The 72,089-nt window shown below is 36.4% G+C and overlaps 3 protein-coding genes across 3 annotated transcripts; 1 reads left to right on the top strand and 2 right to left on the bottom strand.

The window, feature by feature from the left end:
* Positions 1–24,191: 24,191 nt before the first annotated feature.
* On the bottom strand, positions 24,192–25,144 carry LOC141445538 (uncharacterized). Its single transcript, XM_074111372.1, has one exon. It carries the CDS (start codon positions 25,007–25,009, stop codon positions 24,383–24,385), a length of 627 nt encoding a protein of 208 aa, XP_073967473.1. The 5' UTR covers positions 25,010–25,144; the 3' UTR covers positions 24,192–24,382.
* A 20,544-nt stretch (positions 25,145–45,688) lies between these two features.
* On the top strand, positions 45,689–53,919 carry Cyp4g15 (Cytochrome P450 4g15). Its single transcript, XM_074109743.1, has 9 exons — positions 45,689–45,799; positions 48,820–49,048; positions 49,214–49,417; positions 49,498–49,677; positions 51,405–51,601; positions 51,684–51,971; positions 52,057–52,294; positions 53,136–53,321; positions 53,402–53,919. Exons 2-9 carry the CDS (start codon positions 48,838–48,840, stop codon positions 53,578–53,580), a joined length of 1,683 nt encoding a protein of 560 aa, XP_073965844.1. The 5' UTR covers positions 45,689–45,799; positions 48,820–48,837; the 3' UTR covers positions 53,581–53,919.
* A 357-nt stretch (positions 53,920–54,276) lies between these two features.
* On the bottom strand, positions 54,277–68,779 carry LOC141444261 (uncharacterized). The gene is made up of 9 exons (XM_074109756.1): positions 68,526–68,779; positions 68,063–68,274; positions 66,777–66,968; positions 64,074–64,141; positions 59,049–59,232; positions 58,196–58,373; positions 57,739–57,940; positions 56,930–57,056; positions 54,277–54,854 (listed from the first exon to the last, which is right to left on the bottom strand). Exons 1-9 carry the CDS (start codon positions 68,672–68,674, stop codon positions 54,670–54,672), a joined length of 1,497 nt encoding a protein of 498 aa, XP_073965857.1. The 5' UTR covers positions 68,675–68,779; the 3' UTR covers positions 54,277–54,669.
* Between the last annotated feature and the right edge of the window lie 3,310 nt (positions 68,780–72,089).

Genomic DNA, 72,089 nt, shown 5'->3' with positions numbered 1-72,089 from the left:
TACATATTATGACCATGATAAATGATATTGATAAGGTTTTTATTGTCTGGCGGCTTGTGAAGAAACGTAATACAATTTATCTTTATAATAAATCTTCTGGCAAAAAAGTACCGGTTTTGTTCTTATACAAGTTAAATAGATACCTTAATAGCTAGGAAATAGTACATTGTGCATTAAGGGGCGTAAGAAGGGGATTACTAACGAGAGTCTTTTAGAAGCCCGAAGCCGGAGGAGGAGGGCTTTTAATGACCCGAGTTCTTAATCCCCTTACGGCCCGTGATACACATAATGATTTTCATCACATTGCGAGGAAAAAAATGCAAAAAAAAAAAAAATTGTGTCCAAGCACTTCACAGCTCAGCAAAAGCAATACGCTAAGAAAACAACTGAATAAAATATGGCTACCCGCCAATACAGGGGGCTACTACATAATTTTAAAATCGAAGTTCGTGTCCTACCGTTCATCTCACTCTCGTATTAAATAATATTAGCGTCAGGAAAACGATATGAACTTCGATTTTCGAATTTCGTGGCAGCCCCCTGATTGTCACTTTTTTCAAGTCGTCTGCCATAGATAATACTAAGAACCGTGTTTTGTTTAGAATTCGAATGGTCTTGCGGCCAGATTATTCCAACACGCTAAAAAAATATTTACTTAAATTATTGCAAAACAATTCGATATAAATTTAAAATATATCAAAAAAAATCATCTACCAGTCTGAAGTCGGTGCCTCAGCACGAGCCAGCAGGAGTGAACCTATAGTCGCCTACCTCACCTACGCACTACCGTCCCGCTATTTTATAGTGAAAGAATAAGAAACAAAGATACATTCTCATAATTTTTTGTAATTGTAGTAGGTAATTAGATTAAGAATAATAATTATTGTTCAAGCTTCGGACTCAACACATCGTCGGTGTGACTGTACAATTTTTATCTGTAGATATTGAAAATCTGAGCAGTTCTAAATGGCACCGGCGAACTATTATTGAAGTCTGTTTTTTGTACTCTTTGTACATAAGGACGTTCACGATCTCGCATTATGTACGGACGGACACACAATGTGTGGGTTGCATGAGTAATGAATGCGGATTTGTTGTACCTTCAAGCTTGTAGGTACTCGACAGCTCTGTCGAATTATAAGCGTCGCTTTTATGGACCAACAAGATGGTTTTTTAATACTCCATTTTTGTTTCGAAAAGGCCAGTGAAATGATGTCATGGTTTGTAACAGTGGCCGAAATCAAATGCAGCCTTTGTTGAAGCTTTACATTTATAAATAAATAAAGGAATAATCTCAAAATATTCCAATTTTGAGTTAACGTAACGAAAGCAAAAGTTGTTACCACAGGACTAAAAGATAATAAGAGGAATAGAAGTATTATCGTTTGTATTTCTTTCCACAGTCTATGCCGCCAATTTTTCGCCTCTCCCACTGTCAATGACGCAAGATTTTTCGAGTTTTCATAGTTTTTGGTACATTTTGGTACTCATCAATTAAATGCAATCCTTCTTGAATCGCTATCTCTAAAAACATGTTTTAGGCTTAGGTAGAAACTTAATTTATAGATTGAGTTGGGAAAATAAATAATGGCTTTTTTCTTGCCAGACATTTCTAATTTATTTAATAGTTCCGTTGTTAATATTTCGTTCTTTAGCAATTTTAGTTTCGTTTAGAGGAATGGAACCAGTAATCATCATCATCATCAACCAAAAGACGTCCACTACTGCTGGACAGAAGTTTCCCTCAAAGAACGGTACAAAGATGGGTCTGGCGGCACGCACAATAACAATTTCGGGGGGTTTTTTAATTTTTCAAAGTTGGTAAGGTTATTGGCATTAAATTAAATAAAGTCTATATATAACTCAATCAAGACACCAATTAACCGTAATGCAGCCCGTTCCTATCTGCATGTCTAACGAGTTACTTTAGTCCATTAGACGATCCTGATGCAGTCAGATTGCGAAACTTACATGACGGTACACCATTACTCTACCAGCTTTATGGGCAGCTCGTCACTGCACAGTTAATTCCAAGACTGCAACTGGACTTGCAATAAATGTGTTTTAGATGAGATAACCGGGGACGGAAACAGCATCGTTGTCTACCTGGGTTAGTATATTATATTTGGTGGTTCTTTAATTTTTCGTCGGCTAATTCCAAATGATTCATTTCGCAACTGATTCCTATGGATGAAGGATTTTATTTTAACTGTGAGGACTGTTACAAAACTAACCAACCTAAATTAGTAAGGCTGCAATATAAACCGAATCCTACTAATCCTACTAATATTATAAATGTGAAAGTTTGTGAGTGAGTGAGTGAGTATGTTTGTTATTTCTTCACGCTAAAACGGCTGGACTTTCTATAGTTATTTAAGGCTCTGTTTACAATTTATCTATTTATTCGCGGTTGCAGCCTTAATGGCTTCATGCAAAGTGATGTTACTTGAGTTAACTTATTAATAAACGTTTACATGTCCCTTCAACAAATGAAACATTTTTAAAAAAATATGTTTACAAATATAAATATCAAATATATATATACTTATGGCGTCAATTAATTTCATTCCACATCGCTAATTAAAAGCAAGCCGCATCTCCACATAAAGCGAGTCCTATACGGCCGGAATCCCTAAAAGTAACGCAATTGTACCTCTCACGAATCATTCACGAACTTGAGTCGCCAATATTTGGCAATGCGAACAGTTACTTATCGATTCGGCATTGTCTCGTCCTGGCATTCGTAGGTAGCATGCGCGTGAGCAGAATTCATTGAGGAAACGTGAGAAATGTAGTTGGTGTCTGCATCACGTGTTGGAAAATTTGTGGCATTTAAAATCTACGAATAAATCGGTATGTGCCTTTAGTTTGAGCTCTGGCAGGTTTTGCGGGTTGCTTACGCGATGTACAATCAAAATTTACCATTTTTTGGTATTATTTGACGCCATAAGTAGTAGAAGTAGGAATATTCGTATAAGTATATCGAGTATTTGAGGCAGCGTAAAAAGTTCTACGATACTTCCTTATTTATGGTTATAGTGGGGCTTAACTTTATTATTTCGGTCAACTTGGCCCATATATTACTAGGTCACCGCTTTTTGTCTGTCTGTATATCAGTCTCTCTATCTGTCCGTCCATCACAGGGCTATAATTATTAACAGTATAAAGCAAGAAACTGAAATTTTTCACAGTATGATTATCACAAATATTAATAAAAATTATGCCACAGTAGATAAATCTGTTGTCACAAATAATAAAAGTACTTATAATAAAGTATTTAATTAAAGAAAGTCTCATACTCATATCAGAAACGTAGGTATTTTTCCTGTAGACTGGTACGGAATCGGTTTTAATTTCTTATCGTAATACCTATGTAATTTACCCCTCAACACTGTTGTTGTAACGTGATTATTTTTGTCAACTAAAATTCCAATTGTCATTTCATGTACTAATACAACAATAAAAACGAAAAAGCGTTCATTAAAATTAATTAATTAACAAATATTAAAATCCTTCGCACGATTTTGGCAAATCCTCTGAAAAATTACCACAAAAATCGAAAAGCTAAAAATAATTTATTTAAAATTGTCTAGCGATTGATTTTTTCTCTTCTATTGGTAAATAAGTACTGATGAGGCCAAAGATGTAGATCACTGGATTAGTAGGTACCTATCAGGCTCTGGCCTTAAATAGCCCTAAATTGTACTTATCAAAAAAAAACTCTGTCAGTCTGCATCACGAAACATGAAACGAAGCGCAGGGGGGCAAGTCACATTTTATTTAGATCTGATCCCCCGCGCTTGTTTTGTCATACACACTTCCGGATCGCTAGCTTTTCCAAAAAACTACAAGCCATATAATTTCCAGGGAGAGGGCAGCTGCCCTCCCATGCTCCCTCATGGTACGCACATCACCAGAATATTAACAACATAAGGGAATCGCTCCCTATGCCTGGCCGTAATTAACTTCAGTCTATAACTACCTAAAACTCCTATAAACGAATCTTTAATAAGCCAACCCATTCGAAAGGGCAAGTGCTCTACATAGCATCATCAGCGCACCGTTCATTCGCCCTCAAAACCTAGCCGCGAAAGAAAGGAATACATGAATGTAACTCACGTGTGCAACTAGCTCAAGGCAACACGTGCCTAGGCACGGGAACATAAGCAGGCAACGTGACAGCCGACATCATAGGACCCACGACTCCAGGACTCGGACCAGGCCGCGTGACCACCTCTTCAACATACTGTGACCCCATTAATGCCCGACTTTTGCAATGCTGAAATAGATAGACGAATTTCGTAACTGACAAAGGAATTGTATGATAATTCTGGATAGAGATGTATTTTAAAAAGTTTCTAGTCAGGAAGATAATCAGATGGAGTGTGCTTTGAAATTATAAACTTGTTGTTCAATTGTGAAGGACTTATTTGACTAGCCGTTACCCGCGACTCCGTCCACGTAGAATTCATTTATCGCTATCCCGTGGGAACTATGCAATTTTCCGGGATACAAAACTATCCAATGTCCTTTTCCGCGACTCAAACTATCTATATACTAAATCGGATCAATGGTTTAGACGTGATGAAATACTTAACAACCAGAGCTGAGACAAATAAGCTCCACATTTAATTTTATCTCTGAAATTTTTGGGCGTTAATGAAACTACTAGTTGTTTAACTTCAATTTCTATGTGCAGAATGTATTGAAGGTCTAAGAAAGGCCCTTCTTATACATACTACACTCATCAAAAGTGTCTAGGGGCATTTTTTGTCCCTACAGTTTTTTTTTCGAACTGAATATTGCTGATAGTCTCAGATGGCTTTTACGGTTTACCGGAGAGAGAGCGAGCTGCTAGACGGTCCGCTCAACAAGGGGTTAATTTTGAGTTAGCATGAGGCATATTAAATTACTATTGAGTGAAAACATCAAATTAGATTGTCTTGGGATAATGAGTAGGTATCTCAAGACTTTTGATGTGTGTATAATAGTCGGACCAATCAAAAGTAATGGTCTGCTGCATGTGAAATTAAATTGACCAATGAGAATGCGTCATTTATGACTTTTATGGGGTTTTTTTCTTTTCTTAAACGCATAATATGCACAAAATGCTTTAATTTTTTAAGTATTAATAATCGCTATACTTAGCATCGCAGCAGGTCGGACATGATGAGGATGACGTTTTTATTTTTTAAATATGTGGTTGGATACTGGCCACTAAGAACTGACTCGTTTAAAAAAAAAGTCACAAAAGCAAAGATCACAAAAGAAAAACTAAAATCGGCGGGTGCCACTATTTACCGGCCCGAGTAATACCGACATGGAAATAACAACCCGATTAATCGTGTACACGCCCATACAAACTCGTGTCAAACTGACATGAGTTTCTATAGGCGTGTCCAAAAAAAATCGAGCGGTATTTCCATGTCGGTATTATCCGGGCCGGTAAAGTGTCATACGACGGGAGCAACGCAGTCTTTGGATTGTTTTTGTTTGTTTTGTGACAAATGTTTTTAATTTCCTCGCAGTGGTCGTGAAAAGCACAATGTTTAGTCTTGGCTAAAAATGCAATCGATGAACTCGTATTATCGAAGGCCTTGCCTTCGTGTCGGCCTTCAAACTAACTCGTTCATCTTTTGCTTACTTTCCAGCCTCTACAACAATGTACTATAGAATTAAAGGGGCCCTATCCAATCAATATAAAATGAGCTAACACCGCATACATTTTTCTAAGGATTTGGCTCTGCTAATAATGTATTTGATTTGGACATATACATTAGTTTATGCCATAAACGCCAAAATATAAGCCATAAACTTTATGGCTTATATTTTGACATATCCGCAATTTTGTATGGATACCTCGGAGCTCGACTCCGACTCACCAGTTTTTTTTGTTATTTGGAACGTCAACATACAAAACAGGCTTTTCGTAAGTTTTTCTACCTACGTATATATAAGGCATATTTGCAATAAACATGCAGCGGTGACTTACCGAGTGACATTGAGTGTCCTTAGTGACCTGTAGGTTCGGGCTAGGTGATGCATGTTTACATAATTTTCACATAACGTTGCTAATATCAAGGGTTATGTACATACAGTGAATGATTGCATTTTTGTCTGTCCCTTTCCATAATGTTTACACCGAAAATGATTTGCACGAGCATTTTACATTTAAACTGTGATGCAAGAGTCCAACGCTTTTCCTTGGAAATGAATTTAGATTCTGGAAACGCTAGGAAAAATTCTAAATTACTCAGCTTAGGTATGTAACTTTACGATAATTTTTTTTGTTTTTAGTTTTTTCGTCGTGTGAGTTGTAAATGTGAGTAATATATACACTACCTAAGGCTTCTACGTACCACTCCTACTGGCTCGTGTTTTTTTTAATTTACACAAAAAATGACTGGTGGCATTTCATTCCTTTGTTTTCCAATATTAAAAAAAAAAAAATCTACTCTACCAGCTCTAAACATTGACGACACCCCATTTGATGGGGTAGGTAACTTTTTTACACCTAAAGCTGTTTGAGAGCACCCCTTAAAAACATTTAAAAATATATTTTGACAAGTTGTTTTTCTTTGTCCTAAAACAAGATGCCTTTAGGTACTGTGAATATTTAAAGACTGTACTACTGCTGTATCTTTGCTGTATATACTACAACCGTTTGGCTGTATAGCCTTTGTGATAGACTGACAGACGAACACGTGAGTGACAGTAATAGAGCTCCGTTTGGACCCTTCGGGTACCTACGGAAACCTGAAAACTGATATAATATTATTAGAAATCAGCAAAACAATATATGTAGTTATTTAATCTATTGCCGCTCTAGTACGACAGTATCTCTCGTTGCCCCTGCTCTTTATACCTAAGAAAAAAATATTGCTTTCTATTCATTTGTGGAAGGCCACAAAAGTAACGGAATTCTAGTTTTAAAACGGAAAGTTGTTAACTTGTTACACATTTCGTAGTATCCCTTTCAAAATGGTGCAACAGAAATACCATTTCAATATCCCAAAACAATACTTTCGTGTCCACCCTACTTTCTATTTCTAAGGAAATAATTTATTATAGTGCAAGTTGTAAATGAACCATGGGCTTTCGATGTTCACAATAAAAGCTTTGACTCTACAAAAACAAGTGCGGTGTTTGGACATTGAGAGTTACTCTAAGAGAGGTAAAGCAGCATTGTTTTAAGAAATGGTAGAAATCGATATGAAAAAAAAACTTTACGTCAATGCATTTCTGAGAGATAGATGTGTGTCGTCATTTTATTGTGATGTTCTATTATTAAAACAGATAGGCAAATTATACCAAAACTGTCTAAATCGAATGTTCCTTTTGTTTCATTTCACTTTTTTAGGTTCCGAAGTCCTGCAAGGAACCCATATTTCGCCGTGTCTGTCCGTCCGTCCATCTGACTGTGGTTTAGCTTAGAGACTGTTAGTGCTAGAATGCTGTAATTTTGCATGAGGATTATAATTATGATTACTACACTGACAAAAAAGTAAAATAAAATAAGAATAATATGTTTTTAGGGTTCCGGAACCAAAATTGCAAAAACGGAACCCTTATAGTTTCGCCATGACTGTCTGTCTGTCTGTCTGTCCGTACGCGGCTTTGCTCAGGGATTATCAATGCTAGAAAGCTGTAACTTGGCACGGATATATAATTATGTAAATTATGCCGACAAAATGGTACAATAAAAAAATCAAAACAAATTTTTTTTAGGGTACCTCCCGTAGACGTAGTGGGGGTGACTTTTTTTTCTCATCCAACCCTATAGTGTGGGGTATCGTTGTATAGGTATTTTATTTAAACATTAGGGGTTTGCTAAGACGATTTTTCAATTCAGAGATGTGTTTGCGAAATATACAACTTTAAACTGCAAATTTTCATTAAAATCGAGCGTCCGTCTTCCCTCTAAAATCTAAACCGGTTGGTGGAAAAATTTGAAAAAAATCAGGATGGTAATAAGTATATCAAACTTTCAAGAAAAACTATAACGGCTAAGTTTGCTTGAGAATTATTAGTAGTTAATGAGTAAATAGCAGCCTAAGGTATAAACTTGGAAGATTCCGTAAGTCTTATAAAATACGAAATCCTTAAAAAAATAGTAAGTACTGGGTAAAAAATACGTACCGCAATCAAGGTAGTCAATTTTTTATTTCCTGTACCTTTTAAGAACGTGGAACTGCACAAAGTTTCGTTGAATAATTTAGCAGGATTGCGAGATCCGAAAAAGTCAAAATTATTTTCATTCATGCTAATAATAAAGTACCCACGTGGTAGATTAAGTATGTAATTTATATATTTTTCTAATGCTGGGCGACCGAGCTTTACTTGTTTTTTTTTGTAACATGAAAACATGCATTTTCCTAGAGATAAGACCAACTTAAATCAATAGATCGTCCTCAAAAAACCCCCACATAGCAAATTTTATCGAACTCGTTGAATTGCTTGTGTAACAGTTAAAGATATAAGATAGGATAGATAAACCAATATTAATGCGTGAGTAGGTACCATCAGCGAAATAATAAGTGGTCTATCAATTTTTGAACAAGTTCCTATCAAATGAATATGTCGAAAAGGTCGAACTTTCAAGTTGCTGTCAACGTCTATTGGCATTATTATTTTGTGATATGCAAACGATTATCAACTTTAGGGTGGTAGACCAAATATTTGGATGATGGTATGATACGTAGATAGATACTTGTTTTTTTTTCGAACTTGATATAATTGTAACTAGGTACTTACAAAGTCTTTATTCGTAAACAATCGAGTCCCTATTTCCATGGTTACAGGGAAAAAAATGATAACTTAATAATTATATAACTAACTTGAAAATATTGTCAACTTATTTACACTGAACTTTCCCGCATAAGTATTACTTTTTCTCAGAACAATATAACAATTACGTGTTAAATTCTCAGCCACGACGAATGTCTAACTTTCCATCCTTTTCTTGCCCCTAAGAACGAACATGCGAGATAAGGACACAGCACTGTGTACTTTGTAAGTTGGCCAAAGAGAAATGACCGGCAGTGACCATTTTGGCGTTTCTTGCGTCATTCAATACTTACCCACTTTTGAATTCCAAGTTTGTTATTTCCAATGGTATCAAAAAGATAATGAAATAATAATAATACACTTTTTATTTTGGTAGAATCAGGATGAAATGAAATAAGTAGTTTGTTTTGCTTGAGACATAGTAAATTTGGTCATATTATTAGTGCTAGAGCGGTGACATGAATGTCTAACCAGATAAATACCTAGGCATGCAAACAATATATTATTTTTCTAAAATTCAGTTTTTTTAGCGTAATACGTACTTAATTTCTTTTCTCAATTGTAAATTATGGTATTATAAAGGTGTTTATCTTTTTATAGCGTAAATATTTACGATTAAGATGGTTTCAAAGTTATTACATGTATATTATAAATATTCTAGATACCTAAGAAAAATCTAGATTTTTTTGTATGCTCAAAAAATACCAAAAGCTGAATAAAATACCTAAATAAATATTTATATAATACCTAAAGTATTAGATTAATTCTTCGTTATGCAACTTGGAGTGTTTAATGAACCTTTATTTTTTTATAAATTATTCTTAAAGTAAAATTTGGGTTGCCTTCCCTGAAAACAGTACAATACCTCTTTCTAAAACAAGTAAGTACAAAAACAAGTACCTACGTAAGTAACTTTCTGTGTCAAAGGATTTCTCATAAGAGTTAACAAAAAACTTCTTTGCGGAGCGACACATTAGCAACTCATTAAGTTAAAAAAAAACAATTCAAACTTCGTTCTATATTCAAAAACCGTGTTTGCGCACGAACGCGTCCAAGTTCAACAGCCACCACCGCGCCCGCGCAGCCGCAATCGTGGTAGGAAGGATGAAGCCGACCCACTTGCGGTTCCCTGACCTCCGCGGCAGCCTAGCATAGCATCTCACCTCTCTCTCCCACTTAAACATACCGGACTCTCTCTCTCCCTCACTCCCGGAATATTTTCGCACAAACACAAGTGCGTTTGGAAAATGGCACAGACGCCGACGCAAGCTCGCGAGTGACAATGAGGTTTTTAAAGGTATATCGTTTACCGTTATTTTCTACGATCTTGTAGAATTTATATATTATCTTATGAATATTGAATGAACGTGTTTATCAAGTAGGTAGCTTGTGCAACTTGTTATTGATAATGCGATAGGACAGTTTTTTACAACGACTTCCTCTATTACCTCACGTTCAACAGCTTTAAATTACTCTGGATAATTAGGTAAGCTTAATTGCAAAATTAGTGATTAATAAGAAAATGCACGCTGATGTAACTCTTAGCAACGTGACTAAAGTCATCTCGACCCAGACTGTCGCGTCGAATACAATGGCAAGGCAACCACAAACGGGACAGAGGCTCAAAAGAGCATAACTTCGCCATGTATAGAAGGACACGAACGTACTGAATTTCATTTTCTAAAGCCCGATTACACGGAGGTGACGCAAGGCGGGCTGGAGGTCGGGTAACGGCGACACGGGCCACGAAATCGAAAGGCATTCGAAACTGAAATCGAAGGGAGCGATCCCGTTATCCTGCTGGACTGTTGCAGAGATGGAAAGCTCCCGTTAGCAACGTCAGCGATCTTGGAACAATGACTCATAGGATTGTCCCCGAGATGGCCCCCATTCCTAAAGAAACAAATGACACGCGATTTGCATCATTTGCAAGCTTAGTCATAATGGCCACCACAGCTTCTAATTTACGAGTGAAGCAACATCTTTGTAAGCTACTGAGCCTGAAGAAATGTCTTTAAAAGATATTGGAAATTCTTCGCTGAATATTTTGATAGTAGGTAACCTAAGAAGGTGAACAAAATATTGAAAATAAACGATGTAAGATTAAAGCTACAATATGACAAACAAATTGGGTATCTAGATACCAAACAAGGAGTAAGTGGAAAAAATATGGAAATTGGATCAACCCAAGAACGGATTGTAGTGCTAGGTGCGTCCTATCAATGCTGTTATAGTAGGTATGCAAATTAAGTTCGTCAATTGCCATGATTTCTGGGAAAGCCAACGGTGTCCGTAAGACGACTAACTAATTTTAAGGTTCTACACGTATTAGATCAAGAAGGGCAAGGTTTAGTATCTGCGCATACAGAAATTGCACTATTATAATACCCACCTAATCAAAACGTCGAGTTACAGTTTTTTTTTGGAAATAATTCGATATAAGCATAATTTTTTGTATACGGCTTTTACGAGTACTTTTAAGAACCTATATTTTCGAATCCACCAAAATTTGATTCCGGAAGATGGTAAAAAAAAAATTACCTACCCTAAAATAATGTTTTTTTTGAGCAAAAATGTTATCAGTAAATTTGCTGTCAAAATATGTTTGAATAATTCAGTTTTTAGAACCGCAAGCTGAATCCACCAATATAATATCTAACAGGAAATTAAAAAAAAAAACAATAAAGTGATTATATCGTAATACGTGTAATTTGTATTAGGAAAAAAATTAAATAAGATTTTTAAGTCTCATATTATTAAGAAATTGGATTTTAAATAAATATCATTTATAATTATTATTTATGATTGGAAATTACGTATTTTGTTAAACCGATATAACATGAGCAGCAAAAAGTACGAAAATTCTCAAGTCACGTTAAAAAGACATACAATATGCCACTATCGTAAAAAAGATAAAAGATAATTTAATGTTCAACATGAGTTTGAATACATATAGATGTCATATAGAATCAAATTTTAGTATTTTAATTCAACGATGACATGGATATTTTATACTCATTTAATATAATTTATTGAAGCACGATTGTTATTAGAAATTTGCATGTCGAGCTGTCGGCTGAATACTGTGACTGTAATTTCATAAAAAAAATAGAATAGAATTAAATTAGTCCTGCATGTTGTGCCTTACGACGTACATTTATTTTTATACTAATTGTTCCAAATAACATAATAATATAATTAATATAATTAGTTTTTAATTTTTACTTTAGAAAATACGAAGCCTTTTTTTAAGTTTCTTTAAAAAAAAAAGTGGATTTTACATGTGTTACAAAAAACATAAATAAAACGAGTAAATTATGAAGTAAATAGGCTTATTTATAGCAATTTCGCGTAATTTTTACAGAAAAATATTTTTTATAAAATTTTACTGTCGTGGTGATACATTTTGGTGGATTCTTGATCTGAGGATTCTTGAATAATATATTTGCAAATTACCTGAGCTAATTTTTAAGGCAAAAAAATTGCTTATTTGAATTAATGTTGATTTTAATTAGAGCGAAGGTGACTGGGGATACTTAAGGAATTTTCCGGTAAAATGTAGAGTAGGAGGTTGGACATAGAAACAACAGTATTGTTACAAAATTGTTATTCCACGGCCTTGTTACTTATTTTAAACTATTAACTTCCAACCACTAAATTAGCATCTTTTATTTATCTTTTCTTAATCGGTCATTCTGGAGATGTCCCTTGCGGTAGGAAAATTTACAACTCCCAGGAAAACATAATATTTTCAAAATACCTTAATACTCCCTGTTCTCTTAGTCTCCTTAGGCCCAATTCCCCTCCCCCCTTCCCCCGTCCTCTATCCCCCACACCTTTAGACCGGCAACGCACCCGCAGTCCTAATAAGGCGGTGATCGCTTACCATCAGGTGACCCGCATGCTCGTTTGTCAGCTATTTGATAAAAAAAAATGTAGTGAATATGTTACAAAACCAAACTGATTTTAATGACCTCACTTTAAGTTGTAGGCAAAGTAATCTCAATCCTTTCACGTTGAAGCGTGTCCTACTTAGCAGTAACGGTACAGGCAGGTCCTGAGCAAAACAACACGGGGGCCGCAAATATTTTGCTAATTAACCTGTTACGAAGACAGCAGTGTATAAAATGAGTTTTATTACCCTTTTACTTAAAAATAAGGCAAGTAAAGTACCTCGTTTGTGTTTTATATTGAGATGGTGGCACGAGCTGATAAAAGTTGTTTTTGTGGTCCGATCCAAACCGCCTAAAGAATTGCTCGCTTTGAAATTAACGTAAGGCAAACGCCGCGTAGACTACTTACTTATCCTATGCTTGTTATATTTAGAGTATGAACTGAATTACGACAACATTAGAATAATAAAATAAAAAAAATAACCTGAGCCTTACATAATCCATACTTCCATACTAATATTATAAAGTGAAAGTGTGTGTGTTTGTATGTTTGTCCGTCTCTCACGTCGAAACGGAGCAACGGATCGACGTGATTTTTGGCATAGAGATAGTTTATGGGCCAGAGAGTGACATAGGCTGCTTTTTATCCCGGAAAAATACACAGTTCCCGAGGAAACAGCGCGTGATACCGAATTCAAAGCGGGCGAAGCCACGGGCAAAAGCTAGTAGTAGCCATATTCAGGTATAGGTATTAATGTCAAAAAGTGTTATGTCAAGACGGTTAAGAAAAAAACGGCACCCTCATTTAATTTCTAAGTACTATTTTGTATAACCACTCTAATTCAAGCATTACTATGAAGGAGTCTTATTAATTAGGGACCTAAAATACATTATCCTTGCTACACTGTAAAACCAGTAAGTATTGTTTTAACGCCTTTAAAAAAACTTTTAGCAATGATTTGATACAACTTTTTACTACCACGTAACTTGTTAATAGGGTGTTTTAAAGTTCTGGAATTTATTACATTCAACAAAACTGAGTACTTAACTTGCATGTAAAGTATGCATGATATTAGATTGTAGATACAATGTGTATAAAACGCTCCATGTTACCCGAGATGTTTATAGCTGGTATCCACTCGAGTCGCAATCCAGGATTGACTTGATATGAACTAAAATAGAGTAAAAACTAAATTTGATTAAAAAATATATAACCTTTTTTTCTTTGTGGCTGTTGGCACCTGATTGCCTTGGTCTTAGGCGAAGGTTTTACTTTATTTATGCATTACAGCATAAAAATCATTTTAAGATCTAGATCCAGCATAAATGCGAAGTTTACGAGCATGAGCAGTGAAAAATTATTTCAAAACCTAGTTCACCACTCCACCTCATTGTAATATTGATAGTTAGTTTTAATTTTAGCGCCATCTAGTTGAATGCTATGCAACTGACGTGTGATTCACGTAAGCTTTAATGAGGGCTATCGCGTGTGAATTCGCCACTAGAGGCGCTAGTGTAGCGTGAGGTCTCCGAAATGTCAAATCTCATAGTTTTTGGGTGAGCTACGCGGGTTTATTTATAATTAGAATAAATTTATGAATATTTTGCAATATCTGAAATTAATTATAGCAAATATGCGTTCCGGGGCAATGAATGTCTGTGTTTTGAGACAATTTTGTCTTTCGGAAACCTTTGTCCTCCCTTTTTTCCGAACAAAACGGGGACTATGCAACACTGTGGCATGCTCGATATTTTTATGGTACGGTTTTAAGGTGTATTAAATATGATTTTAATCTAAACTTTGTTTTCACGCCCGTAATAACAGACTTTGAAAGCCATACTTAAAAACCTCACGCAACAGTGCGCCATCTAGTGAGACAAAAAACGATAGCCCTCATTGCAGAGAGGTTTAAACATCCTGCGTGGTAGAGAGATGCCGCAGTAGTGTCTCAATTTCCCCCTAGAGGTCGCTAGTTTCTCAAACTTGATTTATCGGTGCGTATAATTTTCCACAGTGAGAAGAGTCAGTCGGTATTGTATAAGTACGTAACGTACAAACTTGTGGAAAATGACAAGAAAATGTTATTCTTATTTTTATTAAGCGGTGCTAATAATATAATGTATTATATTGTATTGTACTTAATATTAGATTATATATTAGGTAGGTAGCGGAAATGCATTCATTTCGGTTAATATATTTGATAATCTTTGTTATATTTTCTTGATTATAGTTATTATAATAGCCGTTTTATAAGTCCGATAACAGGTAGGTGACAAGTTGGAAAAATATACCAAAGCTGATGGAATACAAGCTTTCATTACTTTGAAAATAAATGGTTATCTGGGGCCGCCGAATCAAAATTTCAAGCTGGAGTGGTCTTTGAGGACAAAATGTCCAATGACGTCCACGAACAGGTTGTTTACGACGAGTTGAGACTGCTGTTAAACGTGTTTGTGTTTAGTTGTACAATTGTGTGGTATATTCCATCCACGAAGGACGTATGATATAATAATGCAAGAGATACAACGGTTTGACGGCATCGCTTTAATTATAGGTGCTGATATAGGTATACTTGAGCATTCACTCGTAATGAGCATGCTAGCAATGTTACATTATATCTACAGGTAAAAGCTCACAAAAGTTTAATATCTCAAAAACGGTTAAACCGATTATGATGAAACATGTCTAAGTACCATAGCTAGAAAACCGCCTGATTTCAAATAAAAAAACCGCATTCAAATCAGTCCACCCGTTTCAGAGATACGGTGCCACAGACAGACACACACACGCACAGACAGACACACACACACACACATAGCGGTCAAACTTATAACACCCCTCTTTTTGCGTGGGGGGTTAAAAACAGGAGCTTTTTAGCGAGCGTTCTAGTGACATTCGAGCCACAATTCAAGCGAAACGACGGAAGATTTGCTTCGGGCTTTTTGCCGAGCGTCTGTAGAACAGTAATTAAATTTTTGACGAGCATTTAGGTACTAGAGCGGAGCGTTTCCTGGAACGATCGTGTAAATGTTCGTAGCAATGTTTGACTTTAATGCTTGGCTCAAGCTTGGTTCTCTTTGTTCTTCAGTTCGACAAATTACAAAAACAATAAATCAAAAAAATGTAAAAACCCGACTGCCTTAAAAATACTAAAAAGAAGAAAACATGTCTAGTGGGCTAGAACTTTGTTAAGTAGCTAACTTAAAGTTTAACAGTCGGGACCCATTAGGAAATAATTTTTGAGGGCACGATTTAAAATTTAAAATTTAAGTTTTTCATGGGTTTTAGATTTTTTTATTTTATTGTTTTATTTCACACTTTTTTAATAGTTCTGAGAAAACGGTAGATTAAAAGTATTATAACTCGTATATATTTAGAATGGGCTAATTATTAGCTTTCATTTGATAGGTCCCCACTTGATAGGTTTGAATAAAAATCATTTTTTGAAAACTTACAATTTGGCGCCTAAAATCCGCCATTTTGATTTTTCAAGAATTTCATGTGTTACCCAGTGTCACTCGCGTTATCAAGACGAATCCAATGACGTATCATTTGTCAAAATCACTTCAGTCGTTGAGTAGTTACGCGAGGACATAGGAATAGACATACATACATACCTACATACATGCCAAACACATAACCCTCCTTCTTCGCAGTCGGGTAAAAAACGGCGAATGTTCGATGTTCAGCTGGGCTACTACGAAACTCGAAACTCGAAGTTCGTGTCGTGCTGTCCTTTTCGCTCTCGTATTAAATAGTATGAGTGTCAGAGGAACCGCACGACACGAACTTCGAGTTTCGAGTTTCGTAGTAGCCCTGCTGTTACAAGAGAATGCTCAAGTTTATCAGCACAGTATCGATAAGAACATCAGTTTGCAAATCATTTAGTGCAATAGACAGTGTAGCTTTCCGTAATGCTGGTAATACGGCTGAGTAAACCGTTGCGATGGAAGTATTTATAAGACCTCATCGTTGTCATTTCCGGTTACGCATTAAATGTTGATTGATTCAGGTCTCACCTACTTTGCGGTGGTCCATATTAATGAACAAGAAGCAAAGAGGCAAGGTACTTATCCGCTAAATCCTAGGATAGTAGGTACTGTTGCGGCATACATTTGCAAAGCGTGCTTTCTTGAAGCGTATTTATCAGTTACGTTGACAGATTAAGGTAAATGACCCAATCGCGACACCCCCCCAATCCTTGACATTTCAGACGTTTTTTTGAAAAAAATAAGAAAACGAATCTTTATTCAATAAATTAAATTATTAACATATAACGCTGAAACCGTGTTTAGTATATTACTACTAGTGTCATCTATGATTCCCATGTCAAAGCATTAATTCATTAAATCACTAATTTTAGGGTTCCGGAGCCAAAATGGCAAAAACGGAAACCTTAGTTTCGCCATGTCTGTCTGTCTATGTGTCTGTCGGCCCGTCCGTCCGTGGCTTTTCTCAGGGACTATCAATGCTAGAAAGCTGTAATTTTGCACAGATATATATGTAAACTATGCCGACAAAATGGAACAACAAAGAAATCTAAAAAAATGTTAAAAAATAGACGTAAAGTGGGGGTGATTTTTAGGGTTCCGGAGCCAAAATGGCAAATACGGAACCCTTATAGTTTCGCCATGTCTGTCTGTCTGTCTGTCTGTCTTTCTGTCCGTCCGTCCGTCCGTCTATTCGTCCGTCCGTCCGTCTATTCGTCCGTCCGTCCGTCCGTCCGTCTGTCTGTCTGTCTGTCTGTCACGTTGTGTCCATGTTTATATATATTATAGGATTAATATTTTTCAAGATATGTAGGATTTCTGTAAAAAAAAAACGGTCAAGTGCGAGTCGGGCATCCGTTTTTGTTAAAAATTCTTATACAAAGTTCCTTTTGCTGACTGTATTAAATTCCCCCAAATTTGTTGAAAACATAGAAATCAAAATAATTTAATTTTAACTCAACCAATTTTGGGTTTAAGCAACAATATAGGCTTCTTATGATCACTGAGAGCTAACAGTATTTCCATCACATCCACATCTTGAGAAACTATTGTAGAAAAGTGATTTTTAGACTGTTCTATGTTTTCAACAAAAACCCTTCATATCTCGCAAAATATTAATCCTATGAGTATGGGTATGGCCTCATTCGATTTATTGCCCCTGCCCAGCCCATACCCCCTGGGAGAGAGTAGGACGTCTAAATTTTGGTAGGATTCGGCAGTTTCTCGTTTCTAGTGCCAAGATAAAACTTATAAACGAAGTTTAATTGATGTAATTACATTTTTGCCGCCAAAATATGTCATTTTTCCTGTGCTATAGTGCCATCTACGAAGACGTGCGATTTTGTCAAAATTAGACATTAATGACGTCATTGTAATAAAAACCACGGCACGCGTCATCGAGACCCTACATTTTCAAAAGTGATTGAAAAGGTAATTTACAACAGTATATATATAACTGTTTTGAAATTAATAATCTTTTTGCTGAAGAACAGAAAGGATTTCGTAAAGGAAATATATGGCTATTTATGATCTATTCAAAATTATAAAAACTAATGTGGATAAACGTATACCAGTGTCAGCTTTATACATGGATATGACAAAAGCTTTTGACTTTGTCAATCATGATGTTCTTTTAGATAAATTATATGCATATGGTATACTAGGTAATGTACACAATTTAGTCAAATCGTACTTAAGTAATCGAAAACAAATCGTACAAATAGATAAATTATGTGTAAAAACAAAAACAGAAACGACTTACGCATCAAAAACCAGGATAGTTTGTTGTGGCGTCCCTCAGAGCAGTGTATTAGGTCCTTTATTGTTCTTGGTTTACATTAACGACTTACCAAATGCAATTAAATTCCCTATGGTTCTCTTTGCTGACGATAGTACAGTGATTTTTTCTGGTAAATGTTTGGAAGATTATGAAAGCAACATAAATGACTCATTACGGAAAATAGTTGAATGGCTTACTTGCAATAACTTGAAAATAAATTTGGGAAAAACTAAAGTAATTACATTTCAACAAAGAATGAAAAATGCACGTAAATTGAACATAGCTTATAACGATCAACAAATCGACCAAACGGAAACAACAAAATTCTTAGGTTTAAGTCTAGATAATAAGCTGACGTGGCACGATCAAACTGACACTATATGTAAAAAGCTAAATCAATTTTCCTATGCTTTATACAATCTTAGAAAGGTTGTTTATGAGTCAGTGGTGTTAACCGCATACCAACCATGCCTATGTTACATCAACACTCAGATACGGTATCATCATCATAACAGAGAAATGGTATTTAGGGGCAGAAAAATCTTTAGATGTGGCATTAACTACCTCGACTCGTGTAAACCACATTTCCAGAGACTACGTATACTAACGTTCCCTAGATTATATATATATGAAGTAATAATTTTTGTTCGATGTAATCCTGGTCTATTTCAAAACTTTAATAGTTTACGTCTCAGAAGAAAAAAATGCTCATTACCTTCTAAAACAGCTTTATTGCGGAAGAGCATACTCGGAATGGCTCCTAGAATATATAATAAAGTACCTAATGAGTTATTAACAATAGAAAATTTAACCGAGTTTAAAAAATAATTGTATACATTTTTAGCTAAAGAAGCGTTCTATACAATAAATGAATATTTGAATAGTTTAAATTAGTTAATAAGAACTACAGGTGTCTTAGTTAACTGACCTTACGATTTGTACGCCTTACGGCCCGACATAGTGATACAAAACACTTACCTACCTATAAGACCTCATGTACCTGTGTTGAACAAATAAACGATTTTGATTTTGATTTTGAGAAATGACTCTAACTACGTATATATCTTTCAAGTCAATCTGACCATTTGGAAGTGAACCAAAAATTAACTTGATTAATTAAAGATTTGAAACAAATGAATAAATATAGGTACAAGATGAAATTAAATAGTAGCTTGTAAAAAGGCGGAAGTCTCAAGAATCTTCTCGACCAGTTACTATGGCGTTGTCACGTTACAAACTGGTTAGATACGCAGAAAAAAATCCACAATCTTTCTCTTCCCCCATTAAAATAAGTATGTGTTTGTATAGCCAATGTGATTTACAAACATAGCAGAATGTTACATTGAGCCAGTTCCTCACAAACAATCCCAAGGTTACCGAAAACCGAGCTAGTTAATAATACACTGATTTAAATATTATAGGTGATGTGCGTCACTGACTGTACGGTCGCTGGTTCTTGTACGAGAACTCCCTTTAATTTTTAATGCACTAGCTGTTGCCCGTGGCTTCGCCCCCATTGCATTTTTTCTAAATTTTCTCCCATTAAAATCTTCTCCTGACAAGAACGAACACACAAAAAAATAATTAGTGAAATCAGTCTATCCGTTCCCGAGTTTTAGCGCTTAGCAATACATTTACGATTCATTTTTATTTATATAGATATTATATTATAATTATAGAAGATAGATAGAAGATTACTGTAGCGGGAATAGAAATGCACATGATGTATAAACTAGTATCACGGTTATTGAGATACGGTCTTGTGACATACAGATGGACAGCATTTACAGTTACCACTTCGAATACGGAACCCTAAAAATGATCTCAAGTAATTGGAACTCCACTCGAGTTGGTTTCCGACTTTTCGTAAGGAATCATCCACATAGAACGAATTTTAAGTGTCCACTCCTAAAATTGCGACGTTATTTGTGACGAAATTAGACCTTATTTGAAGTTGATTAAGTTTTTTTTCGTGTAGCACGCTACTTGTTTGTCTTGGTGTGAACACGTCACTTCTCTATTAGTATTTGAGACACGAAAATCGACGCTCACACCTGATGGGTCATTCCATTTTCTAATAAAGTAAGCGTTAAAAAATATTTTTTAGGCTATAAGGTAATTAATAATATCTATATATATATACATCCCAGCCTATATACGTCCCTTTGGGCACAGGCCTCCTCTCAGAACAAGAGGGCTTGGGCCATAGTTCCCACGCGGGCCAGTGCGGATTGGGAACTTCGCACGCACCATTGAATCGCTTCACAGGTTTGTGCAGGTTTCCTCACGATGTTTTCCTTCACCGCAAAGCTCGTGGTAAATTTCAAATGTAATTCCGCACATGAATTTTGAAAAACTCAGAGGTGCGAGCCGGGGTTCGAACCCACGACCCTCTACTTGAGAGGCGATAGGTCAAACCACTAGGCCACCATGGCTTCTTAACACACACACATATATTATATATATATATATATTATATATATATATATATATATATATATATATATATATATATACCTAAGGTATTTGACACCGCCAATCAATTGCCAAACTTTTTACAAGTTGTATTGTGAATGACAATAGTGAGTTGTGACGTCACTTAATCGCCAACTCAATGAGGGCTATCGTGTATGAATTCGCCGCTAGAGGCGCTAATGTAGCGTGAGGTATCCGAAATGTCAAATATCATAGTTTTTGGGTGAGCTACGCGGGTTTATTTATAATTAGAACAATTTTGTGAATATTTTTCATTACCTAAAATTAATTATGGCAATTATGCGATAAGGGGCAATGAATGTCTGTGTTTTGTGACAGTTTTGTCTTAAGAAACTTTTGTCCTCCCTTTTTTTCCGAACAAAACGGGACTACGCAAGATTGTGGGTGCTCGATATTTTTATGGTACGGTTTTAAGATGTATTAAATATGATTTTAATCTAAACTTTGTTTTCACGCCCGTAATAAGAGACTTTGAAAGTCACACTTACAAACCTCACGCAACAGTGGCGCCATCTAGTAAGACAAAAAACGATAGCCCTCATTGGGTAACTATTTCTCTCTATATGTCTCTACTCTCTGGACAGTGACCGAAATCCAGAGTAGGTATAGTAGAGTTCTTTCTCAGGAATGATGTGGATATTATTCATTATTTGATTAAGTAGGAGAAAATAAACAAATACAAAATTAAATTAATGTAATATCTAAAGTATCAAATTGTAAATAAGTCATTTATTTTTCCGCTAATAGTGTGGCGTTTGGTATGAAACTTTACACACAGGTTAAAAACAAAATACCCTAATCAACAAGTAATATTCATCTTTGTTCAGAGGGTTATAGATACACGTTGTATGTTTCAATGCAACCTGTTTTCTTGTCATTTCAATCTTTGTTATTGTAAAGGTATGTAGAGTATGTCCAATCATACACACACACACATATACACACACACAAACATCACGCCTGTATTCCCTAATGGGATAGGCAGAGCACGAAACGTTACCGCTTCGGAACCACTTTTAGCAATTTTAGGTTTTAAGTTTGACAAAAACGGTACAATAGTGACCTGTCGCCTACGGTATATCTTAACCTATATCGAAAATATAAACTGAGACATGGATGCACAGAAAAACCAGAAAAAGAGACTAGCGCTGGGGATCGAACCCAGGTCCTCAGCAATCCGTGCTGCGTGCTATAACCCCGACACCACCGCTGGACAACCTATAACCTCACCTACTATATCCTCAGTCGACTCTTACGACATCTAATCATACAGCTCACATTTAAACCTATGAATAAGAATAGGAAAGCTAGAAGCTACCTAAACAGACAAAAAAGGATTATAATTTATTGATTTATTATGGAACTTTGATCAAAAGGTAATGAAATGTTAATATTGGTTTTTTGGAATCTTTTTGTATTTTCTATTTCAATTCCAAATTTTTTGTTACTTTTACGGTCATCCCGTAAAACCTATATATCGAAAATACAAACTGAAATAAAGATGCACAGAAAAACCAGAAAAATAAGACCAGCGCTGGGAATCGAACCCAGGTCCTCGTCATTTCGTGCCGTGTGCTATACCGCTACACCACCGCTGGACAACGATACAGACACGAATTTCTTCTATGCACCTCATATCTCAGCTTGTGTTGTTTCTTATTAAGCCACTTAAGCAGCGATACCAGCGACAACTATGCCGTATTTGATTGCTTTATAACGATATCTGTTGTCCGGGTGAGCGGTTAGTTCCAATGGAGTGCCGAGCCTAGGAGATCCGACACAGAACTAAAGTCATCGACATCGCTCACCGGATAAGCAAACTGAAGTGGCAGGGATAACCGCTGGGGCAAACGAGTTGTTGAGTGGACAACGCGAATCGGCAAGCGTGGCGTAGGACGCCCTCAGACTAGGTGGAGCGATGATCTTCGCAGGTTAGCTGGCAAGAACTGGATGAGACTGGCCGAGGATCGTGCTCAGTGGCGTGCAACTGGAGAGGCCTATGTCCAGCAGTGGATTAAGATAGGCCGATGATGATATTTTTTTTAATAAACAAGGCTATTTAAGATATATTTTCAAATAATACATCGATGAAATTAATATAAAACTAAAAATAAATCAATAAAACTAAAAAAAAAACAATTAAGTGTACAATAAAAAAATACAAAAATATCTAAATGGATAAAATAATAATAAATTAAATAATAAAACAAAAATTAAAGCGTAATTTAAATCGAAACAACCTAAATCATGACGTCAGTTCAAATAATTCTACATAAATACCCTATAACAGCAGAAGTCTAACCATGTCATTAATTTCTAAAAATAAATGTGAATCTTAGTCATGATTAAGTAAGCCACTTATCACTGTATGTGGTATATTCATCACTGTATGAGGACTGAAAAACAGGATTGTATATAATTTATTATACTATAAGTTTTACGTGTAAGTAAATCTCTTTGTCTTGATTATGATTAGCATTTTATCCAGTTTGATATTGTACAATCGACCGACTGCTTTGATAATATTTACACCTATAGAAAGAAATTATTATTATTATGATATAAGTAGGAAATAATGGGACTAGGGCAATCGGTGTCAATTGTCCCATGATGTTTATTTATAAGCAAATCATGAATATTACTTACACGCAATATACCTTGAACTAAATAATTGGTCTTTGATGTTGGATATTTATCAGCCAAAATGTAATATGGCGTAAGGGTGGCAAAATAATTCCTTGATTGAATATATCATTTATTTTTCTATTACATCCATATTAGATAAGTAGACAGTAGGCTACTTTTTTATCCCGGAAAAATGCACAGTTCCCGCGGGAACAGCGCGCGATAACCGAATTCCACGCGGGCGAAGCCGCGGGCAAAAGCTAGTTTGCTAATATATGAGTTATCAATCTCTTTATCAATCTCATTGACTGAAAACTTCTGTAAGGTTTATATTAAACTGTTCACGTTTAATCGCAGTGCATTCTAAGCCTAAGAAGCAGTCTCGCAGTCTGTTAATCAATATTTTGCACTTAACCGGACGGACAAGCTAGCACTGCATTTGTAAAGCATAAATCTATTATTGCAACTACTGGTTTTCTCGTCAACTTCTTAAATCTGTGTTTGTTTATATGCGTCGTGGAATGCGAGATGAACAGGTTTATACAACATACTGTATATATTATTATTACGTAGAGTTATCTATATATGTTGAAAAATGAGCTGAAAAATAAACAGGACAATCCAATGAACTGTTTAATTGCATTTTTCTTAAAGGTACGGTAGTAAACAAAAATACATAACGAACATTTTTCATAACCAAACTGGTTGCTGTGAGAATTCGTTAATCGTAAATACGTCAAGAAAACGAGATAGCATTTTTTGTTCTAGTTACAAAGTTCAATTTAAGAAGAGGATGTTGTTATGTCATGGTTCACAAAGTTTTCAACGTCGCCAACCTTACTTTTTGCTGGTCAATTAACAGGTCAATCTCGCATATATGATAGCAAGGAGTGCTGCTTTTTCTAGATGCGACGAATATCATTTTCGCATTGCACGACGGCTTCTCGTTCACATCGTCATATACAAAACCCAGGTTATAAGACAAACCAGGAGGTACCCTCATGCACCTTGATAATGACAAATTAATAAACTTTATTTGCTCTAAGTCAGGGGTCACTTTATAAAGTTTAACGTATACCGGTTCTAAGGTGAGGTTTGAAAACTTGATATGCTCTGTTGTAACACCGCCTCGCTTGTATTCGATTCTGCAAGGGTTCGGGTACGTCACTAGTTTATTTTCGCATATATATGAAGCTGTTTTTCTCAAGGGACTTGAAAAATATTTTGATATTTCAATAAACCTTTCGATTTCTGATTTGAAGGCAGCTACGTACTCCGCTTTAGAGTCTTTCGCATTGTCTACTTTCGCTTCTTTTTCTAACTGCTGTTCACTACTTGATTTGCTGTCATTCTCTTTATTTGTGCCCATTTGAGGAGGTACGGGTTTTGCCATGTCTTTTGATGGTAAAGTCGTTGAATTTCGATTTTGCTTCCTCATTTTGAATTTCGCCTATAAAATAATTTGTCAAATATAAAAATCAAAAGTGTTGACGATTGTTGACGTATCTATGCCACAAAGCTATGCCATGATGTTTAGGAGCAATTTAGGAGTGGATGTGCGATCACAGTGACATTGCAGTGACAAAGTCAAAATCATTTGAAGTCAAAATAAAGTTGCCTACATATTTTTATTTTTCCTTATACGTTAAAGTAGGTTGCATACTGTATTTGTCAACAACATAGTTTCGCAGTGCCAATGGAGTAAGGTAAATGTACGAGTGCTCGTTACTGTCCCAATAGTTGGCATCTTTAATGTTATGTCATTAGCAATAGAGATGACAGCAGGGTGTCGTCTATTAATTGGGAATTAGCGTGTCGAGCACTCGAACGTTTACCTTATAGGTAATATTTAGAATGTATGCGATATAGCCTAACCAACCAAAAGTTGGAAAACTCCGACTTTGTCACTTCAAAGTTCAATATCTCAAAAACGGTTTTGATGAAACATGTCTAAGAACCATTGCTAAAAAACCTGCTTCCGAAAAAAAACGCATTCAAATCGGTCAACCCGTTTAAGAGCTACGGTGCCACAGACAGACGCACATAGCGGTCAAACTATAACACCCCTCTTTTTGCGTCGGGGGTAACAAATAAAAACAAAAACATCATTATAAATCAATTCTTTTGCCATGTTAAGTCCAGAATTTCCTTCTGATATCTGCTTTTTTCAAATATGTACCATTTAGGGCTATCAATGCATGAACAGGCTACTGTTACTGAACAAGTGAGCTACAACTTCAGCATTACCTGCAAATTATCTGCACTTACCATAAGGTTAATCTTAGCTCATATTTAGGGTTCCGGAGCCAAAAAGGCAAAAACGGAACCCTTATAGTTTCGTCAAGTCCGTCTGTCTGTCTGTCTGTGCGTCCGTCCGTATGTCACAGGCATTTTGCTCAAAAACTACAAGATGTTTATCAATGAAATTTGGAGTACAGATGTCTTGTCAAAGCCGCTTTTTAGTTTTGTAGTTAAATTACAAAAATAAATATTTATAGGGGGGGCACTCCATACACGTAACAGAAATTGTGTTTTTTTTTTTACTCGCATCAACGTATGGCACATAGTTCGACAGCTCTTTTGAAAATATAGTAAGGTTTCTCAAAAACTTTTTTGATTAAGTGAAGATTTCCGGAAATAATCGCTCCCAAAATTGTGCCCTCTATCTTGTTAAACGTTTGTCCAAACAATATGCAAAAAATATGGAAAGGTAACGCTTAATAAATACTTTCAACGAAAATTGGTTTCAACATGATCGGATATAGGTACCGTTTTTGAGTTGTATGCCGAAAAACTGCGCTTCTCAACAAAAGGACGTAAGTGCCGTGAAGATACGCTCTTTTTCTGGTAATAGATTTTAAGACTGTAGTAAGTGTTTGAATTGTGTTATAACGCACATAATATTACTTGATTTTTTTTCGTAATGTCTACGGAACCCTATCTTGGGCGTGTCCGACACGCTCTTGGCCGGTTTTTAAATTATGAATAACGTTAAAACATGGTAACATGTTCCCTGAAGACTTAATAGTCAACTAAGCTGACTACGAGTCTGGCAGGTGCCGTGCAACAACAGGGTAGGCAACCTGGGGCAACACAAGCGCTGTCCACCTTTTTAGTGCATGCTTCAGGTTGGGCACGTATCCGAATATCGAAAATTGAAATATCGACGGTCAAGATATGGAACCTAACCTTACCTACTTTCATTATTTTGACCTTCGACTTTTTAAAATTAGATATATTAATTTTCGATATTCAGGTACAAGCCAGGGGCCTTTGTATAAGTATCTCAAAGTTTGGCATTTGTGTTTTGTTTCTTTTCTTTTTTTATACATACATACCCCAGGTAGCCGACCCTGTTACGGTTGCGTGCGGGTGCAGTTACTGGCGCTGCCTACTTGAACTAACTGCACACCACCAGAGTCTGCTGATATAGTTATTTATGCAACTGTATCGTAATAGGGGTCTTTAAAACACGAGTGTGGTTTTAAGAAGGCGTAGGCGTAGGGCCTAATTACGTACAGTTGCATACAATATTTTATCTACATCCATATATTAAATCGTCTATCATTTAGCGCCACTGCTTAAGTGGCTAAAAAATAAGAAACAAACAAGCTGAGATATGAGGTGCATAGGGGAAATTCGTGTCTGTACCGTTGACCATCAGTGGTGTAGCGGTATAGCACGCGGTACGGAATACCGAGGACCTGGGTTCGATTCCCAGTGATGGTCTTATTTTTCTGGTTTTTCTGTACATCTATATTTCAGTTTGTATTTTCAATTTAGGTTTTACGGGATGACCGTAAAAGTAAAAATTTGGAATTGAAATAAAAAATACAAAAAGATTCCAAAAAAACAATCTTACCTCTATCATGTGTTCAAGAACCATTGAGAATGACCTGCATTAACGATAACTAGGTAGGTAGTCTGCCCCACGAGCTGCGCCCGCTGCGCGCGCGACGACCTGCTGCTGCTTGTGCGCGCGTCGCGGCGCGCCCCGGTGCTGTAAGGATGTATGATTACTTCCTTCCGGAAGAAGAAAGAATTTTTATTCCATTACGATACAGCCGTGTTCATAATAGAATCCAATGTCGTAATACTGGTCATTATCTATGGTTTTTGAACGCATAATGGAGGATTTACTATATGGGTGTAGATAAAAGTATGTAATTTGTAAATCACATTGTAAGGGAGAGGAGAATATCTTTGGGACAACAAAACTATTGCTCTAAGTGGTCGACAGTGCACATTACGCAGTGTAAGGAGAGCTACTTGCATTCCTTTCTTAAAATATCGACTTTACTGTGATTCTTGACAGAGATACCACTATATTGCCTTGCTTTACTAAGTATTTCATTTTAAGTATTAATTCCTATTAATAAATTCAAGATCGCATGACCGGTGGCTCAACCTGTTTTGCAACCTGTCTTACCTTGTTAATGATCGCACAATAAAATGTACCTGCTTGCATCTCATAGGATAGTACAATGTACACGTGTCTACGTTCATTGTCCTAGTATCCATGCAATTTTGTAGCTTGTCTTAACTAATACAGTATACTGTTTATAAGTCTCTAAATACATATAAAGACTCCAAAACCCAATCTTAATTTGATTGCATAGCGACATAATATCTTGTCCGGGTGAGCGGTTAGTTCCAATGGAGTGTTGAAAGTCTCTCGCTGCTTAAGTGACTAAATAAGAAAACAAACAAGCTGAGATATGTGATGCATAGGAGAAATTTGTGTCTATACTCCTGTCCAGTGGTGGTGTAGAGGTATAGCACGGAATCACACGCAGCACGGAATGCTGAGGACCTGGGTTCGATTCCCAGCGCTGGTCTCTTTTTCTGGTTTTTCTGTGCATCTATGTTTCAGTTTGTATTTTCGATATGGATTTTACGAGATGACCGTTAAAGTAACAAAATTTGGAGTTGAAATAAAAAATACAAAAAGACCCCAAAAACCAATCTTAATGCAGACTGTACCTTCACATTATAAACAATCTGGTTTTAAACTTCCACACGAATACTTTTTTAATAAAAAAAAGTTGTTTTATAAAACGTAATAATTTAGCTCTGGAACTGGTTATACTGATGTACGTCAACGCTACCTGCGTAAGCCCAAAAGGATAGGAATTCTCAACAAATTGTCATCAATAGGGCGTTAGCACGCAAAGTTTGAAACTACCAGAATTTTCGATAGACTTTACGCCTGTCTCAGAAACGACAAGTAATGTTTAATATTGACCACAAACATTGTTAATAAATCGAAACTTGTTCGAGAATTTCGTGATTCAATGCAGTAAATGAGTAGTGACAAATTGGGTATCAATTGAAGAGCGATAAAGGGGTGCTTTGCATAACCATGCCAATTAAAAAAAACCGGGCAAGAGAGAGTCTGCTCCTAAGCAAAACGTACGCGGTGTGGGGTCAAATTATATTGGAAATTGATATTTACAGACACACATAATAAATCAAGATTTACAGACTTCCAGTTAGTTGGAATAGCTACCTTCACACCAAATTTCAAGTTTCTAGGACAACTGGAAGTACCCTATAGGTTCTCAGTGCGCGGCAATTTGTATGGAATCACGTTGTTTAATGACTGTAACTTTTGATTGCGTTGACTTAAAAGTTTGATTTTACAAGGCTTCAAGGGATCGCGGATATGAGTATTTGATATCAATTTCAGCTTGATACCTCCACGCGTTTCTGAGAAAAATGGTCTTGACAGACGGACAGATGAACAACAAAGTGATCCTATAAGGATTTCGTTTTTTCCTTTCGAGGTACGGAACCCTAAAAACCGGCCAAGAGCATGTCGGACACGTCCGAAATAGGGTTCCGTAGCCATTACGAAATAATTTAGTAATATTTTTCTAATAATTTCGTATTTTGTACAGAATATTCCAAGTTTATGTATATTTTATACCTTAGCCTGCTATTTACTCTTAAACTACTAATAATTCTCAAGAAAACTTAACAGTTATAGTTTTTCTTTTAAGTTTGATAAACACTACCATCCTGATTTTTTTCAAATTCTTCCACCCACCGGTTTAGGTTTTTGGGGGGGGGGGTTCGATTTTAATGAAAATTTACAATTTAAAGTACTTACTAAGTAAGTAAGTAGTAAGTTTTACTTTTTTGTGAATATTTTGCAAACAGATCACTGAATCGAAAATTCGTTTTAGTAACCCCCTAATGGTTTTAAAAGACTTATCCAACGATACCCCACACTACAAGGTTAGATGAGAAAAAAAAATCACCCCCACTTTACGTCTATGGGTTTTTATTGAATTTTTATTATACCATTTTGTCGGCATAGTTTACATATATATTCCTGCAAGATTACAGTTTTTTGGCATTGATAGTCCCTGAGCAAAGCCGCGGACGGACAGACAGACAGACAGACATGGCGAAACTCTGCTGTTTTTGACATTTTGGCTACGGAACCCTAAAAATCACTGTCACTCACTGATAAAAGCATACCGCGCAATTTAAGGCGCTTCAAAGCAGAGTATAGCTTTTTAGAATTTTTGGCGCGAATTTCACGAAACGGGCGTCGCCTGCGCCTAAAAAATGTTAACGCCTGTGTATAATATGCCTTAAGCTTTTTATATAATGGGTAATCTTTAAAATCGGTTAGGTAATTTTCGAGTAAATCGATTGCAAACAGACAATTTCTTTTTAACAGACTTCAGAAAAAAGAGGGGTTCGCAATTGAACTGTTTGTTTTATAAATTTGTTTGTTATACAATTACGTGAAAATGGATGGATCGATTGGGAAAATTGTTTTTCTTTGAAAATGTAGGTATACTTACTTTAGAGGTCTCATGGTCATAGTTCATATGAGGTCAAAGGTTAGAGGCTCATAGCATATTGAAGAAGTAAATACCTATAGCAAACAATTCAAATATTTTAGGCGCTCTATTGCTTTGGGTATATTATGTACTTTATGTAGTAACTTGTGCATTTTATAATATTTGGTTCTTCATCACTGCTGGGCACAGGCCTCCTATCAGAATATGAGGGTTTGGGCCGTAGTTCCCACGCGGGCTCACTGGCCCATTGGGAACTTCACACACACCACTGAATTGCTTCTCAGGTTTGTGCAGGTTTCCTCACGATGTTTTCCTTCACCGTAAAGCTCGTGGTAATTTCAAATGTAATTTCGCACATGAATTTCGAAAAACTCAGACGTGCCATCACAGCTTTTTTAATATATTTTTTAGATAATAATAAACAGGTTAATTTTGTTTGTTTGTCCATTTTCCATTGCTTTAAATCACAATTACTCTATTAATATATACTTTCTAACCGAATACAAACCATTGTTTAATTTAAACCTACTTGATATAATTTTATAACTTAAGAAGGTCCCAATAAGCGAGAACTGCAGTAGTTATCTACAAGTATCACTAATGACTAATATATAGCCAGTATCGTAACCTGGGGGACCAAGCTTCACACGGCGTCTTGCCGTCAAGATAATAGATAAAAAAATATTACTAGGTACTTATACTAAATTAACTTAGGCTAATTTTGCGGGAAATCAGCATAGTCCCCACGGGATAGGGATAAACGAATTCTTCGCAGATGAAGTCGCGGGCAACAGCTAGGTAGTGGAAAATTATTTTTTACTTTTTAGTTGTCTTTTTTGGCGGCGTTTTATGTCGCAGTTTTTTAGGGCGTTCTTTTATTTTTGCTGGCGTTTTTTGGTGTCGGGGGTTTTTTAAATTTTTTATTTAAGTTTTTTCAAAGTGTACTTGTGTGTTGGATATCCTGGCTGCAGCATCAGCTCATAGTGTTGCCACCATTGCATTGTATGTAGAATCAAATACTGATCAAAACGAATCCAAACACGACATATGTGCTATTATTTTTTATAAAGTGCACTAGTGTGCTGGATATCCTGGCTGCAGCATCAGCTCGTCGTGTTGCCACCACTGCATTGTATGTAGAATCAATTACTGATCAAAACGAATCCAAACACGACATATGTGCTATTATTTTTTATAGAGTGTACTAGTGTGCTGGATATCCTGGCTGCAGCATCAGCTCATCCTGTTGCCACCATTGCATTGTATGTAGAATCAAATACTGATCAAAACAAATCCAAACACGATATATCTGCTATAGTTTTATCAAGAGTGTACCTACTAGTGTTCTGGATATCCTTGCTGCAGCATCAGGCCGAGAATTCCATAATCTTGCATAGTTATATAGCATACATGGGTGTTTTATTTAAATTTTAGGTCCCAAATATGTTTGAAAGTAAAGTAAATACCCATTATGCGTCTAAGATTCCTACCGCAGCGAACAAAAGAGCTGATGATCTTGAAACGGCTGAACTGATTTTGATAAAACATGTCTAAGATCCATCGCTAGAAAACCAGCTTTCAAATAAAAAAAACCGCATTCAAATCGGTCCACCCGTTTAAGAGCTACGGTGCCACAGACAGACACACAGACACACATAGCGGTCAAACTTATAACACCCCTCTTTTTGCGTAAGGGGTTATAAAATCAAGCGAAATTGCTATAAGCCTTCTATAAGCTACTTCATAATTTACTAGTTTTATTTATGTACTTTGTAACGCATGAAAAATCCACTTATTTTTTTAAAGGAACTTAAAAAAAGGCTTCATATTTTCAAAAGTAAAAATTAAGAATTAAATACGATAGTGGCATAAAAGGTATCTAAGTATAGATAAGGTTTAGGTATATCTTTTTACCGTGCTTTGAGATTTTTTGTACTTATTTTTGCTGGTAATGTTATATCGGTTTAACAAAATACATAATTTTCAATCATATTTACTCTTGGATTTTTAATGATAATTATTAAAAATCCAATTTCTTGATAATATGTGACTTAAAAAAAATATTTTATTTTGTTTCCTGATGGAAATTAGGCGTATTACGAAATAATCACTTTGGTGCTTTTTTAAATTTCCCGATTCAGCTTGCGGGTCTAAAAACTGGATTATTCAAACATATATTTTTACAGTAAACTTACTGATAACATTTTTGCTCAAAAAAAATCATCTATTTTAGGGTACAATTTTTTTTACCATCTTCCGGAACCAAATTTTGGTGGATTCGAAAATATAGGTTTTTTTAAAATTACACGTAAAAGACGTATACAAAAAATTATCCTTATATTGAATTATTTCCAAAAAAACTGTAAAATGACCAGGCTACCAGCCTCAATCGCCGTGTCATTTATTTTATACAAGAATTGATAGATAGTGCAATCTACTGTATAGGATTACGTCCTTGCACAAGTGCACAATACGCGGTGTTATGTGACAAGCTAATGAACCTGATGACTCGCTTGCATCAACAGATCTATTTTAATGTTGCTGCCTGCAGTTCCTGCAGTGACTATTTCCTAACCGTGCTAGTTCGTTATGTAATCGAAAAAAAAACATGAGAACCGCCTCCATTTTTTTTACATCGGTTAAAAAGTAACCACGTACAAAGCTAAGATGATAAAAATAGATTTAAATTTTAAAAACTACCGACACAAAAACCATTAAAAATATAAAATAATTTTCTCAAACATACTCGGAAATGTAGGTATGCATTAATGTCACGAAATGGAGACATGAAGTTTCTCATTTATGGCTCCCTACCACCTCCCTACATAACTTCTTGACCTAGGCCATGAAGTATGTATGAAAACCCATTATTGTCCGCTGCTCTAACTTTTTAAATTGGCTTACTAACATTAAACTGACAAAAGAAAAAAATACAAACAGCCAACCACCACTAGACTCTGTAAGTAACCGCATTCAAATCGGTTTGGAACTACGGTGATAGACTCCTTTTTTTTTAATGTCGCAACTAACATTTAAAAAAAAAGGGGTCTATGGTTCTATATTTTTTGCGGTTAAACATGGTGCTCGAACAGCTTGTTCAATTGGCAAGTTTAAAAAATATAAAAGGCGGCAAATTAAATGTTTTTTCTTTCTCGTTCATTCACATTGTAATTTCAACAAAAATAAAAATTACTTCAAGCGACGAGAGTGATGGGGAAGTTATGGACTGTACTCCGCCTAATTTAAGAGAGAAGGTCAACTTAGCTATGGAAAATATGCTACCGCATAAAAGCAAGGAATTATACATGAAAATTTACGACGCATTCATGTACTGGAGAAAAGAAACCAAGACTAGCTCGTTTTCAGAGAATGTGTTTCTCGCATATTTTAGCCAAGCTGCAAAAAGCAAAAAGCCCTCAACACTGTGGGCTATGTATTCTATGCTTAGATGTACCGTACAACTGAAACACGGAATCAATATTAAAGAATACAAGAACCTGAACTCGCTGTTGAAGCGGCAGTCTGCTGGATATAAAAGCAAGAAATCTCAAATATTTACTGGTGAAAATATATTAAAATTCTTGTTGGAAGCTCCCGATGATCGTTTTTTGGCAATCAAGGTAATCTTATTGCGTAATTTATGTCACTTTAAAATATATAATTCTCGACTTGTCGATAAACGTTTAATTAACATTTGAGTATTGATTTCAGGTTGCTCTAGTATTAGGCATAAATGGTGCCTGTGGGTGTTTAGAACTGACCAACATCAGTATAAATGACGTCGAACATCATAATAATATGATCCTTGTGAAACTACGTGACACTAAAACAAAAATAGATCGCATGTTTGTTGTCAGAGATGAACATGTGACGGTAGTACAAAAATACGAAGCTCTTCGCCCTGTGGACACCAAGACCGATCGATTTTTCCTTAATTACAAAAATGGAAAGTGTACTAGGCAACCAATTGGACGACACACCATTGCATTGATGCCCAGGGCGATCGCAACTTTTTTAAATTTGCCTAATATTGACTCCTATACGGGTCATTGCTTCCGGAGGTCTTCTGCAACTCTTCTTGCAGATTCTGGGGCAAATCTGACGACCCTTAAAAGACATGGTGAATGGCGTTCTGATCAAGTGGCCGAGGGTTATATCGAAGATTCTATTGAAAACAAAAGTTGCATATTAAAACAAATAAACAATAGTATTCAATTGAAATCATGAACTACCTCGCTATTAAGTTCTCAGCCATCTACTTCCCACCAGGGAGTACAAATAAATAGCCCCCAGTCATCCACTTCCCGCCAGAGCGAAGAAGTAAATAACCCTCAGCTACTAGCCTCTCAAGAGGGTTCACCACCACCACCACCACCGAGTAATCCAACATCATCAATCCAGAAAAATACCATTAATGTGCCGGGAAAAACGATACATTTCACTTTTAAAAACTGTCCGAATATGTCTAATATTACTTTCAATATTAATTAGTGTACCTACTTACTTTTTTTATAATAAACTATTGTTTACTTGATTACCTAGTAGTTATTTTCATTTTGATATTTCCTCACATTGTTTGAGAAAAGCACTATACAATCCTCGGCCAGAACAGGGATTGCTGGACTTGTTTTATCCCAAACTCGTCCATCAATCCCTTACTTCATGGCCTCTGCAGTAATGTACTAATAATGGCATTCTATACATTTGATACAAGTACAATATTATTTTAATTCTAGCGTCATTGCGTTAAGGGGCCGCGGAGTTTTAGCGCTGAGTAAGAAAGAAATAAAATAATTTATTTATAACAGCAGTGACACATTACAAGAGATAAAATACCTAGCACTTAGTAGATATAAAGAAATAAAGTTCTATAAACATATATAAGTAGAAATTTTAACCTTAAAGGTCCCCGTGACGCAACGGCGGTTTAATTAAAATATTTTACTTGAACCCAACGCCAAATATATACAGAACGTAGAAGGTCAATCAATACGTAGATATATTTTTTGGTTTTTGTGCCTGAGTTTTTTTATTATATATTTTTTTTATTATTGAGATCTGAAAACAAAGTACATTAATTATTTATCCTGGTGAAAACAGTCATACCTAACTTAGTGTTAGAAGTATTTTTAATGAGGTTATCCCATCCATGAAAGAGCTTATGAAGAGAAACCTTCTAAATAAAACCTCAGCGAAAACTTGTCGACGTGTGTATCTTAAAATTGCCTGTCCGAAACTACGATGTGCAAACATGGTCCCTGAGACCGAAAATCAAAAGTCCAAACTTAAGGTTTGCCAAAGAGCGTAGCAACAGCACCTGTAGCACATTAGGTTTGAAACGGATAGACAGAATCCGGAACACCATGCCGCGCTCAAAAACATGCAAAATGGCGTTGGGAAATAGACTGCTAAGCTAAAATAGGACTTCGCTGGACACTTCTGTCATATGCATCCACAAAGGTGCGCTCACATTGCCACTTGATGGGTGCCGGAGAACAGCCAGCGACGCCGAGGCAGATCGAGAATGAGATGGCGGGCAGATTTGGACATGTACGGAACGGACTGTCTTGAAATGTCGTCAGAACGGTAGTTATGGAGCCCAGGCTTTTGTCCAGCAGTGGGACACCATATTAAGCTAATGGAAAAAATCTCAAACTCAGACAGTTATGAACCGATTTAGTCACCAAGTCCGGATCTGATAGTGGCTCATAGGGATATTGAAGGAGCTGTTTAGATATTGTAGGGACACCTAGGGTTATTTAGTATATTTAAAAGTATCACGTACATTTGCTTTCAGAAATCACCATTTGATGGAGTGGCTAGGGTATACTACAGTTGGCTAGTGGAACTATTGAATAACAAGAATTTGACGGGTTGAGAACACACTTGCTGAGTAATTTATATGCTTTCACGAATCTCAAACTGTGAAATGATTGTTACTAAATAGTTTGTAGCGAAATGGAAGGTAAAGCACTTTGAGAACTCCTCAATAATTAATGTTTCTGCATCGAAAAAGCATTATTTTGTCAAAGGTGACGAGCAGTCGACGTTAAATTATTGTAATTTAGATTAGTTACACTGATTGAACTCCTTGGGAGATCCCTGAAATAAATATAAATATACAAGAATTACTCGATTAAACTAAGTAAGTACTTAATAGAAACTACTTTGTAGTAATAACTTGCAATTTTTAACCCCGACGCAAAAAGAGGGGTGTTATAAGTTTGAGCGCTACGTGTGTCTGTCTGTGTGTCTGTATGTGGTACCGTAGCTCTTAAACGAGTGAACCGATTTGGATTCGGTTTTTTTATTTGACAGCAGATTTTCTAGCGATGGTTCTTCGACATGTTTTATCAAAATAGGTTCTGCCGTTTTTGAGATATTGAACTTTGAAGTGACAATGTCGGGAGTTTTCCAACTTTTTTTGGTTCGGTTATAGATTTTCTATAAAACCTGTCATGTTTTTAGGTCTATCACTAATCACTAATCAGTAATTCTGTTGCAGTAGCTATAATATCTGCAGCTACCTAATTCGTCGAAACTACGTACATCGGCGGTAGGTACCGCACAACTCGCACAAGTGTACGGAGCATATTTTATGTAGATTTCATTCAATTAGCGTATGGTTTGGTTACTCTTGGCGTCAATTGCCAGTGAATATCAGTTTTGGCCAATCGAGTCACGCGTTATAATTAATTAACCGTGGTCTTTGACTTGTAATGACGCGTCTTGATATAATTTAAATAAGGTAGGTAATCAGTCATCAATAATATTGATATGTTGTGAAATAAACACATACATGTATATGTACTCCTCGTGTTTTTAAGACTTTACATTAAAAAACGAGCCTATCAATCTCGCAAAGAGCCGGCAATGCACCTGTGATACCCCTGCCCTCGTGTTGCGAGTGTGTATGGCAGGTCCTTCTTCCCCATTGGGCACACTGGGCACGTGTCTAGGGCCCCGCGATGCATTGGGCCCCCCTAGTCCCTACTCCATAACCAAACGATAGCTACTCCACTCTCGCCTGAAAATCACGCTTACCTACATACCGAATGCAGCATGTTGTGCCCAGGGCCTCTAATAGGTGAAAGACGGCTCTGGTCTATGGGCGGCGGTAAAATACTTACCTAGTACTACTTCCGGAGTTGTTTTGATAATAAAATTATGGGATAGTTTACTACAACTCACCTGTATTAAGCCCAATCTCAAGAAAGATTGAACAGTCAAGGTCGTAAATCTTACATCAACAATATCACTTGATCGAAAATTGGGAGTTTGCAAGTTGAAACAGGAACTATGGTTAAAGGAAAATACAAACTGAAATATAGATGCACAGAAAACTAGAAAAATAAGACCAGCACTGGGAATCGAACCCAGGTCCTCGGTATTCCGTAACGCGTGCTATACCGCTACACCACTGCTGGTCAACGGTACAGACACGAATTTCCCCTATGCACCTCATATCTCAGCTTGTTTGTTTCTTATCTAGCCACTTAAGCAATGGTTAAAGGGTTGACGGACAAAAATAATGTAGACTAATATTCAAATACATCATAAAACATGCAAACATGGTATCAAAACGTTTGTAAAATTGTGTTTTTTTCTCTATTTTTGTACAATAAATAAGTAGGGACCTCTTTGTCGAATATGAGACATCTAGCATCTTAGTCAAGGTCGCCAACCACTAGACTATTCGGTCTTCCTAGAGTCTAGAATTCATCCGAATCCTTGATAAACTAAGTTTGCAAGGACTGAGTTAGCTCCAGTTTCGTTACTTGATCAAAACTGTCGAGAGAAAATTGAATTCGATTCAGTTAAGCGAATTCTCCTGAGTTAATTTCCTGAGAGGAAAGGCTAAGGGTTCCTCGACATTATCATCTTAAACCGTACTATCCCATCAAAGATAGAATATACGTTTCCTTTTGTTTATTCTGATCTAAATCCCAATTTAAAAAAACCTGCGAAAATCATAAACATATATTACTAGCGTAAGTAATGTGGTTTATGGCGAAAATCGTGCATATTTCATTACATTGCGGCACTCGATTGACCACTACAATCACGTCAGCTTTATGACCTCGCAATGTATTACAACTTGCACAATTTTTCTTGCAGGTCCAAAATGGGCTCTAGACCTGGGGGCCTACCATGATCTTTTCATAAACGATCCAAACGCAGAGCAGTTCAATTTAGGCACCTAAACTGAATCGTCGAAATTGGTACCACGACGTTTATTTCTCAGAGCTGAGTCTCAATGGTTTACAAGTGAATGAAAAACCGATATTGTCTCTGGTCCGAAACTGAAACGCTAAGTCGCGAAAGGGATGCCGCTATATGCAAACTAAATATTGTATACTAAAACCTCTTTATTTTGGAAAACCATAACTCTATGTCATTCCGTGTTCTTAGCAACCGTTGTGTTGATTACAAATAAAATGTTTACGCTGTTAATAATCCACGAGTCTCTTTTCTCACTGAAAAATTAGTTTTATTAATGAGGAGATAAGAAGCAAAATGTCGTGAATACCTATGAAAAGTTATAAAACTTGAATAGAAGTTTAAAAGTTCTTGAAATTTTAAAATATTCCAAGTAACTTAAAATTCCAAAAGAATTGACAGAATGAGTAACTTATACTGAATCGCTAAATTTGACACTGAAGCGATTCAATTCCCACTCAAGTTAAGCGTCATGGTACGAAAACCGCTTGAAGTGAGTGAATGAAAATGTCTGTATCGCTGTCGCTGAACCGTGCTTGAACTGAATGGCAAAAGTAAGGTCGTGGTACGAAATAGCGATGCAGTTCAGTTTAGAGCCTAAACTGAATCGTATTAAGAGAGTGTGGTAGGCCCCCTGGTACGGGTCCACACTAGGGATTATGATGTGCGCGCTTCGGTAGCGCATAGCTGTACCAGGTTCCCAAGTATTCCCAACCATACTTTAAATCAACCACAAGTGCTGGCTCTCAACTAGCGATAAGCTGAGCAACTATTTATTTTAGTTTGTATTTTTCTAACTGTGTTTATGTGTTATTGCTGTTATAAATAAATGATTGACTTTCTTTCTTTTCTCTTCAGTATCTATTATACTAAATGATAATTTTATTATAGCGTGATATGTTATGTTGTGATAAGTATAGCGCAATAAAGGTGATTCGGGAGACAGTGCGCGTGTTGCATCAGCCGCCGAGTGGCATTGCTCCTAAGAAGAAGGGCTACGGTTTAGCCCGAAACATGTCGAGCTAAACTCGTTTTAAGACGTGAGTTATAGGTAGAGTCATTCACGATGACGCGTGCCGTGACTCTTATTACAATGACATTAATGTCTTATTTTGACAAAATCACGCGTCTTCGTGGATGGCACTAGGTATATCCGGTACAATATTATTTAATATGAGTGAGTCTCACGGTAGTTTCGTGTTCATCTATTATACTTTTTAATACTTTTCATTGTCTTGTCAAAATTGCGGTGAGGAGGAGCAAACCATCGAGCACATCTTCCGGCGCTGTCCCCTACATTCCTACCCCGGACCTGCTGAGGACTTGGACGATCTGACTCCTGACGTAGCTGCCTGGCTTAGCAACCTCAAAGCTGTTCTCTGATTACCCACATATTTATAATGCCATACGACTAAATAATAAATTGTTTAAAATAAAGGGTCATTCGGGAGACGTGACCAGGACTTACCATACCGGATTCAGTTAATTAAGAGCCCATTCCCATGCACTTGATGGGTGTCGGATGCGTTTCGTGTCGGATGTCGGTCATTCCTATAGAAAATTGGTGTCGGAAAAGTATGAATAGCTTCATATAAAATGTTCTGCCACTGGAACGTCCGATTAAAATCCGGGCCCGACATCCGACAAGTGGAAACCAGCTCTAAGGCTACCACGTCGTACCAATGTATTGCAAACTAAAAGTAATTAGTTACTTACATAGTGCATGGTCACACTGCAATTAAAAGTGAGGGAGTTTTAGGTACTTAATGTTATTGTGAACGATCCATTATCAATTACTGAGGGTGTAAGGCTGGTCCTGCTCACATGTCTCGAATCATCTTATATATTATTTCTCTGACCATAAGCCTTACTTAAATTATAAACGCGAAAGTAACTCCATCTATCTGTCTGTCCTCTTCACACCTAAATCGCTAAACTGATTCTGATGAAATTTGACACGAACTCAAGGAAGGATAGAGGATAGTTTTTATCCCCGAAAATTGTTTAGTTCCCGCGAGATTGCTATAAAAATTTCTTTGCAGATGAAGTCGCGGGCAAAAGGTGTTATGATATTGATTAGGTTAGCTATCACGTACGCTAAATATCATAAGTGATTAATATTGGATTTTATAAATTGCAGTAATTACCTAATGATTTATTTCATTAAATATCAATAGTTAATTATTTCTTTATAGCGTTTAATATCCAAAAATTAAAAGAAAAAAAACCTTTTTATAAGCAAGCTTTTATTAGAAAAAATAAATGAAATAAAGAGGAAAAATAAATTTAAGTAACATTTGTAAAACATTGTACTTTTTGCAACCTTAATAAATAATTTTTAAATTTTGAATTTTTGAATTTGTCACATATAGTAAGTATGCTTTAGGTTCAGGATAACTTCTTATGGTTACTTGTCATTATAAGAAAGCGTGTGTAGATAGTTAAGTTCTAGAGACTGATATGGGCAGCAATTTGTGGATATTGAGCATTATGATCAAAATAAAAATAAAATAACTACTCACAGATCACAAAAATTCAATACCTCAGGGAAGTGGCTTGGGATGCGTTTTATTCTTGCTGTACGTGAATGATTTGCCTAAAATTCTGAACAATAACTTTATACTTTATGCAGATGACATTACCGTTGTGTTTCAATGTGATAATAGGGAAGATTTACAAAATCAATTGATCACTAGTATTACGGAAATACTACAATGGCTTGGTGACCATAATTTGAAATTAAATGTCACAAAAACAAAATTGATCCAAATTAAACCGCGACAAAAATTGCCGATCAATACTGATTTTTCATACGGAACTGACAAAATAGTGACCGTTAACACCTGTAATCTTTTGGGTATTGAAATAGACTGTGAAATTAATTGGAAAGCACATATCGCAAAAGTGTCTGGAAAGCTATCTCGGTTCACGTATGCGCTGAATGAACTCAAAAAATGTACTAATTTGAAAATAGCAACTAATGCATATTATGCTTACGCACATACCGGGCTAAGTTATGGAATAATTTTGTGGGGGAGTAGTCCACATGCTGGCGATCTCTTTATTCTTCAAAAAAGATGTATTCGAATATTAGTCAACATAAAACAGACTAAGAGCTGTAGACCTCACTTTACGAACTTAAAAATCCTGACTTTAACTTCGTTGTACAAATTTGTAAGGAATAACAAAAATTTATTCCAACAAACACAGGATGACGGCTCTCAATCTCGGCATAACCTCAGGAGTAGGAATAAGCTAGTCAATTCGTTTACCAAAATACAAATTGTAAAATCAGGCTCATATCATATGGCGGTAAAAGTGTAAAATATGATTCCGATTAATATAAAGGAAACTGAAAACAATAAAAGTTATTGTACACGACTGAAGAATTATTTGCTATCAAAGAGTTTTTATACTAAAAGAGAGTATTTTGACAGTAGCTTATAAAGAGTTAGCTTATAAATTTAATTTAATTTAATAGAATATTAATAATAAGTTAATTTAAGAATAATTGTTGTGCCCTAACAGGGTTTATACTGGGACATGATTTTATTGGTAAGACCAGACCAGGATGTCACTACCAGATTATTGTATTATCACGCGATTTACATTACATACGTTGGTTGTAATCAATTAGCTTAGTATGAAAGACTTCCTTATCGTCTAGGCTTTATACAAGTAGTTAATTTAATATACATTTCTATTACGACGCTGGAACAAGCCAAAGGTTAACCAACACCATATCAGCACGTGGTGGCCAAACGAGGATAAACCCAAATCTCCCAATCCAAACCTCAACTTTTAAAGCAGACAAAACTATTTTTAAACTACCTATGCTTAAAAATGAATACGTCAAAAAATAGATTTGGTACAATTAATATTAGGCTTGCATATTTTAATAAGTTTTTGTTTAAAAATAGTAGATTGTACAACAAGAGCATAAAACGAGCCATTTTACCCGAGGCGTTCATATAGGTGCCCGAGCCGGTACGGCGAGGGTGAATAGACACATCGAGGGGAAAATGGGTTTAATGCTCGAGTTTTACACTGCTTTTCACTTCGATGGCGAGGAAATGAAATAGCAACAGTGGAAACAAATTGTTCTACTACTGTTTATTGTTCATGCATTACTATATTCTTATATTTTTCTTTATTTTAATGATCTATTTTGATTAATTTGGTTGATTTTTAGTTTTATATAAATTAAAAATTATTAAAAAATATATGTAGAAACTTCTTTGTTTGTGGCTGTTTACACCTGATTTCCTTGGTCTTAGACAAAGATTTATTTTATGCACTAGAGCATAAAAAGTCATTTTATGTCGCCTAGATCTAGCGTAAATACGTACTTTACGAGCATGAGAAGTGAAAAAAACTTTTTATCATGAAATATTTTGCTGGCTACTTATTGTTGGTTTTACTTTTGTTATCATCTTATCTAATAGATAACTGACTTGGCAGATTCATACTTAATTTCAAGTAAATCCAATCACTGGAAAAGGGGTTACTTCGACTTGTAAGATTTGAGCATCCGTATGTGTGCTAACAAACTTTATTGTCTATTGTATATTGTGATTCGTTGAGCTCGGGGACACCTGTAAAGGTACCTGGGGTTGATTGGTTTTGTGATTTTAATTAGAAACCTCATGTAGATACCGTAGCCAATAATCTCAGATCCATATTATGTCAGTTTAAAAATCTGAAATATGTTCTCAATAAAAAAATGCGTACGTTATATCATGCATTAGCTGACTCTGTAATAAACTATGGCCTTATTGCATACCATCGCACAATTCAATCGTATTTAATAGAATTATGAATTAGAAAGTGATATTACTGAAACTATTCTTATAAATAAGAAAGGAAAAGAAAACTGTGAACAAAATTATAATAGGTTATTTAAGAAACTAAAAATTTTGCCAGTTCAAATATTTTAGCAGTTGATCAGTATAACTACCCCGAATTTAAAATACATAGGACGTATAATCGCAGGATCAGAGTGACGTCGTGCAGACAGTATCAAGAGTCTAGGTCTTGTAATTACTACGGACAGAGAACTAAAAGGTATCTGATACAGTCAGCAGCAAAAGTGGATTAGCAGTTGTGGTGCCCAAAATTGATCTAAACACTCTCTTACTACCGTCTGTGCTACCGTGCTTTCATTGTAGCATGGTGCGGGTGACACTTGATGCACGTTTCGTTTTACTCAGAAAAAGTTGCTGCGGTCTAAATATATGGAAGTATATTTCAGTTGTAGCCTGAATATGACTGGTGTAAAATATTTGAACATAAAGAACTATGTTATAAGAAATAAGCTATCAGATTTTTATAATCAATTAATTAAATTCAAAGCACAATTTAGTGAAGAAACGTAATATGTATGTAACGTAATACCAGAGATTCGTTTAGTGATGGGGCCTAATGGCTCTTGAGTTATATCGGTACTTATTTTTTTTTTTATTCAACTGGATGGCAAACGAGCAAGTGGGTCTCCTGATGATAAGAGATCACCACCGCCCATAGACACCTGCAACACCAGGGGGATTGCAGATGCGTTGCCAACCTAGAGGCCTAAGATGGGATACCTCAAGTGCCAGTAATTTCACCGGCTGTCTTACTCTCCACGCCGAAACACAACAGTGCAAGCATTGCTGTTTCACGGCAGGATTAGCGAGCAAGACGGTGGTAGCAATCCGGGCGGACCTTGCACAAGGTCCTACCACCTGCAATTGGTATAAGTAACGAATATTCTTGCAAACTCGCTCCGTTTAGCATTACTTAAGTGGCAAATAATATACCAACCTAGAATTTTACTAATATTCTCATCAAAATTAGCGTAATAATCGGATTAATGATGACATCTTCAGTCTTGTGATATTGACAGCTGTCACCCGCACCATGCTACAATGAAAGTACTGTACCTTGGTAGTAGAGTCGTATTTAGATTATTTTGAGCACAGTAACCTCTTATCCACTTCTGCTGCTGGCTGTACCACGAATATTCAATAAATTGTTCGATGAGACGGAGTGCGTTGACAAGATAATATTTAATACTAAATTAAAAGCGTGTATGGATACCTTCCATAAAAATTAAATAAATAAAATAAATATCACGGGACAATTCACACCAATTGACCTAGTCCCAAAGTAAGCTTAGCAAAGCTTGTGTTATGGGTACTAAGCAACGGATAAATATAATTATATAGATAGATACATACTTACATACATAGTAAACACCCAAGACCCGAGAACAAACATTCGTATTTTTCATACAAATATCTGCCCCGACACGGAAATCGAACCCGGGACCTCAAGCTTCGTAGTCAGGTTCTCTAACCACTAGGCCATCTGGTCGTCTAAATAAAGAAAATTTAGATATCTAATGTTCAGTTTAGAATGGTTAGCCAAGAGTATGATAGTGTACTGTGCATAGAGGTAATACGATTTAATTAAATACATAATAAAACAAAGAGTGCTGTCTTTGCCAACTGTTTTGCAGTTTAGCGAAGTATATTTGTAATTTTATTTTATAAAATAAATAAGTGAATTAACTAAAAAAAAATTGAATACAATTCACCTATATGTAGGAAAACGAACAGTGGTAGCTTTACAAAAGCTTCCAAAAAGTGAAGAAAGAGCTATAGAAGAACTTGAAATTCACATCGCAAAACATTCACGTGTTTTTCAACAAACTGAACAAAATTAAAGTTTTTTGTGGTAAACGTAATAACAATATAGAATGATACGATACTAGGTATAAGTTTAGTTTCATGCTGTTATGATGGGCTGCAATTGTTTGAAAGTTCCACCAACACATCCCGTATCGATACCTAACAGGAAACAAAACACGCTACAGTTGCGCAGTTACTAAACTTTCCTTCAAACTTTATTACCATTCACTGGGTCCAACGGGCACTTTGGAACTGTGATTTTTTAATTGTCATGACCACAATCGAATAACAAATGATTTACGCGAAACCGAAACATTTGCATAATATGTATTGATTATGGACGACTTCAGGCACATTGTCATGTCGGCTAGTGACGCCACGAGCGTGTATATTAGATGGGTGCGCTGGAGTTTCGTAAATAGTCTCACTTGAGACATCGACGGCGGCGTCCTTTGGGGCACTCGTGCTAGTGATTATTAAAGTGTCAACCGGACTAGAGGGTGTTAAACAAAAATAAAGGTAGGGAGCATTTGAGTTTATTAATCGGTTTTGTATATTAGTGACATTTTTAATCAAAATAGGTTTGATTTTGTGATAGATTTGGAATCAAAACTAATCTTTATTTTTTTTTGTGAGTTAGTTTGTGTTTCCATCATCAGTTTTTATTTATATTGTTTTTTGGTTCAGTGTATTTTTGAAAGCCTAAAGAGGCATACAATTTAATTTTATTAATGTCTTATGTTAAGAAATAAGCTGTACAAATTTTTAAATGGTATAAATCTGATTGAAAATAAAAATTAACTGTTCATATAAATCAACACCATCTTGCGACGTAATATTATTAGAATCTCTATTTTCTTTATATGTTTAAACTTTTGTACTTCCATAAATATGTTACGTGCCTAATCACCATATTGGCACCACCATGAATCAAATAATATTTTATTATTTTTACTTAAAAATCCTGCGTTCCGTCCTTTCGGTCCCTTTAACATATATGACTTGCTCAGGAATAAGTAAATATAAGATAATTGTGAGACTATAATCTATTTTTTTTAATGTTTACGTGCTGTTTATTAAAGCTGATAAGAGCTTAGAGGTTAAATTCTTGTGCCATTGCCAATGGCATATTTAAGTAAAGCTTTAAGTTTTAAATGGATGAACTAATATTGATATAACAAAACGTTGAATGAAAGAAAGCTTAAAATTTTGTTTCGCAGCTAAAACTATGAATGAAACCTGAGAAATCCATTCGTTAAAAACTAATTGTCAATGTTTAACCTATATTAAATAATTATGTACTTTTCCTATACTTATTATTTGGTGAACAAGTATTTGGTGAATCACGTAAAGCTTTTTTGAACTCATATATTAAAGAGCAAAAAAGTCACATTTTAATTTCGACATAATTATGTCGCATTTCGTAAACCCTTGTGAAAGAAACTAAATTATAGATTTCGCTCAGTTATTAGATGAAGGTCAATATTGTTTACTGCCAATTTTAAAGACTCACGATGTTTCAAGCAAACGTTTCACAACATAGACGAGATAGTTGTTTATGAACTTAAATAGTTATTCAATAAAACTTTATCGGGGTCGAATAGTTATCCCACTAATATTATAAATGCAAAAGTTTGAAAGTCTGTTTGTTTTTTGTTTGTTTGTTTGTTACTCCATCACGCCAAAACCGCTGAGCCGATTAAGATGAAATTCGGTACACAGATAGTTTGAATCTCGGGGAAGGACATAGGATAGTTTTTATCCCGGATAATTGCATAGTTCCGGCGGTTGCATAATTCTACGCGAACGGATTCGCGGGCAACAGGTTGTAGCGTATAATTCCAAGAGTTATAGATACAATAATTTAAGAAACGTCTATGGATATGAAATATCTACCTAGTCGACAAAGAAATTAATATCACACCCTAAGAGTACCTATTCGTATAAATTTGGCATATCGTATCTCGAGTATCATCTTGGGCTCAAATAAATACACGATCATACAACACGCCGTATCTGATTAAAGAAAATATTTAGGGTCATACAGACGTTCTACATTCCATTGCATCGTAATTGCGAACTGCCGAGTCGGCTGGCTGCCCCATTTCAATCGCAGCTAGCGTACAATTTTCCCAACTGCAATGGTACTGCAGTGGAAAAAATTTGGGCAGTCTGCAGTTGGCATAGTATCGTTGCTGTTGGAATACAGATCGTCTCTAGTGGCCTTTAATATCATAAAAGTTCATAATTAAATCAAAATCCCGCACATAGTTACAGCTATCTTCGAGTCTTAAAGTTGTGTACTTGTGTGTGTGTGTGTGTGTGTGAGTGTTTGAATTGTTCATGAAAATCTCATAAATCAATTAAATTACCATAGGTACCATTCGTACTAACGGAGATAAGTAGTGTATTCTAATACCGAACATTTACTTTCATTGTCACTTTCATTCTCAAACTGCAGATGTCATATCTACTATGAAATTGCAGTACCTACAACTATGCATTTGCAGGACCCTCATATGCGATTTTAAATTAGCTTGTTACTGCGAAGTGCCTTCAGATGCAAAACAAGTTATCCGTACCTTGATTATGAGGCTATAGTAATAATTAACTACATAGTTATCATAATATGCTTACCTACACAGTAAATTAACTATTGCAAAAGGTAAACAACATGGTTTTATTGCATTTGATACCTACACTTAACTATTTCCGTTTTTCAAAGACTTCGCAACCAACTTATACTTACTTAAATATGAATGTTTCCCGTAACTTCCTCGGGTTCGGGCTGCCATACCGCAGAGCCTATATGATTTCCTTGAGTTAAAAGAAGCCTAGGTTATAAACTACTTATGTGGCTAATGTCATCAAAATCCATTTTGATTTGTGTAGGTAAAAGAGCCACAAACAACCAAACATCGATTCATCTGCCCTCAAAAATTTTGACGTTTATAATTTATTATGTTTAGCCAATGAAGCTTTAATTACTTATAGAATATACAGGTAATCTTATTACGTATTATCCTAGTTTAAATAATTTGAACAATCAATTTAGTAATAATAATAACAGCGACTACATTTGCATATCAGACCAGTTTCACTGTCGTCACTGCACGAGTCTGACCTAACCTGTTTCAATAATTTGAAGATTTTCCGTGACGTACAGTCGACCAAGAGAGTGCTTTACCATTTTTAATATCAATTTTATATCAGAAAAAAAATTAGGCTAACTCTCACAATGATTTACAAGTGACTGTGGTAGGTAGGTATTTGGTATTTTAAGAAGTGCAAATGATGTTGAACTTTTGGATGGTAAAATATATTTTTGGTTAATTATAGCTATGTAACTATGGTATTTGAAGAGTTCCTAAAATATCATTCGTAATTTACTATATAAAAACTGGTCAAGGCTTTAAAAAAAAAAGATGTGCTATACGTGACTTCGAGCCGTATTCAATGCACGAGTTTATAACAAACAAGGGATTTTCCACGGATAGGTACATTAATCAATATTATTGATCTAATGTTTTTTTTTACAGATCTAAAATCTTTCCAAGATGAGTTACGCAGCAGCAGAAAGTGTTGCCGCAAGCAGCACATGGGCGGCAACCAGCCTGTTCTACATGCTCCTGGTGCCAGCCCTGATCTTATGGTACGCTTACTGGAGAATGTCCAGAAGGCACATGTATGAACTGGCTGAGAAGATCGACGGACCCCCTGGCCTACCCCTCATCGGAAACGCACTAGAATTTACCGGCGGCTCAGACGGTAAACAAGCAAATTCTACTTCTAGAATTTTAGATAAATCTGCACATACTTAAATTTGATAACAGAAAAATCATGCGAAAATAAAAATGTCTCGTTGGCGATCTGCATAGTTAAATTGATATGCTTCACAAAATTCTCATCAACTCATCACGTATCACTTTACAGATATCTTCAAGAACCTCGTCAACAAGAGCATGTCCTACGACAAGCAGGGTATGGTAAAGCTGTGGATTGGACCCAGACTGATGGTGTTCCTGTACGACCCCCGGGACGTTGAACTGATTCTCAGCAGCCACGTCCTCATTGACAAGGCTGACGACTACAGATTCTTCAAGCCCTGGCTTGGAAACGGTCTTCTCATCAGTACTGGTGAGTACTCAAACATGGTTTGTACCTCTTGCAGTAAGTACATAATATGAAAAACACTAACATTTTTTTGTTTGCATCAGGTCAAAAGTGGCGTTCTCACCGTAAATTGATCGCTCCGACTTTCCACTTGAACGTCCTGAAAAGTTTCATCGATCTGTTCAATGCCAATTCCAGAACTGTTGTTGAAAAATTGAAGAAGGAGAGCGCTGATTTCGATTGCCATGACTACATGAGTGAATGCACTGTCGAAATCCTGCTTGGTACGTTTTTTATCTATACTTATAAACACACAAAATGAGACAAAAAGGGAACTTGATGTCTACAGCATCAATGATTAGAAGTCAACCCACGTTAAAATTCATTAATTCACTAAGATAAGGATATTCGTCATATTTACAATTAGAAAACCAATCAAGAACCTATTAATTAAATTGTCTGTTAAGACCTGTCTGTTACCTAGTGAGTGGTTTATTTTATTTTTATCCTATTAGTGATGATAATCTCGTCGTATATTTCTATTCGAACAAATGTTGATTGAATGATATTAATCAAATTGTAGATTTTACAACATGTTTATTATCATGCATCGTTGCCTAAGAGAACACCGATCGTAAAAGGTACACATACAGTTGAGCTCAAAGTACTGGGATAATTTGTCATATTTCAAATTAGGTAGGTACCTTTGGTAGGTACTGAAAGTCACAACGCACTTATCTGTTCAGCTACTTTTGAACTCGACTGTAAGTACATCATCTAAAGTATTTCTTGCGAAATTAAATTACCATTTTCTCGTTTGACTGACCTGGGACGTGCTTATGCCAATTTTATTCAAATCGGCGAATAGTTCAAAATCATAAAGAGATTATTGCAAACTCGTCGAGCTGCTTATCAGATTTTGAAAAGACATTAGAAATACAGATTTTTCGCTACAGAAAAACTGTTTCGTTCTGAAAGCTTTAGAAGTAACCATTACATTAGGTATTTATTGGTCAATGAAACGCCCTAAATTTTGACATGGTCCACGTATCTTATAGTAGAAATAAAAAGCTATTCCAATGTCTCGTCACGTCGCTGTCCACGCGGGTGACAACACAGGCATCGCCCGCATTCACGATCCGTGATCTTCGCGCAAATTGCTCGCCAATGTTCAACCATTTGCGAAATCAATGAAGCTAGCACATACGTTCCGAAAATATATACCTATTACACCAAGAAATATTTAATACATACACATCCTTGCCATAAAACTGCGCAGATAGGTATAGCAGATTATCAGAATAATAAGTTTGCAACAATTATGATGACACGTCATTTGATAGTGACGTTAGCAAATCCACTTCGTGTTCAGACTCATTTAAATAATAAACCCGTTTGTATCGGATGTTGTAAAGTTCACCAGCTTTCCATGACACATCTAAGGATATTTATAAAATCGCGAATAACGTCAAACGCTTTTAATTCCTACCTATTTGCAACGATCTGATGGATGGTCCTTTGTGTTGAAATGCTGTTGGAAATATTTTGTATCAGGTTTCACGAATAAGTCGCAATTATATGAGTATGTGTACTCCGAAGATAAGATTACCTACATTTTATTAGATCAGCGTAACTAGAGCATACTCGTAGTGTGCAGTTGTGCACTGCTTTACCTTCGGACGATGTAAACAACTGCAATTAGACTAATTATGCGGAACAACTTCCTTATAATAATACGTTTAAAGAGGAATAATACGAGTAGTACCGAGAATCATACATTTACTACTTTATGGCATACTAAGAGGAAACATGTGTAGAAGGTGAACCGCGTGTCAAGTTTAGCGACCCCCCACGTTCGCACGTCGCAACGCCTAATGGGCAGTTTTCGCCATCAGCGGCGCTGACTGTTACAAGCACGCATTACAATCCTCGTTAAGCAACACGTCTAATCCTTTGAAGGTTAATAGCTCTTTTCACTTTGAGAGGAAATAAACATTAATATTTGCTACAGAAACCGCTATGGGAGTAAGCAAGAGCACCCAAGACCAAAGTGGCTTTGAATACGCTATGGCTGTAATGAAGATGTGCGATATCCTTCATCTGAGACACACCAAGATCTGGCTGAGACCGGAATTCCTGTTCAACTTCACACAATACGCCAAGGTTCAAACTAAGCTTCTTGATACCATCCACGGACTAACTAAAAAGGTATTAATCATGACTATCATTTCCAAACTTTTTTCAACAAGTCAGTAAAGTAAATACTAATATGACAAAAAATTGGTTTCAGGTCATTTTAAGGAAGAAGGAGGAGTTCAAATCTGGCAAGAAAACTACCATCTTGGAAGAGTACCACGACAGCTCATCATCTTCGGAAACTACCGTTAAGGACACATCCGTTGAGGGTCTGTCCTTCGGCCAAGCCGCTGGTCTGAAAGACGACTTGGACGTTGAGGACAATGATGTTGGACAGAAGAAGCGTCTTGCTTTCCTTGACCTGCTTTTGGAGAGTTCTCAGAGTGGAGTTGTTATCTCTGATGAGGAAATCAAAGAACAAGTCGACACCATTATGTTCGAGGTGATTAAGAATTTAACTATTTTTTTCATTTCAAACTTTTTCAAACTTTTTTGTATGGACAGTAAAATTTCATATTTTACTTTAGGGTCATGACACCACTGCTGCCGGTAGCAGCTTCTTCTTGTCGATGATGGGCGTTCACCAAGACATCCAAGACAAAGTTATCGAAGAGCTCGACCAGATCTTCGGAGACTCCGACCGCCCTGCCACCTTCCAGGATACGCTTGAGATGAAATACCTCGAAAGGTGTCTGATGGAGACCCTCAGAATGTACCCACCAGTACCAATTATTGCTCGTCATATCAAGCAAGATATCACTCTGCGTAAGTACCTATTTGTGAATCCATAATAATATATAAATTCGAAAAGTAACACGGTCTGTCTGTCTGTTACTTAGTCTGTTATATCTTCGCAATTGAACCGCTATATTATTAACCGACTTCAAAAAAGGAGGTTATCAAGTCGGTCGTATTTATTTTGATGAGTGTTACCTCAGAACTCCGTCATTTATGAACCGATTTCAAAAAATTTTTTTTGTTCAGCTAGGAATGCTTTCAATTAGGTACCATAAGCACCAAATCAGGATCTGATGATTGGAGCCTAAGGAAACCGAGAGAACTCTTCAAATAATGTAGGGACACCTATGGTAATTTCGATATATTTAGTACCTGTACATTTGCTTTTGAATATCATCATTTGGTGAAGTAGAACTAATGATGAAGACCACATTTTACCAACGGAGCGACTACTCAATAACAAGAACCTGACGGGTTGAATTTCAATTACTTTAACACAGTTGCTAAGCAATTTAAGCTCATCGTAATGCATATGGTGAAATGGAACGGGTGATGAAGCACCGGTCCTCCTCAATAATGCAAGGTGACGAGCAGTTGACATTAAAATTTTGTATCTTAGACCTTTTACACTAAAAAGCGTGAAAAAAAAATTATAACAAAAAATTTAACCTACTACAAAAAATAGTCGGTTAAATTTTTTGTTACGTTTTTTTGATATATTATATGATATGGATGTAGTTTCAAAACCTGGGAAGGGCTTAGGATAGTTTTATTCCAGTTAAATGGCATAGTTCTCACGAGACAGCGATTAGCGTATAATTCTCTCTTTTATGCTTGGGCTCACCCTAATGTTTATTTTCATTTGCAGCATCCAACGGCAAGAAAGTGCCAGCTGGTGCCACCGTAGTCATCACGACATACAAGCTGCACCGTCGTCCCGACGTATACCCCAACCCTAACAAATTCGACCCCGACAATTTCCTGCCTGAACGCTCTGCCAACCGTCACTACTACGCTTTCGTGCCTTTCTCCGCTGGACCTAGGAGTTGCGTCGGTAAGTTGTCACACTTTTGTAGACTTTTCACATTAAGAACTTTAAGAACTTCCGCTAATATTTATCATTATCATCAACAGGACGTAAATACGCCATGCTGAAGTTGAAGATTATCCTCTCCACGATCCTAAGGAATTTCCGCGTACAATCAGACCTCAAGGAGTCTGACTTCAAACTGCAGGCTGACATCATCCTCAAGCGCGCTGAGGGTTTCAAAGTCAAGCTGCAGCCACGCAAAAATTTTGCTAAGGCATGCTAATCCATGGACTTTGTAATAATAATCAAACGATTTAATGAATTGTTAGTACCTTCTTTAATTTGTAATAAGTGTTGACATTTTTGCAGTTCTTAGAATTATATTAGAGCTTGTGATACCAGTACTGACTAAATTATTGTTAAATATTAAGGACGACGAATCAAATGGTGGTAGAATTCTTCACAGGATACAAATGGACCCGATAGCGGTGCAAGGACACGTAATTTGCTCAATCGTGTCAGGTTGTGTGGTTGTATCGTTTGCTCAAATTATATGGATTATGATTTTTGTAAATAGTTAATTATTATCTTTTTATGATGAACCAATAAAAATTGGCAAAGATGCTCGATTTTGTGATTGACCTTAAAACTGTTTACCGAACTACATACGGGGATAGCTACTTCGAAGTTTCTGGATATCCTCTACAGTTTCCATTCTCATAAGCGATACATCGGATTCAAGGCTATTTTTCTTCATTTCCTCATTTTTCTTCATTTCAAGTTTTGTTCTGAAATAGTTTAAAGTTTATTTTAATATACTGAGAGTTTTTAGGCCTTCATAGTAGATTGTTTCTTAAGGATGTAAAGAAGGAAATATGAACGACACAATGTTAGAAACTCGAAGTCAAAAGTTAAGGGTTTTCTGAATCGAGTTTCATAATTTCCATACCATGATGTGACATGCAATAAACAATTTGGAATTTGAATTTGGCCATCATCATTGAATCATACAATGTTCTTCGTCACATTTGTAATGAAAAGGTACGGTTGTAACTCTGATTTCATTGCCTTTCCCAGTCTCAAACCATATAAAAAAATTATATATAGTTATAATTTGCAAATAGCCATGACGAATTTTAATTAAAGTAATTAAATAATTACAGAATTGAAATTTATCTATCAGTTTTGAATTTTGCCTGAACTATGTCAGAAACAATAAAAAAAATACAAATCTCGGGCTATAATACAAGAGAAAAGGCCCCCGAGATTTATTTAGAGAGTTGCCAAGCCAATGCGAGAGAGAGATGAGAGAGCATCTTATGGCGCTTTTAACGCGCAAGTGTGAAGGGAAAAAAATTGAAAATTGATTTTCTTACCGTAAAACATCAAGTGGGGTCCGGTTATGAGCTGGACACATACAAGGCAAAAAATCGTGATGGTTCCTTTTAATCCACCAAGGAGAGTTTGATAATTTCCATTCTATACACTTTATTTGTGCCACGGAACAAGTTCCAGCCTCTCTTAATAAAGCAAAATAAGAGGCCATACGTTCTTGTCCTAGAATAAAGTTTGAATACTAGGAAATAATCTGAATAATCAAGAAAAGATGTAATAATCAGCGACATTTCTAGGCACACTTAGTGTAGGACGCCAGGTGGAGTGACGATCTGCGAAAGACTGCTGGTAGAAGCTGGATGCGTCTAGTCGAGGACGGCAGGGCTACTACGAAACTCGAAACTCGAAATTCGTATCGTACCGTCCTTCTCGCTCTCGTATTAAATAGTATAAGTGTCAGAGGGACCGCACGACACGAACTTCGAATTTCGAGTATTGTAGTAGCCCTGCAGGGCGCAATGGAGACCTATCTTCAGCATTGTAATGGACTGCTGTAGGCTGATAATGATGATGATTTCTCTGCTTTCCTATACATTTACAGCATTATTCACGATAAATCTTTAGCTTAATGAAATATTTTTTCATAGCGCACGGAATACCGTATCCGTATCCGTAGTATGTAATAGATACTATAATATTCTTTAGCAGATGACATCAAGGTGCTGGGTTTGGGCCTCTTTCATAGTAAGAGCCTCCTAATAAGGGTTGCATAATAGTGCCGATAATAACAGATAAATATAGAACAACATTCAAATTTATTTAAACACAATTGATAATTAGAAGTCATATTAGCAATAAACCTCCTATTATCAAACATTATCATTCGTACTTAGTTTTATTTAGGCTGCGTTTGCACCAGAGATATGCGAGGATGGAGTGCGAGTTTCATTCACGTTTATTTATACTTAGTTATAGTTTAACATATTCTCGCTCCACCGAGCTATTTTCACTAGAGATGCGCTAAACGAAGATAGGTTCATCATCATCATGTCAGCCGAAAGACGTCCACTGCTGGACATAGGCCTCCCCCAAGGCTCTCAAAACGGTCTTGTGCTTCTCGCATCCACCGCGATCCCGCGATCTTAACCAGGTCGTCGCTCCATCTTGTTGGAGGCCTACCGACAGCTCGTCTCCCGGTCCGCGGACGCCATCCGAGAAACTTTTGACCTCATCGGCCATCAGTCCTGCGAGCAATGTGCCCCGCCCGCTGCCACTTGAGTTTCGCAATTCTTCGGGCTATGTCGGTAACCTTAGTTTTACGAAGATAGGTTAATGAAGCATTTCTATTGATTGATGTTCATGACAAACACATTCCTCGTATACATCCTCGCACATCTCTGGTGGAACATAGCGCAAATTCATAGGATATTTAGGTATGGTCAACGTTTGTTAATTCTTCTTCAATTAAATATTTAATTTATTACTAAGTAGGTACTTTTATTTTTCATGCATTGCTTTAATTATTTTTTTTATACCATAACATAATTTGTCGGATAATGTGATCTCCGATTTTATCCTTCAAAGAAACCCCTAGCATTGCTCTCTCCATAGCTCGCTGAGCGACCTTGAATTTGTGGATTAGCCCCGCAGTCAAGGTCCACGTTTCGGTTCCGTAGGTTAAAACTGGTAGGACGCACTGGTTGAATACTTTTTGATTATCCGACAAAGAACGAAAGTCACCAACGTAGCTCAAAGAATTAGTTCGCTGAAGTGGCGTTGGGCTGGCCACGTCTGTCGCAGGACCGATGAATGGTGGAGCAGACGAGTCCTCGAATGCAGACCATGGACGGGAAAACGTAGTGTAGGGCGTCCTGAGGCACGGTGGATGGACGACCTTAAGAGGGTCGCTGGCGGCGGATGGATGCGAGGGGCTGAAGACAGAGTGTTGTGGCGCGCCACGGAAGAGGCCTATGTCCAGCAGTGGACTACTGTAGGCTGATGAAGATGACCATAATTTATTTTGAATAAATGTAGACATTTTGTCAAGACATTTAATATCCGTCGACGGCATAGTTCCCTGGAGACGGGCAGCGTTTTCGCGTTCAATGGCCAGGCTCAAACGTTGTCGAAAATAAATTAATTTGTGTGGAGTAACTTTCAGATAGGCTACAACATTATAGGTAAGTGCGTACTTTTTTACTAAGGTGAATTCCATTGACATATTTATTTTAAACGATGTCGATTCGATTGTAGCAGCCGCATTTAGCATTCAATATAAAATAATCAATAATAATCACCCGCTGATATCGCCATCATGAGCCTGGCCTGTTCGGCTTCTTCTTCGTACACCTCTTTTTTATCTGCTTTGTAGATGACGTCTAGCGTCGACATTACCTTTGATTTAGCTTGTGCGGCTGTAGGATGCTGTATGAAACATAAAAACATACAAAATTTGTTAAAATAATTAAATCGGTATGATCAATCTACTTATTCTGATACCGTAGTGTCATTTGAAGTTATCGGAATAGCAACCATCCTAATCTCGGAAATATCATGCATTTACGTTTTTTAAAACTTTTTTATCACTATTGTGTGAATTACGTAATTCATACATAATATAATAGTCTAATTTTTTCAGTGATTTGCAACTTCATAGGAAGCCATGGCCGCAAAGCAGCTTAATAAAACAAAAGAAGGGACGTTATTCATTATTTTGTAGATTGAAGCACTTCGAAGCAACTTTATTTGTCTACATTATTCTCAGTCGAAGGCTGAAAAAAAAAACTAGTTTCTTAACCAGTTTTTTCTACATTCTGCCTGCATTATTAGTAATTTTTAAATCAATTAAAATTATTCTCTGCATTTTCACCAGAGATCTGCGACGATATATTGCGAGAAATGTATTTGTCATGGCATGAACCAATGGAAACACTTCATTTACCTATGCTTGCTCAGCACAGCTCTAGTGAAAACTGATGAAGCTTTTGTATTGGTTCATAACAAACGCATTCATCGCAACACATCGTCGCACATTTCTCGTAGAAATGCAATAGGTACTACAACTGTTTAATGTAAGCAAGTAAATACTGAACAAGGAAATTCTAACGTCTTGCCAAGTACGAGTAGATCCCATGAAGCAGAAGAACGCCTCTTGTAAATGCTGAGTTCCCAATTCGGGTCGCTCTCTTCTGAGGTGTAACTCTCCTAGCAGATGCAGAGCTCGACCCAAATGGCGCCTCAAACCATACTCCATTGCCATAGCACCCATTTCTGTCAACAACTGAGCTGCAGCTTCGTGATCACCCATTCTGTAATATTCATCAAGTAATTCAAATATAAGCAAAAAAGAAACACTTTATGTGATCAAGAGCCGTGAGCGGTAGGTGCGTATGAGGCGCGGAGTGAAAGTGAGAAAAGGGGTTCAAAATTTCACTTTCCTGGCTAAAAGGTGGCTATATCCTTCACGCATTATAAAATATCTACCGAAAATGTTTTTTCCCGTACCCGACGGGAATAGATAGGATTGGATAAATACTAATCATATGTCATTCTTCATGTTATACCTTTGCATAACGGCTGCCATGTGCATTCTAGAATCACACAGGCCCTCGATGTTATTGCTCTCTGAATGTATCTTAAACGCCCTTTCGAAAGTCTTTTGAGCATTATTCAAATTATTCATATCTAGCTGACAGATTCCGATCTCGATTATCGCTTCGGCCACTTTGTCCGTTTCGTCAGCTGAAAAATAATGTTAACAGTCATACTAGTGAATGACAAATCCCGAACAGTTAGTTACGCACCACTGTGGCGCGCGGGACTTCCCAAGGGTTAAGTGCTGGGATATTTAAATTATATAATTTATTGATATTAATCTGTCATCTCCCAGGATAACAGGATCAAAGGAATTTGGGCACAAATTTGTGCCTCTGGGAGAGGACAGGTTAATAACAAAAAAAAACATAACAGGCTAATCCATAGATTCTATAACTTACATAACAATTCTAACAAATATGACATCATTTGTATTAAAAAAGAGTACATCTATGTTATCGTCGGTACGGGTGCGGCTCGATGATATATAACAACTTTTGACATAACTGTAACATTCTCGGGGGAGAGGGCAGAGTGTACAATATAACAATAAAATAAAACGACAAGAAATATGGTCAATACAATATTAATAAAAAAAAAGCCCCCCTCCAAATCCACAAACCCCCGTACCTACGAGTAGCTACGCTAGCGCCTTAAAACACTTTCCCAACACTAACGCAAGATACTCAAAACTTTAAGATATTGTGAAAGAAAAGGGCGCTCCCCGTTGACCTACGCGTACTCAGTATCAATTACTCCTAACGCCGCTTTATGTCCTGAACTTCCGAATTTAGGTGGGCTTAAACACAATTTAGTACTTACCGTCCTTCGCACGCCTCTCTGCTAACCGACTGAGCCTTTCGGCCTTTCCAGGGTCTTTGCTACGAATTTGGCGCGCTTGACCGATTAGTACTCGATGCAGTTGAATTGCTGTGGCTTGAAATAATGTATCTGGTGGCACTTCTTCCTTCGGATTTTCTTCAGAAGGCTCGTATAATGGCCAGCTCTAAATGAAAAAAAAATGTTGTCCGCGACTTCAATAAAACAGGTCATCCGAATGAGGACAATGTGGAAATTACCAAATATACTGAGCGGCAAAAAATCTGGCCCTCAAATGTATGTAGTAATAGGTAATTATGTATGTAGAGTGGGCCACATTTTAATTTGTTCCTGATTCGACATATTCCTAACTGGTCATATTTACAATTGTACACTTTCACAACTGGTTATATTCCTAACGTGTTATATTCCTGATTCGTCATATTCCACTCGTCATACCATGTACATTTGCCTGCACAAAAATAATTAAAATATTTAAATCCTCTGTGGTAAATGATAAGGACCATAATACAGTGCCAGAAACAGATCAAAGTTTTTATTCGACAAAATCTTAGTCGGTTAAGTTATGGTTGTTTTTTTTATGACCACCCTGAACCGATTTGGGGCACTTATTACATCGGTTCTGGGTAGTCAAAAAAAAGCTTAACGTAACCGACTGTAAGCACGTGTTTATAATTTCAGTTGACTGTACAATGACTAGTTAAGAATATTATGACGAATCAGGAATATGACGAGTTAGGAATAACCAGTTAGGAAAGTGCAACTCTATCAGTTGAGATTGCAAATCGATTACATGGGAATATCGCAATGAAAAGTAGCCTATATAGTACATACCAAATTTATTAAATCGTGGTCTTAACATACACATGCACGTGGCACACAAACAACAGGGCCAGTAGATTGGAGATTGCAAATACCCGATTAGACATTGCAATATCGCAATTAGAGCAATTTAGTAATATCGTACAGATACCTAATTAGCCATAATTTAGTCGACAAATAGAAACACATGTTCACACACTGCGCACACACACACACACACAAACTTTTCGCATTTATAATATTAGTAGGATTAATAGGATTTTAGAAGTCACTTGCATTAATACGTTACAGCATCGCCACAAAAGATGAACAGTTAACAAAATTTCGAATTGATTTATGACATTTAGACGGCTTTGGGTGGGTATATTGTAGGTATAGTATGGGAAAGTGTTACGAAGGTACCTTCGTTGAATTTTAATGAGGCTCTTCGTGAAACCCTTAGTGTAAGGCGCTCTGATGTCGTGGCAAGGAAATTTCATAAATATTTGTGTGCGCTACCTTCACTTGATAGATATTTAGCATACATATTGAAGCGAGTATACACTACCTTAGAAGTTACATGGGAGATCTTACGGATAAATTATTAACCTACATTTTTACCTGCTTGAAATAAAAGCATATTACCCCCCTTGCAGTCGGGTAAAAAAACTATAAAATGTAAGGCGTCCTAAGTTGTATGTGAAAACCACTCCTCGACAAAACATAAGAGGAATAGAAAGGTCACGACAGCTAAAAGACCGAGGCACCTACCTGGCTAAAAACCAGATATTTTCTCAGTCTATAAGGTCTCAAGAGCTGCTTAAATTAATTGGTTCAAAATAAGTTATTGTAAATGTAAAGATTGTGGTTCTGCAAAAGTTTTTTTATACGATGGTTACATAATACCGAGTAACGTGATATGATAAGGCCACGAGACTTTGCGGAGTGGGCTAGAGATTGTAGACGGTACTTTTTATACCTACGAGAAAAAAATGGCTAAGTAACCAATATTTTAAAATCAATAAATTAATAACACAAAATTGTTATTCATAGTTTAGTTTTTTTTTATTCGACTGGATGGCAAACGAGCAAGTGAGTCTCCTGGTGGTAAGAAATCACCACCGCCCATAGACACCTGCAACATCAGGGGGATTGCAGATGCGTTGCCAACCTAGAGGCCTAAGAAGGGATACCTCAAGTGCCAGTAATTTCACCGGTTGTCTTACTCTCCACGCCGAAACACAACAGTGCAAGCACTGCTCCTTCACGGCAGGATTAGCGAGCAAGATGGTGGTGGTAGTTAAATAATTAAAAAAAAACTCTAATTGTCAAACTTCCGTAAGTTCCGTAGATTAGTTTAGCGAGTTTAAAAATCTTCAAGTATTGAATATTTTTTACGAATCACAAGACAGAAAACTGGCCAGATTAACTAATTTGAACCAATCAGGAAGCAGTAGAGCGTTAGTGTCACGTCATAATTGACGAATTCAGTGAAGAGCGAGCCTGAATTGCGACGTTCGTTTTTGGAAACCTTCCGATAAACGATCAACGTTGAGAACTTAAAACTCGCAGGTTAAAATAGATGTAGGTAAGTAGATTTTATTTCATTGATGAGTATCGTAAATTACTACAACCTATAAAAAAAAAACTACGCGAGTAACTTGACTAGCAAGAAAAACGACAAAGTTGCTTTTAACTCGTTCTGTAAAGTGGTCTCATATGCTGCACCAGACCGGGTATTGTGGAGTTAACTGAAGCCTTTATCTAGCAGAGGGGCACTATGACAGGCTAAACTATTTTTTGCTACATTACCAGCTATTACTAGAGGCACGTATTAAATCCGTTAGGCCGCACAATAGATCATCATAACGATTTATTATTTGATGAGCCATTTCGCGTATCGTACGTGTTACGTTACGTGTCCCTCGAATATTCGCCTCAGAAAATTGATTACGTATACAATATCCTTGGGGAGCAATTTTTCATCTCATAAAGGTAATCTAATAAGCTCTATAAACGTGGTCAAATCATTGAACAGAAACCTTTATTTTTTATTCGACTGGATGGCAAACGAGCAAGTGGGTCTCCTGATGGTAAGAGATCACCCCCGCCCATAAACATCTGCAACACCAGGGGTATTGCAGATGCGTTGACAATCTAGAGGCTTACGATGGGATACCTCAAGTGCCAGTAATTAAATTCATTTCGGTAACCGATCCACAGCCTGGATTGCACTGCCAAGGACTTAGAGTATGTTTTGGAAGAGAAAAAGACTGATCTAAAGGAGATTGGTACTCGACATTAAACGGTACTGGCTGCCAACAGCCAAATAGCTGAAACGCTCGGGTATATGGGAGTAGAAAGATTAAAAAGAGTGTTGAAAAGTGATGACAGAACATAGATGCTCTTACGATCCCTGATAGGCGACCACTGACCACTTCAGCTGTACCTACCTACGCGGAAGTTAGACTGTAACGAAAGTCCAAAAATGAATCAATTACACATACTCTGAAGGCGGTCAAGCTTGTCAGGCAACCCCTCACTCAGATCCAGATAAGCAATTTTATCTCAGTCGTTGAACAGAGGTAAAAAGGACTGAGATGAAGATATATTTGAAAAATTGAGGATACTAAGAAGTAAAACGAAGCCAATGGTATTAAATGCGCTACTCAAATCAAGCAGAACCAGAGGGTTCTTGGTTAAACAAAAATATTAGGGGTACTTTTTGCATTCGATTGTTTACTAGTGACTACGTAAATTTTTGGTGGTTGGTGTTTGCTGTCTGTTAAGCTTAGATAATGTTCTGGTGGAAATGTCTTAATATCTTGTATGGCGTAGGTGAATCTGTATATACGTGTATTTGTAATGTAACCGCAACTGTGTTGTCCATGTGATCGCAGAGTAGCAAAATATTAAGTACTTAGTAATAAAAGATGTACGTGGAGTCATTATACTTTAGTTTGCATACGTAAATTTCCGACGCTTATGCTTAAAATGCATATTTTGGAATACCTACATCACATCAATTTACTGCATTGTACTTGGAAAACGTGAAAAAATAGGCTATCACTTACGATAGCTTTTTTAAATATTTTACGGTAAGTAGCCGTAAATAACAATAAATAATAATAATAATAAATGTATTGACCATAAAAAATAAATTCAACAAAACAAGAGAAGCAGTAATCCCCACACTAGGCACAGCCTGTGTCGTGGAGATCTTGATCTTATAGAATTAACAGAAAGTGCAGCTCTTATTTCAGTAAATCGAGAAACCGTCATTGATGTCCCCAGACTTTGTATGATAAAAAAATATTTTTCTCCCAACTATGCTTTAATATCATCATAACTGCACTAAATACCCAGCACAAAGCAGGACTTTTCTGCTCTAGAGCAGAAAAAATGTATGAAAATCCTTTATTGCATTGTTTTAGATGTTTTTTAATTGCACCACCAACGAGGTAACACAAGTATTTTTGCTATACAATTAGCCTGCATAGTGAAAAAAATCTATGTTAGGTTGCTCAACCTGACGGTCTTATGAAATTTGACAGATTGCGTACAAAAAATTGTTGCTACCAATCCTACCAAAAACAGTAAGTAGCCAAAATATCTATCGCTACTGGCTACTAACTCTGCCAAAAAAAAGTAAGAAATTAAAAAATAAAACAAATTGGCAGGAACCTGCGAATTTTCCGTGGACATTTTTTGAGAGTGTGAATGTAAACTTACAAAAAAGGAATCATCGAGTGCTAGTGACATTTCTTTCCTATGCATTGTTTAGCACGAGTTTTTTTTCCTCTTCTATTCCTGTTATAGTTGAAAAAAGCAGATTATGCACCTCGCATTAAGTAATTTATATTGCCCTTGTGCTTTTCAAATCGGCACTCGGTGCAATAATAAATAACTTTCTGCTTGGTGCAACAATCTACTATTAACCCCTGTATTATCAGCTTTTTACAGCAAAAAATATTATGAATCTATGCGTTTCATCGACCAATCCCGTTTAAATGTAACCAACCGCTATAGTACTATTTCAAAACACAATTAAAATATACCAATTTCATACATGTCATATATTTTTCGCTAAATGTGCAAAAAGTAGAACTCACATTGTAAAATTCTATCGTGGTATTACAGATGAAAAACGTGATTTTCACCTTTTTGAGTCCCGGGTGTGTAATGGATATAATGAAAGAATGTTACCTTTCCGATAGCAGTGTCCCTGACTTCAGTCAATATCTGAAATGGCTCTTCTGTATCGGCTCCTGGAACTGAGACATATAGATACCTAATCAAATTAATTTGTAATATGCAACCAGCATGGCAATAAAAGTTAAATTGGCATTATTAAATAATTACGTTCACAAACCGTTTCATTAAACGTATGTGTAAGTTAAATGTAATTTATTGAATCAGGCATTACTTTGCGGAGGTCCATATCAATGAACTGACACAATTACTTTGCATAAGTAAAATACAACATTTGAATTTTAAACAATTCTAGGTTTTACGACAGCAGAATGGTAATATAATAATGACGATGACGTCCTGCAGGGCTACTTCGAAACTCGAAGTTCGTGTCGTGCGGTCCCTCTAACACTTATACTGTTTAATACGAGAGCGAGAGGAACTGTACGATACGAACTTCGAGTTTCGTAGTAGCCCTGCTGTAGTTCTTCACCAGAAATACACATCACAGATCACAGTAGAGACTTCTATGCGGGAATTTATTTACTCATTCTTCTATATTGTATATTATAATAGGTACTAAAAAATTGTTATTTTGTTATGCAATCGATGTTACTAAGCTTTCAAACAAAAGTTTTATTGGACCTGGCTAGACCACCTCTTGCAGCAATAACTTTTACGGTGGTAAAATAATTATAAAATATATAAAGCTAGTTGAATTTGTCCAGAAAACCTAAGAAATGTTATATTTTCAGAACTCAGATTCAAACTGTCGAAGGAACAAGTTATGTGCCCATTGATCCGGTTATTAAAATATGTATACCACGTGTAGTTTATTTATGGATTCTATACGTATACAAGCAACGGCCACAGTAGGTTCTACAATCGGAAACATACCTACCCATCTTGGCGGTTGAATGAGTAACTGTGCCTTTATCGGTAGCTACCACACTGACCAAACTTGACTTCTGTATGCTTTTTACAAGGTTTTTATTAGTCTTTCTTCATACCTATATGTTTTGTTAATTTTTGCTCGTTCTTAATCTTGTTAATGAATTTTGACTCAATTCCAGTGACTTTAAATTAGGTAAGTATTTATATACTGAGCGGCCAAAAGTCTGGCCCTCAAATGTATGCAATAATAGGCAATTTTGTATGTAGAGTGGGCCAAATTTTCTACCATTGATTATGTAATATAGAGCTCCAATGAATTGCTTATTGCCATTGCCTTAGCAAATAGAAAATGGTAATTAAAACAGAGAAGAAAATAGCTCTAATAAAGTGGGTATGTATTATAATACCGATAAACGAAAGACCGAATTTCACAAGACCTATGGACGGAAGGCCGAATATTAAAACGTCGAATGGATATATGACCGAAAGTTTGAAATCCCGAAAGTACATTTGACCGGCAGCCTAAAACCCGAAGACTACAATCCCGAAGATCAAAATACCTACACTCGAAAGGTCGAAAACTCATAATGCCGAACAGTCATAATCACTACAAGTAAAATAATCGACAATCAATATATCGAAAATCGAAATACCGAAACTGCCGTTATACCAAAGACGAAACAAATATAGCAGGAAAAGATTTGTGCGAGCAAGCGAAGCGAGCGAGCACGACGGTTCGCAGCAGAAGCGACTCGGATAGGTTAGGTTCAGAAGGCTAAGGCGGGAACGAAGCGGAGCGTAGTTCCCGCCTTAGCCTTCGATGTTAGGTTTTATTTTATAGCAGGCAAGATACTTAACTGCCACTAAGAAAGTAGGTTGGATAAGATTCAACAGCAAAGATCATTTGTGAAGCAATATTATCCGGGCTGCTATAAAAAAAAACCTAACATCGAAGGCTAAGGCGGGAGCGAAGCGTTAGCGTAGCCTTCTGAACCTAACCTATCCAAGTCGCTTTTGCCTCGAACCGTCTTGCTCGCTCGCTTCGCTCGCTCGCACATATCAAACTTTTTTTTAGTTTCGGTATTTTGTACTTTCGGTATTCTGAATTTCGATTTGTTAAGTGTCGATATTTCAACTGTAGGTAATATGATTTTTCGGTATTATAATACATACCCCATTTTCGGGATTTTGTACTTTCGGTCATTTAAAAATAGATATTTCGACCTTCGGTGTATCGGTTGTCGGTATTTTGTACATTCGGTATTCTGAATTTCGATGTGTTATGCGTCGACATTTCAACTGTAGGTATTATGATTTGTCGGTCTTATAATACATACCCAATAAAGCATTGCCATTGCTAGTATTGCCACTGAGCTTACCCATAGCAACTGGATTAATTCTGCTAAATATTAACAGTACCTAATCGTCCAAATTATATTTGAATTAAATTAAGTTTAATTGAACAGTGAGTCGTTGGTGTTGAGAATGTTCATCATCATCCTCTCGGCCTACATATGTGGGCACAGGCCTCCTTTCAGAATGAGATAGCTTAAGTCGTAGTTCCCACGCGGGCCCAGTGCGGTTTGTGAACTTCACACACACCATTACATTTCTTCGCAAGTATATGCAGGTTGCTTTACAGTGTTTTCCTTCACCGTAATGTTCATGGTAAATTTAAAATGTTATGTCACCATAAATTCAGAAAAATTCAAAGATTCGAGCCCTGGCTCGAAACTAAGACCTTCTGCTTGAAAGGCCATAGCTCAAACCACTAGGCCACCACAGCATACCTACATTCTTAAATACATAACATAATATACTTACATTTATCCAACAAGAATTTAGCGTAATGATATTTGCAGCATCCTTTTTGGCGTCCGCCATCGATCAGGAACTGACTAGCAATAGCAATGGCGGCCATGTAGAATTTTTCAGCAAGCCATAATATTCCTTTTCCTTTTTCAGCATATTCCAGGGCAAGATTCAATAAACAAATACTCTCCTTTTTTATTTCACCTTCAATATAAAATTATACATTCGTTTTTTCTTGTCCTAACTTATAATTGTAAGATTATAAGGTTAAAGTGGAGCTCCCATTTGGTGTTGTACTCCTATTATTAGCAAAACACGGTTGCGAGTAAAAGGTAGGTAGATTCACATTACACAATACACAGTACTGAGACTGCGCACGGCCCTTGACGGGGCACGGTAAAACATATAAATTATGTATGTATATCAACAAAGCGCTTTGCTAAGGAACGGAATTTTCTGTCTGTTCTGAGTGGGTACACAGGTGAAAACTCTGTCACCTTTGTACCCACTTCTTAATTATAATAATTATATTAACATATATTTTTCTTAATTTAGCAAACAAGATAGAAGATTTACCTATTTGCATAGAACAAGTAGTTCTTTATGCACATGAAATATCATTAGAACACAAATTAGAAAAAAAATTTGCTAACCACAATTATAAAGAGCCAAAAAACATATTTACAGAGGTGTTTAGTCAAACGAGCTCAAACTACAGATGTGCAAGTTGCAGATAGTTTCCAAAAGTAGTAAAAGATCTCGGAAAATTTTGGAAATTTTCACAAGAAATATAGGAAATTTATATTTATTATTATTATTATTATTATTATTTATATGTATTTAATTATGTATCTATATCTTTTAAGTATGTATCTATATCTATCCATGTATTATGGATAACCATTGTTTAGTACCCATAACCCAAGCTTTGCTAAGCTTACTTTGGGACTAGGTCAATTGGTGTGAATTGTCTCGTGATATTTATTTATTTATTTAAGAAACGGAAAGTTTCAATCTCCATACAAAATTGTAAAAAGTTTTCGAAATTTTCCTATACTTAATGAAAAATTCCGCAATTTTGGAAAGTTTCCTTTGGCACATCAGTAGCTCAAACACGTGTTGAAATATTTTGAAGGAATTTGAAGACTGCATAATCTGATAAAGATATAAACTAATGTCTTTTTTTATTTAACTGGATGGCAAACGAGCAAGTGGGTGGTATGACCACTCTGCTGTTTTATGGACCATCGCGTCAGTAAATATAGCTGTAAGTTACCATATACTATTAAAGCAATTACCATTATCCCGTAACTTTTCAGCTTTCACGAGCATAGCCGAGATATGCTCTAAATAATCTTCTCTCGTTCTAAGATCCACCACAATACCGATGTCATCTTCATTAACTAACTGCACATTATCGTAAAGAATATCTTGTAAATAATCTGAAGACTCTGAAAAGCCTGCCTCTCGCATCTCCAGAATAAGGCACTCGTGCAGCGGTTGTTTACGTCTGTAATTAAAATGATGTTAAAGTTATAGGCGCTTATTATGTTGGAGTAGAAATTAAAGAAGGTATTGCGGAGACCCTAGCACACTAGCGTTTATCGTGGACATGGAACATACACCCCTCTTGTTTACCTTCGGGTTGAAAAGGGATAGTTGCTACATGTCAGCGACCAAAATAGCATGTTTTTCAAATTACAGGAAATTAAACGGCCTTAGAGAATTATTAGCAGTCAACTTACGACTTTTAATAGTTACCTTCGGATTCCCTTCGCATCGAGGACGTCTAAGCAGAATAGAGCTTTATTTCTCATATTTTCCAGACTTGATTTTGTCATGCAAGCCATGAGTTTAGGAAGCTGTCGCTTCTTAAGGGTACGGGATTCCGAAGCCAATGGGGATGACATTATGATAATTATGCTTTGTTTCTATACTCGATCTGAAATAAAAGTCTCTCCAAAAATGTAGAATTTATTATTTCTCACACTCGTTTCTGTCAAATTGACGCTATCTTGTTGTGATTATGTAACATTGTCAAAATAATATGACACTTCGCTTCAATAAACACGCTAAGTAGCTTTGTATAAAACCTACATTTAGCTCTAAAATAATTTTAGTTTTAAATACGCACTGTCATCCAAAGAGTGTCATCGTTCAATTCCAAAATTACCTCTTTTAATTTGGATTCGCGCTGTCATCGTTCATCCACCATTACCTTTCATATTTCGTTTTCTAGAATTTTTGTACCGTACAACGGCAAAAACTACTAGACACTGGCAAAATTGTCCTCAATGGACAGAGCCATATTTTTTTAAAGAAACAACAACAATTTCGAGTTCCAGTTTTTTTTTTATCGAATAACTGTAAAATACACTAGACAGCGGCAAAATTGACCTCTGATGTATCCACGTCGAGCCACATTTTTTTCAAATTTTACTAGCTTCATAAAAACACCAAACCTACTCATAGCTACTGCTTTCTTCACAGGCACTTACGAAAAAACATGGTTACCAAAATCCCCACAAATAAAATAATAACAAAGAGCTGCGGACATCTCGTTACGTTCACATAGGCCTTGTTAAATTTTACTAGCGCAGTCAATGTTGCAGCGAAATTATATCCCGAGGGAACTAGTTCTCGGTTCGGCTAACAATGCCGTCGCATTGCGAACGTATAATATAAATGTGAGCCAAACTTTTTGACCTAACGAGGATTCAAGGCAGAACAAAAGATTGTATCAGTTCTATCAGTAGGGTGTGGGCCTCAACGATTCGTATTCAAGCGTCGAACACTCACTCGAACTTAGCCGAAATAACTTGCCAACCGTTAAGGCTTAATTGCACCGATCCTTCACGTAATCCTCTCGAGCGCGGATGGCAGCGTCCATCTACATTCAAATGTACTTTGATAAATCAGACTTGCACGAACAACCCGGGTTTGTAACATCAACACTGACTGCTAAATACAGGGATTCGTCTGATTAAGAAAATTCTTTGCATTGCTCCCTCGCTCGACATATTTTATGAGTTCCGGAATGAAAGACATAAGTTTCAAGTTATTTACGATGTGGAAGCATGCCCGTAGGTGGACAGCTATAAAAGCAGTAGAAATTTATTCATTTTTATGAGAACCCTAAAGTAACCAGATGATATTGTGGCGTAACATTTTCTGACAGGAGTTTTTTCTCTTACTTTAAAATTGTTGTCCATCAAGTTTCCATCCCTCAAGAAAAATAAATGTCAGGTAAGAGTTTACTGGCAGCTGAAATCAGAGGAAAAATATTTCTGGTAATACCTGGTGGAACTTCTGGGCTTTCTCAACTCACGCAATAAAAACAAATGACGCAATTTGTCCCAAGTACATCGATCCAACAAAATTTCAACATTAGTAGGTACTAACGTGCGAACTGTGAAGGACACAGTCAAAAAAATTCGTTAAAAATAAGAAAAATAACACGCTTAAATAAACAGACGGGTAAATAATTAATTAATAGGTAGGTTATTTTCTTTTTCGTGTTATGATAATTCTTAAAGGAAGGTGTTAAGTTGTTGAGCGACTTTTATGTTTAGACATGAAATTTTTGCATGAATTTTGACATATGAACTTTTCACTAGAACAGAGAACCTGGAATACGTAAAGAAAGGTGAGCTACACACACGTTAGGTACATGAAACTAATACTATGGAAACTATGCCAGTGTGTTTTCAACTTAATCTTTACGGGGCGTGCGAGACTGGCAAGGCGCCAACCCGCCGTAGCGTCGCGATCAATTCTCAAATCCATCCCCATTCTCAAGTTCAACCAGCCTTCAAGATTACTAGATAAATAAGCAAGAAATAACGTGGAAATGAATCCTGAGACGGAAGAGTAACATAACTGAGAACGAATTCGCTAGATATAGAGGTAGATAATTGTTACCAGGAATCAGGACGACATTTTAGTTCCTTATTAGGTTAATGACAGGTTAATTAGTTTTATCCATTATTAATTAGTACAAGATAATTTTGCACAAACCTATTTAGATTAAAAAGTCAGTAAGTATATGTTATGAGTTTGACTGTGTCTGTTTTAAAATCTGGCCTTCGAATGTATGCAGTAATAGCTCATTTTGAATGTAGAGTGGGCCAAATTTTGTGCCGCTGAGTATATTTTGTTTTAATTATATTAAAAGCAAAAAAACTCACATACACATATAATAGCATTACGCGTTTTATTAGTTAATTTCTAGGGTGCTAATAGGTATATTTTAGCATACAAGTGCCTGTTCGCATGAAAGAACAAATTATTTTGGCGTCTATAAATAAAAGTATAAATAAAAGGGTAGGTAAAACTTCATTTTGGCCTCGACTTGTCTGGCTTAGGGAGGGTGGCCTGATTTTGCCCACTGCTGGGGTCGTCGTTAATGTGCAGACTGCGATTGGAGCTGACAGGTTTAGCGAGGGCTTTGGAGCTTGATCTGACCACGTCGTCGGTGTCAGCGCTCTCAGAGGTTTGTTCATCTGGAGATTGATCATCCGGAGACTGTTCCTCACGTTTCTTCTTCTTTGCGTTTTTAATCGCTGTCAGCATTTCTGAATTAAAAGGACACCGTAAATAAATAAGTATTTTACTTTGTTTTTTTTTATCATGCTCGTGATTTACCCCTATCTCAAAAAAAAATCTCACCTAATGAAAAGTAGGTACAAATAAAGTCAAATGTGTATTTCACGCATTGGTTCAGTAACAGCCTATTCACTCTAGCCTTGAAGAGCTCTAGGTTTTATCTATCCGAAAATAAAGATGATATAAATGAATAAATCCAAAGCAATTTATCCTACAAACCTTTTACCAAAGACCTGACTAACAGGAGCGTGGAATTAATATACTGTGCAGGAAATTCAAGTGTAACTTACCCCGCCGAAAGTTTGCAGAAAGTGGCATAATTTCTAGTTCTCTCCGTATTAAAATTCAGCCGAAATATGTTAAATTTTCTTCACTCTCATTGTAACGACACAGAGATTAATGGCATGTGTCAAATTAACAGCTTAAATTGCGCCAATAAAGCGAAACGTGTCAGGAAAAAAAATCATGGGAAAACTATTAATAACTTTTTCAATAAATGCTCATAGACAAAAAATCTATAGGTACACCTACGATTTGGCCTCCTTAAGGCACAACAAAAAGCCGCACATTATGGGCTGAAAGAGAGCAGATTATATTGTAACTTAATTTGGGCTATCGTTTTTTGTCTCACTAGATGGCGCACTGGTGCGTGAGGTTTTTAAGTATGGCTTTCAAAGTCTGTTATTACGGGCGTGAAAACAAAGTTTAGATTAAAATCAT

Source organism: Choristoneura fumiferana, chromosome 2 (genome assembly GCF_025370935.1).
Source record: "Choristoneura fumiferana chromosome 2, NRCan_CFum_1, whole genome shotgun sequence".
NCBI classification, from domain to species: domain Eukaryota; kingdom Metazoa; phylum Arthropoda; class Insecta; order Lepidoptera; family Tortricidae; genus Choristoneura; species Choristoneura fumiferana.
The sequence above is the reverse complement of the archived record's forward strand: the minus strand, read 5'-3'. Positions and strand labels throughout refer to the sequence as shown.

Coding starts and splice junctions, on each gene's coding strand:
- LOC141445538 (XM_074111372.1), bottom strand. CDS start 25,009: ATGAGGAAGCAAAATCGAAATTCAACGACTTTACCATCAAAAGACATG.
- Cyp4g15 (XM_074109743.1), top strand. CDS start 48,838: ATGAGTTACGCAGCAGCAGAAAGTGTTGCCGCAAGCAGCACATGGGCG. Junction 49,049..49,213: donor ATTTACCGGCGGCTCAGACG/GTAAACAAGCAA, acceptor ATCACTTTACAG/ATATCTTCAAGAACCTCGTC. Junction 51,602..51,683: donor TCCACGGACTAACTAAAAAG/GTATTAATCATG, acceptor AATTGGTTTCAG/GTCATTTTAAGGAAGAAGGA.
- LOC141444261 (XM_074109756.1), bottom strand. CDS start 68,674: ATGTCATCCCCATTGGCTTCGGAATCCCGTACCCTTAAGAAGCGACAG. Junction 64,142..66,776: donor TAAATTCTTGTTGGATAAAT/GTAAGTATATTA, acceptor TATATGTCTCAG/TTCCAGGAGCCGATACAGAA. Junction 54,855..56,929: donor CATGATGGCGATATCAGCGG/GTGATTATTATT, acceptor ACTTTATTCTAG/GACAAGAACGTATGGCCTCT.